The sequence below is a fragment of the Triticum dicoccoides genome, chromosome 3B (assembly GCF_002162155.2).
Source record: "Triticum dicoccoides isolate Atlit2015 ecotype Zavitan chromosome 3B, WEW_v2.0, whole genome shotgun sequence".
Taxonomy (NCBI): domain Eukaryota; kingdom Viridiplantae; phylum Streptophyta; class Magnoliopsida; order Poales; family Poaceae; genus Triticum; species Triticum dicoccoides.
In genome coordinates, this window is record NC_041385.1 from 844425538 (window position 1) to 844483744 (window position 58207).

At 44.1% G+C, this 58207-nt stretch overlaps 1 protein-coding gene across 2 annotated transcripts; it reads left to right on the plus strand.

Moving 5' to 3' along the window:
- The first annotated feature begins 28619 nt into the window (after window positions 1-28619).
- On the plus strand, window positions 28620-35033 carry LOC119278861 (disease resistance protein RGA5-like). 2 transcript variants are annotated; one of them, XM_037560200.1, is made up of 8 exons: window positions 28620-28752; window positions 28853-29694; window positions 30079-32109; window positions 32380-32435; window positions 32509-32846; window positions 33460-33822; window positions 33926-34099; window positions 34758-35033. In XM_037560200.1, the coding sequence occupies exons 2-8, from the start codon at window positions 28865-28867 to the stop codon at window positions 34779-34781; spliced, it is 3816 nt and encodes a 1271-aa protein (XP_037416097.1). In that variant the 5' UTR covers window positions 28620-28752; window positions 28853-28864; the 3' UTR covers window positions 34782-35033. The 2 variants fall into 2 exon arrangements, with proteins under 2 accessions (XP_037416097.1, XP_037416098.1); XM_037560201.1 differs by having other exon boundaries at window positions 32515-32846.
- The last annotated feature ends 23174 nt before the right edge of the window (window positions 35034-58207 follow it).

Below are 58207 nucleotides of genomic sequence, written 5' to 3' on the forward strand. Positions count from 1 at the left end.
GACCGCCTTGCTTTGCGTTTTCGCCATCGCCTTCACCGCTCTCAGCCTTCTCCTCCTTGTGGAAAACCAATATTGGCTGCAGCGCCCTAAAAGTGCTACAGTGGCGTTGTAAAACTATTTTAGCGCTCGATATTTTTGCGCGTCTAGTGGAGATGCTCTAATGGTTGCTGGGCAGTCTAGGTGTTTGGACCGGATATGAATTACCCGGTTGGGTGATATTTTTTGGTCCGGACCAGGCAGCCCACATGGACGTTTTGAGCGGACATGTGGGTCCGGTTTAGATGCTCTTACATCCGCCGGCTACCGTGTTTCATTTCAACCACCGGATCTCCATGAGCCGACGTGACCCGCGCGTCCCTCCTTGCGGACTGCAGCGGCGGCGCCGCGCCTCCCTCACATCCCCGGCGGATCCCCTCAGCCTAAGATTCGGTCTAGTCCAGCGGCCCCAGCTCCGTTCACCTGCCAGCAACCCTGACCGTGCTAGTTCGCTTACGCGACCCAGCTCCGTACTCTACAGTCTACTCCATGGCCGCAGGGCTCAAAGCAAAAGCGACAAGAGCGGGGAGACAGAGGAAAGGGAGAGCAGTCCGTACCTAAGGAGAGGAGAGGCCGCTCCATGGAACCTCGCGTGGCCCTGTCAAAGACTGGTTCTGCTAGCGATTTCAGAAACCGAAGAAGGATCCAGAGAAGCCCCAGAGCAAAGTGGCTAGTTTGGGAGACGATTTACAGACGAATGATTATGGCCAATGCACGATGGATGGTCTCTCATGCTCTCTTACCTAGGCCTTTATTACTCTAATACAGTACAAAGGAGCAGGTGAGGAGCAAAAAAAGTAAAATAACAGAAGACAGCAAAAGGGCCTTTGTCGGGTTCATTGTCGAGGCTCTCAAGCGATAGTTTGAACTTGAGCTCTCCGATGTTTGTTTGTTTTTTGCGAAAAGAGCTCTCTGATGTTCCTTGAATAGTCCGGATGCTTCGGCTCATGCACAAAGCGACTGAGAGCACAACCGCATACTCCATTTTTTTTTAGTTGTTTCCGATCTATTCATCAACCGCACACTTCAAAATTCATCCGTCGTATGTCTGGGGACGTATTCGGCATATCCGCCGACAGGACCAAGTCATCCTTTATTTTTCGTTCGCTGCAACCATACAACCTCAAATATCACATTCTAAATTCATACTACACAATGCAACACAAAATAGGCTGCGTACTGTTACACTGTCTGGTTTACTAGTCCTCCTTGTATTTTGCATCATATTTTGACCATGATTTTAACTAATAAATTATAAGTTACACATAACAAAAACAATATCATTGATTATATTCAAATACAAATCCAACAATATAATTTTTCGTGACATACATTAAAATTAAATTAACTACATTCAATACATGAATCCAACAATAACGTACTACCTATGTCCTGCTCTGGAGAGTCTAGAGGCAAGCTGGCTGCAATGCGAGTGGCGCGCCATGCGTGGATCTCCGCTAAGAGCTCCGGTCGGCGCCGCGGAGTGAGCAAGGCATATATAGGTGGTGATTCGGTTGCGGAGCATGGCTTCCGGCGAGCTCAGAGCGGTTGGGAGTGGACCACAAGCTTGGAGTAGATGGGAGTGAAGACAAGGACCTAAGGATAAGGGTGGAAATGGGAGTACTTAGGGTTGGGTCTCGCCGTCCGGCTTAAATATCCGAATGTGTCCCCTCGGGCGGGGCGCCGAAGCGACGTTCTCATCAGACCGATGAGTTTCGACGAGTGTCCGTGTGAGTCCCACTCGTGATCTGGCGGACGCGTCCGAGCGCGACCGGACCTTCTCATATCCGCCACAGATATGAGTTGGATATGGGGTGCTGGTCAGCAAAGTCGTATAGGGCTGGTTTGAGGAGTCTGGCTTGGTCGCGATTTTGTAACAGATCACTGCTCGGACCGTTTGCCCGAAGGTATAGAGAGTATTTAAGGAGCCCGGCTATAGATGCCCTCGGATAGTCAGATACCGGTCTAGCAGTGGCAATACCAGACTTACTGGAAAATGTATGAAACGCTTCCTGAATACAAGCTGAGAGCCCGTTGGGAGCTTACAAAAGCAAGGCAGAGGAAGATAACAAAATATAAAGGAATGTCACTGCCCAACAATAATATTTCAATTACAGGCAAGGCACAAGAAAAACAGTAGTACCACCTCGGTTGGGCCGTAGTAGGGCGGCAGTGATATTAATAATATTTCTATTTTTCGTGTCGGATTCAGCGGTTGTAGGGCGGCAGTGAAGTGCGGCAGTACCGCGTATAAGCAGTAGTACCGCCTCGGTTGGACCGTAGTACCGCTTGTAAGCCTTAGTACCGTCCTTGTCGGACGGTAGTACCGCTTGTAAGCAGTACTTTCGATCCAGTTCCGTGCGTACTTCCGCTTGTTTTGGGGGTTCTATTTTTCGTGTCGGAATCAGCGGTTGTAGGGCGGCAGTGAAGTGCGGCAGTACCGCCTATAAGCAGTAGTACCGCCTCGGTTCGGCGGTAGTACCGCTACTGCAGTACTGCCGTCGCGCTCTTCTTTGTCCTGCCTCCTCTGCTCCTTTGTTCTGCTTCTCCCACGGTAGTACCGCTGGGATGAGCGGTAGTACCGCTCCGGCGGCACTGCCGCCCCAAGGTTCCTAGTCGTTGCTCTATTTTTTCTGGTACTACTATTGGAGTGGTAGTACCGCTTGTGTGCGGGTTGAGCACATAACAGTTGGATTTTTTTCCCACCTATAAAAGGGGGTCTTCTTCCCCATTGAACCTTACACTTTGAGCTCATGTTCTCCCTCCATTGTTGACCTTCTTCGAGCTTACTACCTCTCAATCCCTTCAATGATTCTTGCTAGTTCTTGAGGGAAAAGGGAGAGGAGATCAAGATCTATGTTTTCACCATAGCATTAGTTTTTGTGGTGGGATTTGGGAGAGAAGGACTTGGGCACTCCATGTGCCCTTGCCATGGCATTTGGTGCATCGGTTTGAGTTCTCCACGGTGACACGTGGAAGTTACAAGTTGAGAAGCTTATTACTCTTGGTGCTTGGTACCCTTAAGCTTGTTCCTCTTGGGTGCCTTGGTGCCCTAGACAGTTGGTGGTGTTCGGAGCTCAATCATTATGGTGTAAAGCTCCGGGCAAGCGTTGGGGTCTCCAATTAGGTTGTCGAATTCGCCCCAAGCAATTTGACGGGTTCCGGTGATTGCCCCCAAGGGTTGCCAAAGTGTACTGGTTCGGTGACCGCCCCAAGGGTTTCCATTTGTATGGGTTCGCTGACCGCCCTCAAGGGTCCCATAGTGGAATCACGGCATCTTGTATTGTGCGAGGGTGCGTGAGGAGATTACGATGGCCCTAGTGGCTTCTTGAGGAGAATTGTGCCTCCACACCGCTCCAAACGGAGATTAGCACCCGCAAGGGTGTGAACTTGGGATACGTCGTCATCTCCATGTGCCTCAGTTATCTCTTACCCAAGCCCTTTACTTATGCACTTTAATTTGTGATAGCCATTGTGTTTCATGTGATATATGTTGCTATCACTTAGTTGTTCATCTTGCTTAGCATAAGCTGTTGGTGCACATAGGTGAGCCTAGTTGTTTGTAGGTTTTGTGCTTGACAAATTAACCGCTAGGTTTATTCCGCATTTGTTCAAGCCTAAACCGTAATTATTTGAAAGCGCCTATTCACCCCCCCCCTTCTAGGCGACATCCTCGATCTTTTAGTCTCCAATCTCCCAGAGTAATCAATCCTCAGTAAAATCAAGGGGGAACTAAAATTCCTTATGTGGAAATATAGGTCGGGATCTCCTCTATCTTTTCCCTTAAAGGTGTTTAGTGTTTTGATGGAGGGGATGGAGGTTAATGAGCTTTCTAGCTTTTGAGAAATTGAGAGAGAGAGAGAGAGAGAGAGAGAGGGAGAGGGACAGATAGAGATAGAGATATAGAGAGAGAGGGCAACTCAAGTTTAATGGGGTAGTTCCCTTGGGGAGGATGAAGTGGGCCATATATAGCCATTGGTAGTGTCACATACCTCCTAAAAGTAGCTCCCAAAAGTCAACATGGCAATGAGGACAAAACACGAGAAAATCGCAAGCCCGTCCCCGACCCATCAACGTGCACGGGGTTAATTTTTTGCCCGTCCCCTAAATCCGTTGGTTTTTCTAAACCCACGGGGAACCTGTCCCCACGAGCAGTCAATGAAAACAATAACATTTGAAAGAAAAACATGAGCATATTACAGCAGCAGACGACGACTATGGGACCTAGGTTTAGGTTTAGGTATTGTGCTGTGCGGGAGAGAGAGGCCTAAAGAGCGAGCAACACTGCAGCTGCCGAGAGAGGGGTTGGTTTGTACTCCAGGGCCTCGACGCTGGGGGCTCCCTCACTCAGGTATTGTGGCTTTGGGCCACTTGAGTCAAGATGGATCAGTGCATGCTAAAAAATGTATTTTTACAGGTATTGTCGGGTTTCAGGTTCGGATAGTACTCAAACGGGTTTAAACCCGTGAAACATGTTGGGTTTTATAATGTACCGCAGCCCTGCGGGGATAGAAAGTAGTCCATCCCCGTCCCCTAATAGGGTAAAAACCCGCGGGGACGCGGGTTTCGGGGCCTCATTGCCATCTTGACCTAGAAGTTCCTACCAACATGAGAGCCCCTGATACAAGCAGGTGTGAGCGCCAGAGGCGGCATCGAATTCCGGGATGCTAAATTACGGAGCATACACCGCGGGCTCCTGATTCTAGAGTTTGTTTTGGGGGCATATTTTTTCACAAAAACAGAGGACTCTGATGTAAGCCGGAACCTTTGCTAGAACAAGCACCGAATATCGAAGGCTGCCCAAACTTTTGGCAAGTGTCTAGAAAGACAAGATGAAATGTTTCATGAAGAATACTTCGTCAATAAGTACATCATATGGTTTATAATGTATAATGTTTATATTTGGAATGTTTATAAAGAAAAAAAAATGAGTTCCACCATTCTTTCATCGAGCACCCCCCTTAATAGTGCAGTTTTCTTATATTCAAATGAATACAAACACGTTATAACCTTGGAGGATACCACACTTCTCTCTTTGATAACTAGGTGTTGATACGTCCATTTTGCATCATTCTTTTATATCAATATTTATTGCATTATGGGCTGTTATTACACATTATATCTCAATACTTATGGCTATTCTCTCTTATTTTACAAGGTTTACCATGAAGAGGGGGAATGCCGGCAGCTGGAATTCTGGCTGGAAAAGGAGCAAATATTGGAAACCTATTCTACACAGCTCCATAAATCCTGAAACTCCATCAAAGTCGGTTTTGGAATTAATAAGAATTATTGAGCAAAGAAAACACCAGAGGGGGCCCACACCCTGTCCAGGAGGGTGGGGCGCGCGCCCACCCCTACTAGGCGCGCCCCCATGTCTCCTGGGCCCCCTGGTGGCCCTCCGGTGCCCATCTTCTGCTATATGAAGGCTTTTACCCTGGAAAAAATTAGAGGCAAGTTTACGGGACGAAACTCCGCCGCCACGAGGCGGAACCTTGGCGGAACCAATTTAGGGCTCCGGCAGAGCTGTTCTGCCGGGGAAACTTCCCTCCGGGAGGGGGAAATCATCACCATCGTCATCACCAACGATCCTCTCATCGGGAGGGGGTCAATCTCCATCAACATCTTCACCAGCACCATCTCCTCTCAAAACCCTAGTTCATCTCTTGTATTCAATCTTGTATCAAAACCAAAAATTGGTCCTATGGGTTGCTAGTAGTGTTGATTACTCTTTGTTGTTGATGCTAATTGGTTTACTTGGTGGAAGATCATATGTTCAGATCCTTAATGCATATTATTACTCCTCTGATTATGAACATGAATATTCTTTGTGAGTAGTTACGTTTGTTCCTGAGGACATGGGTGAAGTCTTGCTATTAGTAGTCATGTGAATTTGGTATTCGTTCGATATTTTGATGAGATGTATGTTGTCTTTCCTCTAGTGGTGTTATGTGAACGTCGACTACATGACACTTCACCATTATTTGGGCCTAGAGGAAGGCATTGGGAAGTAATAAGTAGATGATGGGTTGCTAGAGTGACAGAAGCTTAGACCCTAGTTTATGCGTTGCTTCGTAAGGGGCTGATTTGGATCCATATGTCTAATGATGTGGTTAGGTTTCACTTAATACTTCTTTTGTAGTTGGGGATGCTTGCAATAGGGTTTAATCATAAGTGGGATGCTTGTCCAAGTAAGGGCAGTACCCAAGCACCGGTCCACCCACATATCAAATTATCAAAGTACCGAACGCGAATCATATGAGCGTGATGAAAACTAGCTCGACGATAATTCCCATGTGTCCTCGGGAGCTCTTTTCTCATTATAAGAAATTGTCCAGGCTTGTCCTTTGCTACAAAAAGAACTGGGCCACCTTGCTGCACTTTATTTACTTTCATTGCTTGTTACTCGTTACAATTTATCTCATCGCAAAATTATCTGTTACCTACAATTTCAGTGCTTGCAGAGAAAACCTTAATGAAAACCGCTTGTCATTTCCTTCTGCTCCTCGTTGGGTTCGACACTCTTACTTATCGAAAGGACTATGATAGATCCCCTATACTTGTGGGTCATCAAGACTCTTTTCTGGCGCCGTTTCTGGGGAGGTCTTCCCTCAAGTCAATGTTATATTCATGCCCCAATCATGAGCTCTCCAGAGAAATGATTATTCAAAACTATTATTCTCGGCTTTCTCCCAATGATCGCAACATGCTTGATACTTCCTGTGCTGGTTCTTATATGCTGAAGACTATTGAATTCAAATGGGATTTATTGGAAAGAATTAAACGCAACTCTGAAGATTGGGGTTCCGACGATCACTACTAGGGAAAACCTTATACACAGAACTTTAGCAGTAGCGAGGGTCAAAAAAGCACGCTGGTGCTAAGTAGCAGTAGCGCGCCTGAGAAAACCGGGCTGCAGATAAAGTTCTAGCAGTAGCGCGTCTTGCTCTAAACACGTTACTACTAAAATTCCCACGGCTTAGCCGATAGGCTACACATAGTAGTAGCGACCTATAACGAACCGCGCTACCGCTACTTTATTTGTAGCAGCGCGTTTTAATCTAAACTCGCTAGTGCTAAAGGATATAAAATTAAATGGAAAGAAAATAGAAAGGTAATTGAAAATGAAAGAAATAGAATAAGGTGAAAGGAAAAAAATAAAATGTGAAGAAAACTAAATGAAAAAGGGGGAAAAGAGAAAGGAGTAGCAGTAGCGTGTATCCCAGAACGTGCTGTAGCTAACGTAGCAGCAACGGTCTTCTTGGAACGTGCTACCGCTACTTCTGACTTAACCATGGGGTTCGTCGTTCCCCATGCGGCCACTTCCCCCAAATCCAACTCTCCACTCCCGCCGCCGCCGTCACCCGTCGGCCACCGCGCGCTCTCCGCACACCCTCTATGCCGCCCCGACCCCAGATTCAACGCCGCCCCCGCCTCTGACCTCAACGCCGCCCCGGACGCCGCCCCCGACCCCGACCTCGACGCCGCCATCCGCCGCGCGCCCGAGCCCCGACCCTGGCCTCGACGCCGCCCTGCCCCTCCCTCGTCGCAGGCACCCGAGGTGAGCACGCCTGCTCCTCCCTCTCCCCTACCTCTGCCTAGGGTTTCTTTATATTTTAGTTGCATCAAATTAGTTAGGGTTCATGTAAGAGTGGAAACAAATCGGATGCGGATGCGGCTCAAATGAGTTAGGGTTCATGTAAGGGTGGAAACGAGTCAAATTTCTAAGATGAATCATAAAATGAGTAAAATTTGACCACTTATTTCACTTTATAGTTGGATAATTGGAATATCCGCTACCACTTTCCACCCCTATAGGTTCATCAAATTAGATGGTAATTAGGGCAGTAGTTCCTAGGTACTAATTAGTTAGTAAGAACTAGGTACTAATTAGGTACTAGAATATTTTTATTTATAGTAAGTTTATTTTTAGTAACTAGTTGAATTAATAGAACTAGTTAGTAAGAACTTGTTGCTATTTTTTAGTTAAAGCAATTTTTCCCGCCTCCACGTGGACGATGCCTATCCCGCATCCTCGTCGTCGAGTCGGCGGAGGATGACACCTGCTTGACCAGATCGGCCATGTCCGGGATTGGGCTCCGCCGGGGTGGTACTGGGAGGCGCTACCTACCGGGGGGCGCAGGTTGGTGAGGAGCCAGCCTGTCGTCGACCTGAACCTTCTTTGGTGGCGGTCGCGTGGGCCAGTGACGGTCCAGAGGCTCGAGGACTCCGCGGAGGTGGTGCGTCACCGTGTCAGTGAGGAGGACGCGCACGTCCGTTGCTACTTGTTTGCGCTGGAGCATAGGTTCTCCAATACCTGGCAGGTTCTCCAGGGATCTCACTGGAGCTATGATCCCGTGATGGTTCCTTCTCTGTGGGTGTCCACCGCCCGCGCCGATACCCATCGTGTGCTAGGGTTTTAGTTGTATTAGTGATGTTATATGTATGACACTATTCGTGATGTATTAGTGATAACATTCGATGATGTACGGACGCATGAGATGATTTACTTTTTCTTATTGAATGCATGCTAATTTGAGTCCTATAAGATATTTTGAAATGTATATCTTGTGTTACTCAATATCCAAGTGGCCGGTCATGTTTGCAGGTTACACCTCCGAGTGGCCTATGTTTTGCCGGAGTGTTGATTCATTTCCGTTCCGGCAAATTTCAGGCGCTCGATATGTCCTATTTTAGCAAAGGTCATGCCGGATTTTTCCGTGAATTTTGGCATGACTTGTGCCAGAATATGTAGGAAATATCGAGTGCCCCGGATTTGTATGTTGAGTATCCTGGTAGTTGTCTTCGATCGATTTTCAATTAATGTTTTAACTATGAACATAGGAAATGTCTGACGACGAAAAGGATTTCGGTATTTGCAAATACTGCGAAGACGAGCGCGGCCTGTGCGACGGAATCTTCCTAGATGATGATTGCGACGGAATCTTCCTAGATGATGATAGGCGCTTCAGCATCAAGCTGGACGAGAACTTCGAAGTGGATACAGTAAGTCACAACGACAAGTCTTTTTTCGTAATTAAGCATGACATCTGCTTCATTTGCTTCAACTTATAATTTTTTACTATTCTACTAGCGTATCCCCTGCCATGCAAGAGTTTTTGTATTGGATAAGATAGGTTTCAGTCATACTATGGAGGTAAAGAAAGTTTACTTGAAGACCGAGCATGGTTATATTTTCCATGCAAAATTATACAATTCAGACGACTACACCTATTTTGGATGCAAAACATGGCAAGCACTATGCAAGACTTATGCATTTGAGCCTGATATGGTTATCACCATTGATATTCGTCCGGAAGATGATATTGAAGGTAATACCGACATCTGGGTCGATGTGCAGACGCCTCCAGTTATACCATTATGTAAGTTTCTCAACCATATTTATGTCTTTGATATTGTTTATTCAAAAATAGTCGACAACTAATTTGTATTGTCAGCTTATTTCGGTGCAAGCAAACATGTCCAGCGCTTAGACAGGACCTACTGCTGTCCTGGGGCTGAACTCAACTGCGAGGAGCTAAGTCATTATGTTTCATGGCTTGAGGATCTTGATACTGTCAAGACAAATTTTCTTCCTGCATTTGGAAATGTTAGTACTGAAAACGTGCGACCAATAGTGTTCGTAATGAACTAAGGTCACATCTATTTAGGAAAGATGGTAAGATTTTTACTATTTGTCCTTAGTGCATCTTTTCCATACATTATTTTTGAAGCTAAACTTCATTGCTAAGTATGTTACCATACGATGTTCTTCAACAGGGACTCCCGATGAATGTTGTGCCTTATGGGATCGAGACTAAAGGTACCATGAGTATTATTAGCTTACGGCCAAGATATCCTACAAATTACTTTAGGGCATTCAAGATCAGTGACGGATGCTTAATAGTGCAAGACTGGACCAAATATGTGATGGGGGAGCGCAGAGAAGTACTAGGGGGCAGCAAACAGATGCGCTACCCACGATTAGGAGACAGGTTTATCTGCATGCTCCAACTTGATCAAGGAGGAGAGCTATACATGTTTTATGTTATTTTACCTAAGAGAGAGCAGCAGGAGTGATTAGCTAGCTAGAAATGAGTTTGAGGATGATGATGTGCTACACTATTACTATGATGATAAAATAGCTAGTGTTGGTGGTAATGACTATGATGATTATTATTAGCTAGTGTTAGTGGTGATTAAATAAATACTGTTGGTGGTAATGACTATGATGATGATTAAATAGCTTGTGCTGGCGGATTAGATTCAAGTGGAGGCAACATGTGGTGCACATCGAAGGTACTACTAGTCCAAACTAGATCAAGTTTGGATTAGTAGTGTACTTTTGACATGCACCACATATTGCCTCCACTTGAACCCAATCCACCTTCATTTGATACACTGTTATGGACATAATGATGTAAACCTCATAACTGGTATTGTACCAATATTTGTACGATGGCGCATAAATACACTAAAAATAAAAAAATAAAAAAGAATACTAGTAGCGATGGAGAGAAAACACGCTGCCAGTAGTTACATTAGCAGTAGCGTGGGAGTGAACAAACGCTGCAGCTATTTGTCCTAGCAGTAGCGCGTGCGAGCAAGCGTTACTGCTAAGCAATAGCTATAGCGCCTTATTAGTAGCGCGCCTACCCGCGCTACTAATGAGCACAAAAACCAGCGCTACTGCTAGGGTTTTCCCTAGTAGTGGATGGTAAGGAGTCAGATATAACACCTAAGTTTGATTGTGTTAAATCTTTTATGGATACCGATGCTTTTCGTGGATTTAGCGCTAAGTATGGACTTGACTCTGAGATAGTAGCTGCTTTTTGTGAATCTTTTGCTACTCACATTGATCTCCCTAAGGAGAAGTGGTTTAAATATAATCCTCCCATTGAAGTAAAAGTAGTTGCACCAATTACAGTTGAAGAAAAGACTGTCACTTATAGTGATCCTATTGTTCCTACTACTTATGTTAAGAAACCTCCTTTTCCTGTTAGGATAAAGGATCATGCTAAAACTTCGACTCTTGTTCGTAAGAGTAATACTAGGACTTATACACCTCCTGAGGAAATCAAAGTTGAACCTAGTATTGCTATGGTTAAAGATCTCTTGGATGATGATTTAGATGGGCATGTTATTTATTTCTGTGGTGAGACTGCTAATATTGTTAGACCAGATGCTAAGATACATAGACCTGTTGTAGGCATGCCTGTTATTTCTGTTAAAATAGGAGATCATTGTTATCATGGCTTATGTGATATGGGTGCTAGTGCTAGTGCAATACCCTATGACTTATATAAAGAAATTATGCATGATATCACACCCGCTGAATTGGAAGGTATTGATGTTACTATCAAGCTTGCCAATAGAGATACTATTTCACCAGTTGGGATTGTTAGAGATGTTGAAGTCTTGTGTGGGAAGGTTAAATATCCTGCTGATTTTCTTGTTCTTAGTTCCCCACAAGATGATTTTTGTCCCATTATTTTTGGTAGACCCTTCTTGAATAATGTTAATGCTAGGATTGATTGCAAAAAGGATATTGTTGAAATTGGCTTAGGGGATATGTCTCATGAGTTTAATTTTGCTAAGTTCCGTAGACAACCCCGTGATAAAGAATCACCTAGTAAGGATGAGATTATTGGTCTTGCTTCTATTGTCGTGCCTCCTACTGATCCGTTAGAACAATATTTGCTAGACCATGAAAATTATATGTTTATGGATGAAAGAAGGGAAATAGATGAAGTGTTCCTTCAACAGGAACCTATTCTGAAACACAACCTACCCGTTGAAATTCTTGGGGATCCCCCTCCACCCAAGGGTGATCCCGTGTTTGAGCTCAAACCATTACCTGATAATCTTAAGTATGCTTATCTTTATGAAAAGAAAATATATCCTGTTATTATTAGTGCTAACCTTTTAGAGCACGAAGAAGAAAGATTATTGAAAACTCTGAAGAAGCACCAGTCTTAGGGGCATTAGTCCCACTCTATGCCAGCGCAAAATTAACATGGAAAAGATGCCAAACCAGTTAGAGATCCTCAACGACGATTGAATCCTAAGATGAAAGAAGTGGTAAGAAAGGAGATACTAAAGCTTCTTGAGGCAGGTATAGTTTATCCCGTTGCTGATAGTGATTGGGTAAGCCCTGTCCATTGTGTTCCTAAAAAGGGAGGTATTACTGTCGTTCCTAATGATAAAGATGAATTGAACCCACAAAGAATTATCACAGGTTATAGGATGGTAATTGATTTCCGTAAATTAAATAAAGCTACTAAGAAAGATCATTACCCTTTACCTTTTATTGATCAAATGCTAGAAATACTATCCAAACACACACATTTCTGCTTTCTAGATGGTTATTCTGGTTTCTCTCAAATACCTGTATCAGCAAAGGATCAATCAAAAACTACTTTTACTTGCCCTTTCGGTACTTTTGCTTATAGACGTATGCCTTTCTGTTTATGTAATGCACCTGCTACCTTTCAAAGATGCATGATGGCTGTATTCTCTGACTTCTGTGAAAAGATTTGTGAGGTATTCATGGATGATTTCTCCGTTTATGGATCCTCTTTTGATGATTGCTTGAGCAACCTTGATCGAGTTTTGCAGAGATGCGAAGACACTAGTCTCGTACTGAATTGGGAAAAGTGTCACTTTATGGTTAATGAGGGCATTGTCTTGGGGCATAAGATTTCCGAGAGAGGTATTGAAGTTGATAAAGCTAAAGTTGATGCTATCGAAAAGATGCCATGTCCCAAGGACATAAAAGGTATAAGAAGTTTCCTTGGTCACGCCGATTTTTATAAGAGGTTCATTAAGGAGTTTTCTAAAATCTCTAGGCCTCTAACTAATTTATTGCAAAAATATATTCCTTTTGTCTTTGATGATGATTGTGTAGAAGCATTTGAAATACTTAAGAAAGCTTTGATCACTGCACCTATTGTTCAGCCACCAGATTGGAATTTACCCTTTGAAATTATGTGTGATGCTAGTGATTATGCTGTAGGTGTTGTTCTAGGGCAAAGAATTGATAAGAAATTGAATGTTATCCAGTATGCTAGTAAGACTCTTGATACTGCCCAAAGAAATTATGCTACCAATGAAAAAGAATTCTTAGCAGTTGTGTTTGCATGTGATAAGTTTAGACCTTATATTGTTGATTCCAAAGTTACTATTCACACTGATCATGCTGCTATTAAATATCTTATGGAAAAGAAGGATGCTAAACCTAGACTGATTAGATGGGTTATCTTGCTTCAAGAGTTTGATTTGCATATCATTGATAGAAAGGGAGCTGGGAACCCCGTTGCAGACAACTTGTCTAGGTTAGAGAATGTTCTTGATGATCCACTGCCTATTGATGATAGCTTTCCTAACGAACAATTAGCAGTCATTAATTCTTCTTGTACTGCTCCTTGGTATGCTGATTATGCTAATTACATTGTTGCTAAATTTATACCACCTAGTTTCACATACCAGCAAAAGAAAAAGTTTTTTTTATGATTTAAGACATTACTTCTGGGATGACCCACACCTTTATAAAGGAGTATATGGTGTTATTAGACGTTGTGTACCTGAGCATGAACAGGAACAGATCCTACGCAAGTGTCACTCTGAATCGTATGGAGGACACCGCGCTGGAGATAGAACTGCACATAAGGTATTGCAATCCGGTTTTTATTGGCCTACTCTCTTCAAGGATGCTCGTAAGTTTGTCTTATCTTGTGATGAATGTCAAGGAATTGGTAATATTAGTAGACGTCAAGAAATGCCTATGAATTATTCTCTTGTTATTGAACCATTTGATGTTTGGGGCTTTGATTATATGGGACCTTTTCCTGCTTCTAATGGTTACTAAGTGGGTAGAAGCTATTCCAACTAGTAGTGATGATCATAACACCTCTATTAAGATGCTTAAAGAAGTTATTTTTCCGAGGTTTGGAGTCCCTAGATATCTTATGACTGATGGTGGTTCACATTTTATTCATGGTGCTTTCCGTAAGATGCTAGCTACGTATGATGTTAATCATAGAATTGCATCTCCTTATCATCCGCAGTCTAGTGGTCAAGTAGAGTTGAGCAATAGAGAGCTCAAATTAATTTTGCAAAAGACTGTGAATAGATCTAGAAAGAATTGGTCCAAAAAACTTGATGATGCATTATGGGCCTATAGAACTGCATATAAAAATCCTATGGGTATGTCTCCGTATAAGATGGTTTATGGAAAAGCATGTCACTTACCTCTTGAACTTGAACATAAAGCATATTGGGCTATTAAAGAGCTCAACTATGACTTCAAACTTGCCGGTGAGAAGAGGTTGTTTGACATTAGCTCACTTGATGAATGGAGAACTCAAGCCTATGAGAATGCCAAGCTATTCAAAGAAAAAGTCAAACGCTGGCATGACAAAAGGATACAAAAGCGTGAGTTTAACGTAGGTGATTATGTGTTATTATTCAACTCTCGTTTAAGATTTTTTGCAGGAAAACTTCTCTCCAAATGGGAAGGTCCTTACGTTATCAAGGAGGTCTATCATTCCGGTGCCATAAAAGTCAACAACTTCGAAGGCACAAGTCCAAGGGTGGTGAACGGTCAAAGAATTAAACATTATATCTCAGGTAATCCTATCAATGTTGAAACTAATATTGTTGAGACCGTAACCCCGGAGGAATACAAAAAGGACACTTTCCAGAACGTTCCAGACTCCGAAGAGGAAAAGGTATGTGGTACGGTAAGTAAACCGACTCCAAAACAATTCTAATGTCAATTTTTATCCGTTTTGGAATATTTAAGAATTTTGGAAAGAAAGAAGTAGTCTGGGAAGGACACGAGGCCTCCACGAGGGTGGAGGGCGCCCCCACCCTTCCTGGGCGCGCCCCCCTGTCTCGTGCCCACCTCGTGTGCCTCCCGGACTCCGTTTTATTGCACGTTACGTATTTTGGTCGGTAAAAATTCATTATATAATCTCCCGAAGGCTTTGACCACCGTATCACGCAAATATCTTCTATTTTCGTTTCGAGCTGTTTTTCTGACAGATCTAGAGCATCATGACATCTCCAAGCGCTCCCAATGACAAGTTTTTCGAGAGGGTTATCAACCCCTATCTCGTGGAGGTGCTGCAACACCCTCAAACCATTGAGATGCGTGAGGGGGTGCTGCACATCCGAGATGTGGAGGGACCAAGGCGTACCGGAAGCGTGGAGACAAAGCTCGAAGCCATGGAGCAACAAGTTTTCAAGTGCCAAGGGTGTTGGGGAACGTAGTAATTTCAAAAAATTTCCTACGCACACGCAAGATCATGGTGATGGCATAGCAACGAGAGGGGAGAGTGTATGTCCACGTACCCTCGTAGACCATAAGCGGAAGCGTTATGACAACGCGGTTGATGTAGTCGTACGTCTTCACGATCCGACCGATCCAAGCTCCGAACGTACGGGGCCTCCGAGTTCAGCACACGTTCAGCTCGATGACGATCTCCGGCCTCCGATCCAGCCGAGCTCTGGAGATGAGTTCCGTCAGCACGACGGCGTGGTGACGATGTTGATGTTCTACCGGCGCAGGGCTTCGCCTAAGCTTCGCGACGATATGACCGAGGTGGAATATGGTGGAAGGGGGCACCGCACACGGCTAAGGAACGATCCGTAGATCAACTTGTGTGTCTTTGGGGTGCCCCCCCGCCCCCGTATATAAAGGAGCAAGGGGGGAGGCCGGCCGGCCCTTGGGGCGCGCCAAGGAGGGGGGAGTCCTCCTCCTAGTGGGAGTAGGACTCCCCTTTCCTAGTCCAACTAGGAAGGAGGAAGGGGGAAGGAAAGAGAGGGAGATGGAGAGGGAAAGAGGGGCCGCGCCCCCCTCCCCTAGTCCAATTCGGACTCCCCAAGGGAGGGGGCGCGCCACCTCCTGGGCTGCTGCCCTCTCTCTCCCCTCAGGCCCACTAAGGCCCAATACTTCCCTGGGGGGTTCCGGTAACCCCTCCGGCACTCCGGTTTTCTCCGAAATCACCCGGAACACTTCCGGTGTCCGAATATAGTCGTCCAATATATCAATCTTTATGTCTCGACCATTTCGAGACTCCTCGTCATGTCCGTGATCACATCCGGGACTCCGAACAAACTTCGGTACATCAAAACTTATAAACACATAATAAAACTGTCATCGTAACGTTAAGCGTGCGGACCCTACGGGTTCAAGAACTATGTAGACATGACCTAGAACCATTCTCGGTCAATAACCAATAGCGGGACCTGGATGCTCATATTGGTTCCTACATATTCTACGAAGATCTTTATCGGTCAAACCGCATAACAACATACGTTGTTCCCTTTGTCATCGGTATGTTACTTGCCCGAGATTTGATCGTCGGTATCCAATACCTAGTTCAATCTCGTTACCGGCAAGTCTCTTTACTTGTTCTGTAATACATCATATTATAACTAACTCATTAGTTACAATGCTTGCAAGGCTTAGGTGATGAGTATTACCGAGAGGGCCCAGAGATACCTCTCCGACAATCGAAGTGACAAAACCTAATCTCGAATTATGCCAACCCAACATGTACCTTCGGAGACACCTGTAGAGCACCTTTATAATCACCCAGTTACGTTGTGACGTTTGGTAGCACACAAAGGGTTCCTCCGGTAAACGGGAGTTGCATAATCTCATAGTCATAGGAACATGTATAAGTCATGAAGAAAGCAATAGCAACATACTAAACGATCGGGTGCTAAGCTAACGGAATGGGTCATGTCAATCAGATCATTCAACTAATGATGTGATCCCGTTAATCAAATAACAACTCTTTTGTCTATGGTTAGGAAACATAACCATCTTTGATTAACAAGCTAGTCAAGTAGAGGCATACTAGTGACACTCTGTTTGTCTATATATTCACACATGTATTATGTTTCCGGTTAATACAATTCTAGCATGAATAATAAACATTTATCATGATATAACGAAATAAATAATAACTTTATTATTGCCTCTAGGGCATATTTCCTTCAGTCTCCCACTTGCACTAGAGTCAATAATCTAGTTCACATCGCCATGTGATTTAACATCAATAGTTCACATCACCATGTGATTAACACCCATAGTTCACATCGATATGTGATCAACACCCAAAGGGTTTACTAGAGTCTGTAATCTAGTTCACATCGCTATGTGATTAACACCCAAAGAGTACTAAGGTGTGATCATGTTTTGCTTGTGAGATAATTTTAGTCAACGGGTCTGTCACATTCAGATCCGTAAGTATTTTGCAAATTTCTATGTCTACAATGCTCTGCACGGAGCTACTTTAGCTAATTTCTCCCACTTTCAATATGTATCCATATGAAGACTTAGACTCATCCGGATTAGTGCCAAAACTTGTATCGACGTAACCTTTACGACGAACCTTTTGTCACCTCCGTAATCGAGAAGCATATCCTTATTCCACTAAGGATAATTTTGACCGCTGTTCAGTGATCTACTCCTAGATCACTATTGTACTCCCTTGCCAAAATCAGTATAGGGTATACAATAGATCTGGTACACAGCATGGCATACTTTTATAGAACCTATGGCGAAGGCATAGGGAATGACTTTCATTCTCTTTCTATCTTCTGCGTGGTCGGGCTTTGAGTCTTACTCAATTTCTCACCTTGTAACACAGGCAAGAACTCTTTCTTTGACTGTTCTATTTTGAACTACTTCAAAATCTTGTCAAGGTATGTACTCATTGAAAACTTATCAAGCGTCTTGATCTATCTCTATAGAACTTGATGCTCAATATGTAAGCAGCTTCACCGAGGTCTTTCTTTGAAAAAACTCCTTTCAAACACTCCTTTATGCTTTGCAGAATAATTCTACATTATTTCCGATCAACAATATGTCATTCACATATACTTATCAGAAATGTTGTAGTGCTCCCACTCACTTTCTTGTAAATACAGGCTTCACTGCAAGTCTGTATAAAACTATATGCTTTGATCAACTTATCAAAGTGTATATTCCAACTCCGAGATGCTTGCACCAGTCCATAGATGGATCGCTGGAGCTTGCACATTTTGTTAACACCTTTAGGATTGACAAAACCTTCTGGTTGCATCATATACAACTCTTCTTTAAGAAATCCATTAAGGATTGCAGTTTTGATATCTATTTGCCAGATTTCGTAAAATGCGGCAATTGCTAACATGATTCGGACAGACTTATGCATCACTACAATTGAGAAAATCTCATTGTAGTCAACACCTTGAACTTGTCAAAAACATTTTTACGACAAGTCGAGCTTTGTAGATAGTAACACTAGTATCATTGTCTGTCTTCCTCTTGAAGATCCATTTATTTAACTTGACTTGCTGATCATCGAGCAGGTCAACCAAAGTCCACACTTTGTTCTTATATATGGATCCTATCTCAGATTTTATGGCCTCAAGCCATTTCGCGGAATTCGGGCTCATCATCGCTTCCTCATAGTTTGTAGGTTTGCCATGGTCAAGTAACATGACCTCCAGAATAGGATTTCCGTACCACTCTGGTGCGGATCTTACTCTGGTTGACCTACGAGGTTCGGTAGTAACTTGATTTGAAGTTACATGATCATCATCATTAGCTTCCTCACTAATTGGTGTAGGAATCACATGAACAGATTTCTGTGATGAACTACTTTCCAATAAGGGAGAAGGTACAATTACCTTATCAAGTTCTACTTTCCTCCCACTCACTTCTTTCGAGAGAAACTTCTTCTCTGGAAAGGATCCATTCTCAGCAACGAATATCTTGCCTTTGGATCTGTGATAGAAGGTGTACCCAACTGTCTCCTTTGGGTATCCTATGAAGACACATTTCTCTGATTTGGGTTTGAGCTTATCAGGATGAAACTTTTTTCATATAAGCATCGCAACCCCAAACTTTAAGAAACGACAACTTTGGTTTCTTGTCAAGCCACAGTTCATAAGGTGTCGTCTCAACGGATTTTGATGGTGCCCTTTTAACGTGAATGCAGCTGTCTCTAATGCATAACCCCAAAACAATATTGGTAAATCAGTAAGAGACATCATAGATCGCACCATATCCAATAAAGTGCGGTTACGATGTTCGGACACACCATAACGTTGTGGTGTTCCAGGTGGCGTGAGCTGTGAAACTATTCCACTTTGTTTTAATTGAAGACCAAACTCGTAACTCAAATATTTGTCTCCGCGATCAAATCACAGAAACTTTATTTTCTTGTTATGATGATTCTCCACTTCACTCTGAAATTCTTTGAACCTTTCAACTATTTCAGACTTATGTTTCATCAAGTAGATATACCCATATCTGCTCAAATCATCTTGTGAAGGTCAGAAAATAACGATACTTGCCACGAGCATCAACACTCATTGGATCGCATACATCGGTATGTATTATTTCCAATAAGTCAGTAGCTTGTTCCATTGTTTCGGAGAACGGAGTTTTAGTCATCTTGCCCAAAAGGCACGGTTCGCAAGCATCAAATGATTCATAACCAAGTGATTCCGAAAATCCATCTTTATGGAGTTTCTTCATGCGCTTTATACCGATATGACCCAAACGGCAGTGGCACAAATAGGTTGCACTATCATTATTAACTTTGCATCTTTTGGCATCAATATTATGAATATGTGTATCACTACGATCGAGATCCAACAAACTATTTTCATTGGGTGTATGACCATCAAAGGTTTTATTCATTTAAACAGAACAACAATTATTCTCTGATTTTAAATGAATAACCGTATTACAATAAACATGATCAAATCATATTCATGCTCAACGCAAACACCAAATAACATTTATTTAGGCTCAACACTAATCTCGAAAGTATAGGGACTGTGCGATGATGATCATATCAATCTTGGAACCACTTCCAACACACATCGTCACTTCACCCTCAACTAGTTTCTGTTTATTCTGCAACTCCCGTTTCGAGTTACTACTCTTAGCAACTGAACTAGTATCAAATACCAAGGGGTTGCTATAAACACTATTAAAGTACACATCAATAACATGTATATCAAATATACCTATGTTCACTTTGCCATCCTTCTTATCCGCCAAATACTTGGGGTAGTTCTGCTTCCAGTGACCACTCCCTTTGCAGTAGAAGCACTTAGTCTCAGGCTTAGGTCTAGACTTGGGCTTCTTCACTTGAGCAGCAACTTGCTTGCCGTTCTTCTTGAAGTTCCCCTTCTTCCCTTTGCCCTTTTCTTGAAACTAGTGGTCTTGTCTACCATCAACACTTGATGTTTTTCTTGATTTCTACCTTCGTCGATTTTAGCATCACGAAGAGCTTGGGAATCGTTTCCGTTATCCCTTGCATATTATAGTTCATCACGAAGTTCTACTAACTTGGTGATGGTGACTAGAGAATTCTGTCAATCACTATTTATCTAGAAGATTAACTCCCATTTGATTCAAGAGATTGTAGTACCCAGACAATCTGAGCACATGCTCACTAGTTGAGCGATTCTTCTCCATCTTTTAGCTATAGAACTTGTTGGAGACTTCATATCTCTCAACTCGGGTATTTGCTTGAAATATTAACTTCAACTCCTGGAACATCTCATATGGTCCATGACGTTCAAAACGTCTTTGAAGTCTCGATTCTAAGCCGTTAAGCATGGTGCACTAAACTATCAAGTAGTCATCATATTGAGCTAGCCAAACATTCATAACGTTTGCATCTGCTCCTGCAATAGGTCTGTCACCTAGCGGTGCATCAAGGACATAATTCTTCTGCGCGGCAATGAGGATAAACCTCACATCACGGATCCAATCCGCATCATTGCTACTAACATTTTTCAATACAATTTTCTCTAGGAACATATCAAAATAAACATATGAAAGCAACAACGCAAGCTATTGATCTACAACATAATTTGCAAAATACTACCAGGACTAAGTTCATGATAAATTTTAAGTTCAATTAATCATATTACTTAAGAACTCCCACTTAGAAAGACATCCCTCTAATCCTCTAAGTGATCACGTGATCCAAATCAACTAAACCATAACCGATCATCATGTGAAATGGAGTAGCTTTCAATGGTGAACATCATTATGTTGATCATATCTACTCTATGATTCACGCTCGACCTTTCGGTCTCCGTGTTCCAAGGCCATATCTGCATATGCTAGGCTCGTCAAGTTTAACCTGAGTATTCCGCGTGTGCAAAACTGGCTTGCACCCATTGTAGATGGACGTAGAGCTTATCACACCCGATCATCACGTGGTGTCTGGGCACGACGAACTTTGGCAACGGTGCATACTCAGGGAGAACACTTCTTGATAATTTTAGTGAGAGATCATCTTAAAATGCTACCGTCAATCAAAGCAAGATAAGATGCATAAAGGATAAACATCACATGCAATCAATATAAGTGATATGATATGGCCATCATCATCTTGTGCTTGTGATCTCCATCTTCGAAGCACCGTCGTGGTCACCATCGTCACCGGCGCGATACCTTGATCTCCATCGTAGCATCATTGTCGTTTACGCCATCTATTGCTTCTACGACTATCGCTACCGCTTAGTGATAAAGTAAAGCAATTACAGGGCGTTTGCATTTCATACAATAAAGCGACAACCATATGGCTCCTGCCAGTTGCCGATAACTTCGGTTACAAAACATGATCATCTCATAATATAAAATATATAGCATCACGTCTTGACCATATCACATCACAACATGCCCTGCAAAAACAAGTTAGACGTCCTCTACTTTGTTGTTGCAAGTTTTACGTGGCTGCTACGGGCTTAGCAAGAACCGTTCTTACCTACGCATCAAAAACCACAACGATAGTTCGTCAAGTTGGTGTTGTTTTAACCTTCGCAAGGACCGGGCGTAGCCACACTCGATTCAGCTAAAGTGAGAGAGACAGACAGCCGCCAGCCACCTTTAAGCACGAGTGCTCGTAACGGTGAAACCAGTCTCGCGTAAGCGTACGCGTAATGTCGGTCCGGGCCGCTTCATCTCACAATACCGCCGAACCAAAGTATGACATGCTGGTAAGCAGTATGACTTGTATCGTCCACAACTCACTTGTGTTCTACTCGTGCATATAACATCAACGCATAAAACCTAGGCTCGGATGCCACTGTTGGGGAACGTAGTAATTTCAAAAAATTTCCTACGCACACGCTAGATCATGGTGATGGCATAGCAACGAGAGGGGAGAGTGTATGTCCACGTACCCTCGTAGACCGTAAGCGGAAGCATTATGATAACGCGGTTGATGTAGTCGTACGTCTTCACGATCCGACCGATCCAAGCTCCGAACGTACGGGGCCTCTGAGTTCAGCACACGTTCAGCTCGATGACAATCTCCGGCCTCCGATCCAGCCGAGCTCCGGAGATGAGTTCCGTCAGCACGACGGCGTGGTGACGATGTTGATGTTCTACCGGCGCAGGGCTTCGCCTAAGCTTCGCGACGATATGACCGAGGTGGAATATGGTGGAAGGGGGCACCGCACACGGCTAAGGAACGATCCGTAGATCAACTTGTGTGTCTTTGGGGTGCCCCCCCGCCCCCGTATATAAAGGAGCAAGGGGAGAGGCCGGCCGGCCCTTGGGGCGCGCCAAGGAGGGGGGAGTCCTCCTCCTAGTGGGAGTAGGACTCCCCTTTCCTAGTCCAACTAGGAAGGAGGAAGGGGAAGGAAAGAGAGGGAGAGGGAGAGGGAAAGAGGGGCCGCGCCCCCCTCCCCTAGTACAATTCGGACTCCCCAAGGGAGGGGGCGCGCCACCTCCTGGGCTGCTGCCCTCTCTCTCCCCTCAGGCCCACTAAGGCCCAATACTTCCCCGGGGGGTTCCGGTAACCCCTCCGGCACTCCGGTTTTCTCCGAAATCACCCGGAACACTTCCGGTGTCCGAATATAGTCGTCCAATATATCAATCTTTATGTCTCGACCATTTCGAGACTCCGCGTCATGTCCGTGATCACATCCGGGACTCCGAACAAACTTCGGTACATCAAAACTTATAAACTCATAATAAAACTGTCATCGTAACGTTAAGCATGCGGACCCTACGGGTTCGAGAACTATGTAGACATGACCTAGAACCATTCTCGGTCAATAACCAATAGCGGGACCTGGATGCTCATATTGGTTCCTACATATTCTACGAAGATCTTTATCGGTCAAACCGCATAACAACATACGTTGTTCCCTTTGTCATCGGTATGTTACTTGCCCGAGATTTGATCGTCGGTATCCAATACCTAGTTCAATCTCGTTACCGACAAGTCTCTTTACTCGTTCTGTAATACATCATCTTATAACTAACTCATTAGTTACAATGCTTGCAAGGCTTAGGTGATGAGTATTACCGAGAGGGCCCAGAGATACCTCTCCGACAATCGAAGTGACAAAACCTAATCTCGAATTATGCCAACCCAACATGTACCTTCGGAGACACCTGTAGAGCACCTTTATAATCACCCAGTTACGTTGTGACGTTTGGTAGCACACAAAGTGTTCCTCCGGTAAACAGGAGTTGCATAATCTCATAGTCATAGGAACATGTATAAGTCATGAAGAAAGCAATAGCAACATACTAAACGATCGGGTGCTAAGCTAACGGAATGGGTCATGTCAATCAGATCATTCAACTAATGATGTGATCCCGTTAATCAAATAACAACTCTTTTGTCTATGGTTAGGAAACATAACCATCTTTGATTAACAAGCTAGTCAAGTAGAGGCATACTAGTGACACTCTGTTTGTCTATATATTCACACATGTATTATGTTTCCGGTTAATACAATTCTAGCATGAATAATAAACATTTATCATGATATAAGGAAATAAATAATAACTTTATTATTGCCTCTAGGGCATATTTCCTTCAAAGGGATGGTGGAGCGTGGACTCAACGCCAACCAGATGATGATCACGGAGTTCACCAACAACCACAAGCTAGATGCCAAGGTCATTGGGGAGACCATCTTCAAGCTTCAAATTGTTCACCAGTTGGAATGGCAAGTCCCAGGGCACACTTTCCATACAGATCTCCGGGTTCTGCCGCTGAGCGCGTACGATGGAGTGCTTGGCATCGACTGGCTCTCAGCGCACAGCCCCATGCTCTGTCACTGGCAAATGAAGACGATCCAATTCGACGTCAATGGCAAAATTGTCCACCTGCAGGGCGTAAAATCTTCAGACCTGCCTTGCATAGCGGAATTGGATGCCTATGAATTACATCGCATGGAAGTGGCGAATGACATTTGGACAGTAGCCTTGGTTACCATTGAGCGGACGGACAAAATCCAACCTGAACTTGTTCCCCCAAATATTCAGAAGGTGTTATCTGAATTTGAAGACGGGTTTGCTGAACCCACTACTTTGCCACCCCGTCGTCAGTATGACCATGGCATTCATTTGGAGCCGGGCACCATGCCTATCAACACCAAGCCTTACCATTACTCGCCGGCACAAAAAGATGAAATCGAGCGGCAAGTACAGGACATGCTCAACTCCGGTGTCATCACGCACAGCATGAGCCCTTACACTGCCCCGGTCCTGCTGGTCAAGAAGAAGGACGGCAGTTGGCGTTTCTGTGTCGATTTTCGACGACTCAACTCTGCAACAGTGAAGAACAAATTTCCCCTTCTGGTAGTTGACGAGCTCCTGGACGAATTGGCAGACGCCAAGTACTTCTCCAAGATTGATTTACGTGCTGGGTACCATCAGATTCGCATGCGGGAGGAGGACAAGGAAAAGACTGCCTTCAAGACACACCACGGCCACTACCACTTCCGGGTGATACCATTCTGCCTTTGCAATGCTCCGACAACCTTCCAGTGCTTGATGAACACAGTGTTCGGCCGTTATGTGCGTATGTTCATCATCATATTTTTGGACGACATCTTGGTATTCAGCACTGACCTACAGGAACACGAGGAACATCTTCGCCTCACTCTGCAACTTCTCCGCGAGCATCAACTATTCGCCAAGGCTAGCAAGTGTTCGTTCGCACAAACAAGCATTGAATACCTCGGGCATGTGATCTCACAAGAGGGAGTTGCTACGGACAACAGCAAGACCAGCGCCATGCAGTCCTGGCCCGTGCCCACCACGCCCACGGAGCTGCGGGGCTTCTTGGGGCTGACGAGCTACTACCGTAAATTCGTCCCCCATTACGTCATCATCGCCAAGCCCCTGACGCAACTGTTGATGGAGAAAGGGTTTCTCTGGGACGACAAGGCGCAGCAAGCCTTTGACATGCTCAAGCGCGCCATGGTGAGCACGCCAGTGTTGGAACTGCCCAACTTCACGCGCCCGTTCGCCATCGAAACAGATGCGTGCGATACCGGCGTGGGAGCGGTGCTTATGCAAGATGGCCATCCAGTGGCCTACCTCAGCAAGGCCCTGGGAGTACGCAATCAGAAGCTATCCACAATGAGAAGGAATTTCTCGCCGTCATGATGGCCATCGACAAGTGGCGGCCGTACCTGCAGCGTGCTCCATTTGAGATCGTCACTGACCACAAGAGTCTCCGTGCATTGGATGATCAACAACTGGTAACCGATCTCCAGCGCAAAGACATGTCCAAGATGGTGGGGCTGCAGTTCTCCTTCTGCTACAAGAAGGGCGTCGACAACAGTGCTGCCAATGCGCTGTCTCGTGTCGGCCACCTCCTGGAGCTCGACACACATGGTGCCGATGCGCTTTCTCGCGTCGGCCACCTCCTGGAGCTCGACGCACTGTCCATGTGCCAACTGCAATGGCTGCAAGAAGTTGCCAATTCCTACGAGACCGACCCCGACTCTCAAGAGCTACTCACCAAGCTGGCTGTCATCAACACTGACGATCAAGGGCGCACCCTGCAGCAAGGCGTAATCCGGCAACGGGGTCGAATCTGGATCGGCACCAACTCAGCTCTACAGACCAAACTCATCGCTGCTCTCCACCATAGCGCCGTGGGAGGTCACTCAGGCGCCACAACAACATATCACAGAGTGTGCAAACTTTTTGCCTGGCCGGGTCTGAAGCGTGCCGTTGAGGATTTTGTTCGCCAATGCACTGTCTGCCAGCATGCCAAGCATGAGAACACGCACCAGGCGGGCAAGCTCCAACCCCTCCCAATACCTACAGCGCCATGGCAAGACCTCACCATGGACTTCGTCGAGGGATTACCCAAATCTGAAGGGTACGATTCCATCATGGTCGTCGTCAATCCCCTGACTAAGTTCGTGCACTTTGTGCCGCTCCGGCACCCCTTCACCGCGGTCCATGTCACCCGTGCGTTTTGGGACAACATCATCAAGCTGCACGGCGTACCTCTCTCCATCGTATCTGATCGGGACAAGATCTTCACTAGTGCCATGTGGCGTGAACTGCTCGCCGCGGCCGACACCAAGCTGCTGTACTCCATCGCCTATCACCCGCAACGGACGGGCAGACGGAGCGCGTCAACCAGTGCCTGGAGATGTATCTCCGGTGCGCCGTCGACGACACCCCGCATCGATGGCGCAAGTGGCTGCCAACAGCAGAGTTTTGGTACAACTCTTCCCACCACTCGTCTCTGAAGTGCTCCCCGTTCAAGGCGCTCTACGGCATAGAACCCAATCTGGGCGGCCTTCCAAAACTCAGCTCCACGCTGCCCGTCGACGCGTCCTCTGGTGACCTGGACTGGGCCGCGCACACTGACCTGTTGCGCGCGCAGCTCTAGCGCGCCCAGGCGCGTTTCAAGAAGCAGGCGGATCGACACCGTGCTGAGCGCGCGTTCGATGTGGGAGAGCAGGTTCTGCTCAAGCTCCAACCGTATGCTCAATCTTCCGTCGTCAACTGCCCCTGCCGCAAGCTCTCATACAAGTTCTATGGCCCGTTCTTGGTGACCGAGCGCATTGGCTCCCTGGCATACCGACTGCAGTTGCCTCCGGACAGCCGCATCCATCCGGTATTCCACGTCTCCCAATTGAAGCCTTTCACTCCTGATTATACTCCGGTCTTTACGGAACTGCCCAGGGTACCGGACCTCGCCGCCGGCGAGTCTGAACCAATCGCCATCTGGGATCGCCGCATGATGAAAAAGGGCGACGCTCCAGTCGTCCAATTGCTTGTCCAGTGGGCCAACATGCCACCGGCGGCCACCACCTGTGTCGGGGATATACCCCGCGGTGTAACCCGGCCGGAAGTATAATCCGGCCGGACTTGGCGACTCATTAATGACCCGCCCTGGCTGGACGGCACACTAAGTGACCCGCCCGATCCTGGCGACTTATGGGTGACCTGGCAAGCGGATCAGAGGAGCGACAAGACCCAGGGGCCCAGGAGGCTCAAGGCCCAGAAGGCCGACTTACGTTATGGAAGGCCGGCTTAAGAGGAAAGGCGTGAGGAATATCTTCCTTACAAGGAATCAAGACCCGGACTTGTATCCGGCTTGTAGTAGAAGATAGGCTAGTCCTAATCCTTGGACTCCACATGTAACCCGCCCCTCTAACTTATATAAGGAGGGGCAGGGCACCCCAAGGAGGAAACAAGAAACAATATCTAGGGCTAGACACAAAGAGGAGAGACGGCTTACGGTGACTCTCTCATGATCATAATGAGACCTAGCCACAAACAGCATGTAGGGTTATTACCGGATGATGTTTCCCGGGGCCCGAAGCTGTCTAAATCCTTGTCTTGCGTGTTGCGACTCTCGTCCCGATCAACCCCTCTCAAGCTACCACATAGATGCGTTGGCCTCGCGACTAAGTCCTGACACTAAGGACATCTGCCGTGACAATTCCACGACAACCTGGGAGGATTATGACATCCTACGGCAACGTTACCCGTCGGCTTGCATCTGGGAGGAAGCTGCTTCTCAAGGAGGGGACAATGTCACGCCTGCAGATGATACATCCGCAGCGGACTGAAAGTGCAGTTCAGTTAACTGAACTAACTGAACTGCAACAGAGCTAGCGTGTGTGTGTTGGGCCAGAGGCCATGTAAGCAAGTGTGTGTTGGGCCTGAGGCCATGTGTGGGTGTGAGAGGGCCCAGATGGGCGGCTACATATTGTACCGTGGACGAGACGCTGGGTATGAATGGAAAAAGATCTCAATTCTCCTTTCCCCTTCTCCAAGCTCTCCTCCCACCCTCTGCATCTCGATCCCCTTCTCATCCCGATCTTTCCTCTCCCCTGGGTCATGACAGATCGAGGCTGCTCTAGAGTTGTTGTGGAATCAGATTGCCTCGAGCTCGTTGAGGCGTTCAAGGGCGAGTCGGACATCTGGAGCTCCTACACGCCTATTCTGATCGATTGCTTTGATTTAGCACATGGAATTCCTTCGATTTCTTTCCAGCATTGCCCGCGGGAAGCCAACAATCTGGCACATTTTGTAGCTAGATATAGCAATGAGCAAGGTAGTAGTTTTGAGTGGGTGGATGAAGCACCAAACTTTTTGTTATCGCATTTACTATCTGATGTAACCTTGCCTGCCAAGAGAAAAATAAAGTGCCATGAGGTTTTCCTTAAAAAAAAGGGAGCATAGTGCATAGTGCTCGGGGTTCTTTGTGCTAAATTCCCACAGCACTAGGTACGTTTCAACGGTCAACCGGTCCTCCAGTCGGCGCTGCTGCCCTGCTCCCAAGTCCAATCCCTTACCCCGAGACGAGTCGCCGTCTTTCCGCGGTGAGCGCCGGCGAGGGTGCGCTCGGGCGGCGCCCGCCCTCCTCCTTCTCCGGGGCAGCTCCCGGATCTCCTCTTCCATAGGTTTCCTCTCTCTCTCTCACTCACTTCACCCTTTAATTTGCAATTCTGCATCCGGCGATGCCGAAATGAATACATCTGATGGCCCGTGTTCCGGCGACAGAGAGCGGGCGACATGGAGCCGAGCCCATTCAGCGCCTCGCTGGGCGCCATGGGCTCCCTCAGACGGAAGCTCGACGAGCTCCTGGCAACCCGGCACTGGGCTCTGCGGGGAGCCGTCACGGACGAGATCGAGCAGCTGGCAGCGGATCTCCGCACCCTGCGCGACCTCCTGGCGAAGCTGTCGAATGCGCAGGACCCTCCCGTGGCCGCGAGGTACTGGATGAAGGACGTGCGCGAGCTGTCCTACGACATGGCTGACTGCGCCGACCAGTTCGTCCGCGCCGATGACCGTGCCAAGATTCATAGAGCTGCTCGCCGGAAGATTATTGCCCGGTTGAAGATTAGCCGCCTTCCGCAGAGGTGGAGGTGGAGGTGGAAGTGGCGCCCGTGGATCGCCGACAAGGTCTCGGAATTTAGTAGTCGGGCGCAGGAGGCGACCCGGCGGTACTGGAGGTATAAGTTGGATGATTGCGCCTCGGATCCTGGAAATTCAGGTGTTGGCAGCCTTGAAATTCCGGCTGTTTCGCCAGATTTGGGTGAACTAGTTGGCATACAAGGCCCAACGGACGAGCTTCACCGGCGGTTGACCAGTGGAGGAGAGCAGCTCAAGGTAGTGCCAATTGTTGGTGAGGGGGGAATCGGCAAGACCACTCTTGCACAAAAATTATGGAGCAAGCTCCGTGGACAGTTCGAGTGCCGAGCATTCGTGCGGACAGCCCAGAAGCCTGATATGAGGGGGATCATCAGGAGCATACTCTCGCAAGTCCGTCGGCACCAGCCGCCGGACCCTGGGGAGATGTACCACCTGATCCGCGATCTAAGGGAATATCTGCGCAATAAGAGGTACTCCCTCCGTCCCATAATGTGTAAGACGTCTTTTGGCACTACACTAGTGTAGTGCCAAAAGACGTCTTACACATTATAAGACGGATGGAGTACAATATAATACTCCCTCCATCCCAAAATAAGTGTCTCAAGTTAGTACAAAGTTGAGACACTTACTTTGGGATGGAGGGAGTACTAAAAAGAATGACATTCCATGAACGTCATAAAAAAGTCGTAGAGACAGAGGTGATCTTTCTGCATGGTGTCCACTGTATATCTGAACTTTCTGAATCCTCATATCACAAAGAAATTAATTCTGTACACAAGCTTATTTTGATTTCCCTTCTGATATTATCCTTTGGTGTTCGGCTAATAAGCATGTCTCTTTAAAATATTTGTCAGGTACTTTATTATAATTGATGACTTATGGGCTATATCAGTATGGGATATTTTAAGTCGTGCTTTTCCAGAGGGCAACTGCTGCAGCAGAATAGTAACTACAACAGAAACTATGGAAGTAGCTTTGGCGTGCTGTGGTTTTTGCCCTCAGCATGTTTTCAAGATGGAATCTCTTGGTGAGGATGACTCAGAAAAATTATTACTCCAAAGAATCCCACTTGTCTCAGGAAATCAACAGCTTGATAATGTTTTGCCTCAGATTAAGAGAAATTGTGGTGGCTTGCCGCTAGCAATCATCATTGCAGCCAGTCTTTTAACAATCCAACCTGAGAAATTGGAACAATTGGGATGTATGCAGAATTCCGTTGGTGCGAATCATAACATGGAGGATTTTATGAGACAAATATTAAACATTAGCTTTGATAGTCTTCCACATTATTTGAAGACATGTCTGCTTTATCTTAGTACCTATCCAGAGGGCTGCCTATTCTTGAAAGGTGATTTGGTGAAGCAGTGGGTAGCCGAGGGTTTTATATGTGCAAAAGAAGGAGATGACATGGAGGAAGTTGCCGGGAGCTATTTTGATGAACTTGTCAGTGCAGGCCTGATCCAAGCTATGGATATCAACTATAATTATGAGTTTTTGTCTTATTCAGTTCATCACATGGTACTTGATCTCATTACATACAAGTCCATTGAAGAGAATTTCGTCACTGTAGTAGATTATTCTCAAACGGCAATACCTGTTATTGATAAAGTTCGTCGGTTGTCGCTCCACTTTGGTAGTGCAACATATGCAACTACCCCAGCAAGTATCGGACTATCACAAGTTCGATCACTCTTCTTTTCTGGCATGTTTAACTGTGTGCCTTCATTCATGGTGTTTAAGCTTCTTCGAGTTCTAGTTCTTCATTTTTGGGGTGATATTGGAAACACGAGTTTCAGCCTTGAAGGAATTTGTGAACTGTTTTGGCTGAGATATTTGCAGGTCACATGTAATGTCATTATAAAGCTTCCAGATCAGATTGAACCAATGCAACACTTGGAAACACTGGAAATAAATGCAGAAGTATGTGCTGTTCCGCCGGACATTGTTCGACTTACGAACTTGTTGCATCTCCGTCTTGGAAGTGGGACAAATCTACCCGACGGGGTTGGGTGCATGAGATCTCTACGTACACTCATGTATTTTGACCTTGGCAGTAGCTCTGAAGACAATCTATGGGAGCTTGGCGAGCTGACAAACCTGTGGCATCTTCATCTCACCTATTCTTCGTCACTATCTAGTGAACATTTGAAGGAAAAACTGATAGCTCTGGGCACTTCACTTGGGAAACTGGGTAACCTCAAATCTTTCACGTTGGCTTCTGGTGCTGCTGGCACGGCTGTTCTTTTTGATGGCTCGGGCAGCATATACTCTACTCCAGTCTTTCTCGAGAGACTTGAGTTGTTACCACCAATTTGCGTCTTTTCCAGATTTCCCAAATGGATTGGACAACTCCACAAACTCCGTGTTTTGAAAATCGCAGTTAGAGAATTGCTGATGAATGATATTGATAGCCTCACAGGATTACATTCCCTTACAGTTCTCTCGTTGTGTGTACAGACAGCTCCTGAGCGAAGGATTGTATTCAATGATGGGGCTTTCCCAGTTCTCAAGTATTTCAAGTTCAGATGCGGTGTACTTTATATGTCTTTCATGTCAGGAGCCATGTGCAATCTTTGGAGGCTCAAGCTACATTTCAACACACATATTGGGGAGAAGTACGACAATATGCTTGCTGGAGTTGAGCACCTTTTAAATCTCCGGGACATTGCTGCACAAATTGGGGTCATCGCCGAATCTGATAAGAAGGTTATTGAGTCGCCATTCAAGGATGCCATTAGCAATCATCCTAGGTGTCCTAATTTTCATGTAAAATGGGTGGATCCGATTGAGGAAGAACATCATCAGAGGCAAGAAAGAGGGCTATCAGGCGAAAAACATGGGGTTCTAGAGAAAGCTGAAGCCAGAAACAAATATGCTGATGACTGGTATGGATCTTTCTTATTGTAGCAGTAATTTTCTGAAATATCGCCCTTTTTTCATTCATTTCTTTTCCTCCAGTCTAACATTATCCTCTGGGCAAAAAAAGAAGTTACCTGAAAGATACAAGTGCTATAACAAATATTTATTGGAAAATTACGTGCGCCGTAAGACATTGTACAATGAAGTTGTTCCAAACCAAGGCTTGCAATATTATAATATCAGTTTTATCTTTATCGTCTGAAGATGTTTTAACCAAAAGTAAATATTATCTTCAGGTTGTCTCAAAATTCTGACCTGCCATCTAGTGTCACTTCATATCGCCTGAAGTCAGGTATTTCTATTTCCTTTGTGCCCCATTTACATACAGATGATTGCTTGTTCTAAAGCAATATTTGAACCGGTAGTTGCAGAATTGAAAGCGTCACAAGAAACCGAAGTTTCAGTATCAGAAGTGCCACAGGCAACCGAAGTTTCAGAATCAAAAGTGTCACTGGCAACCTTAGTTGCAGAATCGAAGGTGTCACAGGGAACCGAAATTGAAGAATCAGAAGCGTCACCAGCAACCAAAGTTGCAGAACCAAAATTGTCACAGGCAACCAAAGTTTCAGAATCAAAAGTGTCACCGGCAACCTTAGTTGTAGAATCAAAGGTGTCACAGGCAACCGAAATTGAAGAATCAAAAGTGTCACCAGCAACCAAAGTTGCAGAATCAGAAGTGCCGCGAGCAACATATGCGCATAGGGTGAGTTCTCCCTTAAACAAGCCAAAAATGGTTCATGATATACCATGAGATCAAAGCTCATGGCTTTAAAACCTGATCTGCAAAAAATGTGCATCAAACATGGTGAGGTTCCATGTAGTTGCTCGAACACTGACGCAGTCAGGTTCTTTGTGATGATATATGCTGCGATGTCAGAACTTCGGTGACACAAAGGAGCCCAGTCGCCACCTTCTCACAGACCAAGTGCACATCCAGTTCAACTAGCTTATGCAAACTTATTATAAATGCACTTCCGTTAACATACATCATGTTTTTTAGGTAATGTCAACATGCATCATGTAATGCATAGTTCTTTTGTCCGAGCATCTATCAGTCGACGTAATTGCTGAAATTTCGAGCATTTATATTTTGAGGATTTCAGTTCTAGTTACTCTAGAACTAATAATCTCCTTAGCATACTTATCAAATCCTCAACATAGTTTGGAACATTCTGAAAGCTTTTATTTGCATTTGTTCTCCTCAAAATGCTAAATCGTGATATCTGATGGATTGTTTATTTCTTTCATTCCTTGTGAACCACACATTATACTACTCCTGAAAAAAAAAGTATATACTAATTATCTCATTTAAACAGCGATCACTCGTTCCTAAATTTGGGGACTGGGAAGACAGCGAGGATGTCCCTTACACACCAGTGGTCGTGGGTGCTCGGAAGAACAAGAAAACAGGCATTTATTCCAATCCGAATGAGCCAGGACATGACACCGAACCTCCTCGCAGGTCACCTTTGAATCCAAATGAGCCTGTGGCACAACGACACACAAATCCTCAGTGGGACCAAGGGGGCAATGGTAGCACATCCAGAAGCCCTTACAGAAGTGTTGCAGGATCTGCTTCACCAATGCACATGGCAGCTGGAATGCACGCTTCAGAAAGGAGGGCTTTGTCAGTAGTGCGTGGAAGGAGCAGAATGAATCAGAGTAACCCAGGCTACAATGTAGGACATTATAATCCTTGGTTTCTTATTGTTCCAGAAATATATCTGCACGCATCACATGTGTCTGGATAATGAGCTGTTGTTTTTGCATTTTTGAACCCAGCGTGACGATGAAGTGGCTGTTCCGCCATTTGGTGAATGGGATGAGGCTAACGTAGCATCAGGCGAAAAATATACGGGTATCTTCAACAGGGTGAGGGATGATAAATTATCACCTGGATCTTCTGCCAGGCAACAACCATCTGATTACCACAGAGAGGAAAAAAAGGCACAACAGGTATGTAAACGCAGCTCCCAAGTAAAAGTGTTCAGCTTCTGCTAGTATTGATTTGCTTATCTGTGCTCAATTTAAGAGTTTTGGCTGCATACCACTTCTGCAAATTTGCAATAATACCATGCATTTTCGTAAGGGAATTAGTAGCCCTTTACTATCATATATTATATCCATGACAAAACGAACTAGAAAATAAACAATTTGGTAATAGAGTTCGGTCACTGACAACCAGCAATTGTTTTGTGCTCCATCTAATACTTCTTAGGCTACTTATTTATTGTACTCGTATCTTCACGGTTTCTCAAGGCGCATTCAGTGGAACTAAAATGGAATTAAAATATCTTAACAATGTGCAAAAGTTCTTACACAATTAATTATATTCAACATGCATATTTGTTATACTAGTAGAGAAACAACAATTTATGCTTTATTTGTATTGGTTACTGGTAGATCTCAATAGTTTGGAGTATGGACATAATGCTGTTAGTGGTATCATTATTGGATCACTACTTCTTTTTTCATAGATGTGAATATTTTATGTCTGTATCTTTCTATTGAAATTATGCTCAGCATAAGTAGCATTATCGGTTTCTGTTTCATTCTCCAAGTGATATGCAAAAGGCATTTTATTCCCCTATTGACATCTTTCTCTTTTCTCCAGACATGCTCTTGCTGTATACTTTGACAAAATGCGGATACAATCACAGAGATTTCTGATAAGCTTCTTGGATCCTGAAGGGAGTGAGCGGAGCAAACACATCACATCACCATGGGCTTAACCCTGCCACTGTGTGCTTCCTTCCACTTTTGCTCATTGCTTCATCTGACTTTCCTATGTATGTCATTCTATCATTTTCCTGCTGGTTTTCTTTGAAAACCATTTCAACTCGGCTATGTCGTATTTGCTTACCAAATAAAATCATGTTTTCTTTCATAAGCCAACAGATGTTCATTCAAACGAAGTTAAAGTTCATTTTTTCTAACATGAAATCTCATTAGCAATAAGATGGCAGGTAAATCATGGTGATTGCATTGAAAAAAACCGCTACTTGTTTACAAACTATACCCTTGTTGCAACAGACTGGTAGTTACTACACATACAAGTAGCAAGCTAGTAGTACAACTCAAATTAATTTTTATTCTTTCATGTATGTGTAAATGATTCCTAATATTAATTATTCGATGGTGATGTGAATATTCATGCTTCTCTCGCAGTCACTTCTCGAAGCAACTGCACCTACGCAAATGATGCACAAGAAATGCGCTATTATTTGTTCTTTAAAGATTGGCTGCTTCTAAGCAAACCTCCTTTATCACTGAGTAACAACCAACATAGGGTGATGCTTTTCGTTAGCTTTTGAATCCACAACAAGGATAAAAAAAACCACCTAATTTTGTCGGTATGTAAGGGTTATAATAGTATTGTTGTAACTAGCTTGAACATGAATTATCATCTTGTTGATTTAGGACCCCAAAAACATAGCTTCCCTATGCCTTCCCCTCTCTCAATCAATCGAGTGTTCGTTGAGTAAGTAAATTGAGATGGGGAAGGATGACAAACACGACTAGCAAGCTACGCTAGTAGCTCAACCAATATCGATTCTTATTTCTTCAGATTCTCTCTCTTTATATTTGGGAATATCTCCTCCCACTGAATGAACATTCCAGAAAAAATTGAAATAAATTCAGAAAAATGCAAGCACCACTGCCAAGTCTATGACTTGAACATTGGCGGGCTGGTTTCACCACAAAGAACCTAACCATCTGAGTGCACACATTTTAACCGTTGAATGCTTGGTTATTATGCATGACCGGAATTTCAGGAAATGCAATTTTTTGCACCCCGTTGCTTCGCCTTATTTTCTTGCACCCTGTTGCTACCCATGACCGGGACTGTTTTAGGACATCATGATAGTGCTATTTTTTTCCATGTAGAACATGCTATTATCTCGCAGAAAATAATGTTTAATAAGCCAACGATAAATAGCTATGTATACTACGACATTTCAAGTTCGATTCTATTACGGTCAACACCAAGCTATATACTTATTTAAAGAATTGGCCAAATACAATGGCGTGGGTGGTTTTTTGTACGTGGATAAAAATTATAGTATGAATAGCATCGCTTGTATGCGACAAAGCTTCACATAATTCTGAATTAACCTCGAAGAACAGTACGATTAATGTGCAAGTAAAAGGAAGGAGGAGGCCTCCAGATTTATAGGCATCGGCCTAAAGTGCGGTTGGATGGCGTACGTATCAATGTGATCTGACGTCGCAAATGAAAATGAATTAGTATATGCCATCATTGGACCAAGTATGTGCCATTAAATGACAATGATATACTCTCAGTCCGTTGGGAAATACACGATGTACTTCCTCTGTTCAAAAAAGCTTGTCCCCCAAATGGATATATCTAACACTAACTTGATGCTAGATACATCCTTTTGAGGGATAAGTTTTTTGAGACGGAGGAAGTATTAGGTTTCACTTGGATACTCTTCGCCCAATAGCTACATCATTAGTAGTATGTCATCTTCTTATTACAAAATAACATAAATATAAATCTGATGATACAATTTTATAGTATCACATAAAAAAAATATAATTCTAGTGAAATTACAGATGGAAGACTTGCTAATAAAACCTAAGCGGTTGCATGATTCGTTATCATGCATGCACGGAATGTCAGGAGGGCATATCTCTTACTCCCTCCGTCACGGTTTAGTTTAGAAGGCGCACTTGGAAATTCTCTAGGACCTAGGTGGTTATCTATGGACTGTGAGATGGGCTAAAAAATAGCATTCACACTACGCATGCATATAGGAAAGTATATCGGAGTACTACTTAGCTACTAGAAATAAATGCAATGCGTCCTAAACCTTGTCTATTGTGGAAATGCACGCAAATTTAACTGTGCCTTCTAAACTGTGACGAAGGGAGTACTGTTTTTCTAGTAGAAGGGTGATGATCTCGCGGAGAATAAATGAGACAAAGCAACTTCATACGTTTCTAAATCAACGAGCCAAGCATAAGTTTCTAAGACAGAATAAACGAGAAGAGAGAGCAACCATGCATTGTCCTATACTCTCATATGGCTGTGTCGATATTTGATAGACATGCCGGAGGTTCTTGCCCTCTTTCCGGAAGAAAAAAAAACATGTATACTCTCCAATCTTGAGGGAGAACAACCTAAGACGTCACTTGTGGAGTAAAAATTATATGAGGACTGCTGACCACAATATAGCACACAGAAAATATGAACAATCTTTGAGAAAAGTGAACAACAACTGAAAAAACATTTTAAAATTTTGAATTTATATAAAATAGAAACAATAAACAATAAAGCAAAAGGTCAAATAAAACAAAAAGGAAATAGAGAAAAAATAGGTGATATGATAAAAAGAAAACAAACACGGTTCAAGAACCTCCTAAAAGCTTCCCAAAACCGAAAAAAAGCTGAGGTTCCCAAAACCTACGGGAGCGATGTCGTCGCCTAGTTTGGCCAAGGACTAAGTGTTGGGAAGCTGAGGTTCTTCTCTTTTCTCTTTAATTCATTTTTCTCCTGTTTGAACTTTAATATTCTTTTTGAAACCTGTTTAAAAATTTGAAATATTTTTTGGACAACCAAAATTAAATTTCAAAATATTTTTTTAAAATTATGATTTTATATTATTTTCCTTCAAATATTTAGTAAATGATTTTTAAAGCATTTAGTATTTTCAACTTTATCCCTTCATATTTATTAGTTATATTAAAAACTTAAAATAATAATTTGTAGTATCTATTTAAATTATGATTTTAAATACTCTTTTCCTCAAACCTGACATGAATGTCTACCATGGGCATGCCCACCTGCTAGCAAAACTTGGGGTCATTTCAAGAGTGTCCAAAAAAAACACCATGTTCAATGTAGGGTGTCTGGGTAGGCCCATAGGCCCCGTTAGAGAGTACGTTATTTCTCAACATATGTAACATGACCTCAGTTTTTTTTCATTGGCTTGTATAACCAATTCAATGCACAATGCCAAGTAATTTTGGATTTCTAATTATTTTGCATTTTTAAGAGTTTTCTCAGTAAAATAAAGACCGAGAAATGGCCGGATGTGCGGCAACTTGCATGCATTGTCGGAAATCGTTCAAACCTAACATGGATACCTACCATGGGCATGCTCAACCGCCTGCAAAAGTTGGGATCATTTCAAGGATGTCCAAAACTAGACCATGTACGACAGAGGGTGTCTAGTAAGCCAGAAGACTCTGTCTGAGAGCCTGTTGTTTCTTACCATCCTTGAAATGGCCCCTATTTTTTCATGGACTTGTATGACCAATTCAAGGCGCCATGCCAGGTTGTTTTGAATTTTGACAAATTCTGCATTTTCTGGAGTTTACTCGGTCAAAAAAGACCGATAAATGGTCGGATGTGTCGCAACTTGCATACGGTGTCGGAAATCGATCAAACCTAGCATGAACGCCTACCATGGGCATGTCCACCTTTCCGCAAAAGTTGGGATCATTTCAAGAATGTCCAATACTAGACCATGTTCAGCGGAGGGTGTTCGAGTAGGCTAGAATGCTCTATCTGAGAGTGTGTTGTTTCTCAACATCTTTGAAATGGCCCCAATTTTTTTATGGCCTTGTATGGCTAATTTAAGGCATCATGCCAAGTTGTTTTGGTTTTCGATAAATTCTGCATTTCTGGAGTTTTTTTGGGTCAAAAAGGCCGATAGATGGTCGGACATGCCGCAACTTGTTTACGGTGTTCAAAGTCGTTCAAACCAGGCATGGATACCTACCATGGGCATGCCAACGTTCTTGCAAAAGTTGAGCTCATTCCAAGAATGTCCAAAAACATACCATGTGTTCAATTTGAAAGCACGTTGTTTTTTTGACATTCGTTAATAGCCCCAAATATTTTCCATAAGCTTCTGAGACCAAATCAAGACAGCATGCCAACTTGTTTTGGTCTTTGAAATTTTTTACGTTCTCTCGAGTTTTCTCGATAAAAAAAGGCTGATAAATGGCATGACGTGTTGCAACATGTAAATGGTGTCAGAAATCGCTCAAACTAGGCATGGATGACTATCATGGGCATGCCACCAAGTTGCAAAAGTTGCGTTCATTTCAAGGATGAACGAAAGTAGACCATGTGCAATGGAGGGTGTTCCGGTAGAGGGCCAAAAGGGTTCATTTGAAAGCACGTTGTTTTTCAACATCTGTCAAATGACCCCAATTTTTTTCCCACCAGCTTCTATGACCAATTCAAGGCATCATGCTAAGTTGTTTAGATTTTTTTGACAAGTTTAGCATTTTTTAGTTTTCTCGGTCAAAAAAGGGCAGATAAATGGCCGGATGTGTCGCAACATGCTAATGGTGTCAGAAGTCATTCAAACATGGCATGGATATCTCATATGTCCATGTCAGGCTATTGCAAGAAGTTGGGATCATTTATCCATAATCCCAAAAACACCAGTTGATACGAGTGTGTTAGACTACTTCAGACAGGTGCATCCGTGAGCATGTACTTTTTCCTAATTTGAATACATCTGTTATTTGCAATTTTCGTCATTATCAATAAAAAAAGAGCATTTTCATATTCTAACTATTGCTTGAAATTTATCAACGATTGTAGAATTTCAAATTATGTATGAAAATTTTATAAACTTGAACAGTTTTTCTAAAATTATTAAAAAATTCCCAACAATTATTGTTTTACAAAAATTGCAAACTACATATTATTTTCAAAATGTATTACATTTTTTCAAACACAAATATTTTTAAATTTGTGAACAAACATTTAAAAAAAGGAGCATATTTTGAAATTCCAGAATATTTTGAAAAATTGAAAAAGTACTTGAAAACAAGAATAGTTTTTGGTAGTCCAAAAATATTTCAAAACTAATAATAAAGTTCAAAAGGCAAAAAAATGAATTGACGAAAAAAAGATAAATGAAAAATAGAAAAGAAAAAATACGCTGAGGCCTTGGCCCAACAAGATGGCGGTATTGTTTCCGTCGGGTGCCAGTTGGGCCGGCCCAAGCGTCCCAGAATTTGGAAAAGTTTTTAAGAAATTAAAAAAAAAACATCAATTTTGAAAACAATGTTCGAGGAATTTTTTAGAAAAATTCGCAGGCTTTGAAAAAGTTTTAAAATCTGGAAATTGTTTGTTGATTTGGAAAAGTGTTTACGGATTTTAAAACCAAGTTCTCAAATTTAAGAAAATTTTGACGAATTTGAAAAGTTCACATATTTAATAAAAAGATCATGATTAATTGGTGATTTTAAAAGAAAATAGAAAGTGAAAACACCAGTTGATAGGAGTGTGTTAGACTACTTCAGATAGGTGCTTCCGCGAGCATGTACTTTTTCCTAATTTGAATACATCTGTTATTTACAATTTCCGTCATTATCAATCAAAAATAGGATTTTTATATTCTAACTATTGCTTAAAATTTATCAACGATTCTAGAATTTGAAATTATGTATGATTTTGCTAAAATTATTAGTAAATTCCCAAAATTTGTTGTTCTACACAAATAGCAAACTTCATATAATTTTTGAAAATGTATCAACTTTTTGAAACAAAAATATTTTTAAATTTTGTGAACAAATAACTAAAAGAAGGGAACATATTTTCAAATTCCAGAATATATTTAAATTTTCTAAAATGTTTTTGAAATCAAGAATAGTTTTTGGTAGTCCAATTTTTTTTTCAAACGCATAATTAAGTTCAAAAGGCAAAAAATGAATTGACGAAATAAAAGATAAATGAAAAAATAGAAAAGAAAGAAAATACGTTGAGGCCTTGGCCCAAGTAGGCGTCATGTACCAGTCGGGCCGGCCCAAGCGTCCCCGAATTTGGAAAAAAATCTGAAAACAATGTTTGAGGAAATTGAAAAAAAGATCGCAGGCTTTGAATATTTTTCAAATTCTGAAAATAGTTTATGAATTTGGGAAAGTGTTTACGGATTTTAAAACTAAGTTCTCGAATTTAAGAAAATTTTGACGAATTTGAAAAGTTCACGTATGTAATAACAAGTTCATCATTAATTGGCGATTTTTTTTAAAAAATAGAAAGTGAAAACGTGAAAAGAATGAAAAAATGACAAACAAAAACCAAAAAGAAAGAAAACCAGAAATTGAAAAAACAAATCATGTGTTAAAATAGTGTCCAAATTTCGAAAAATGTTTGTGTTTTCAAATTTTGTTTGTTATTTCAAAAACTATTCGGCATTTGAAAAAAATCACTTTTTTTTCATTACAAATTTTGATTCTTTTTTTCTGAAATGTTTCCATATATATGAACGGTGTTGTGTGCTCTTATATGTTTCACGTTGTTGAACACCATAAGCAATGGTGAGGTGAAGCGGCTTGCAGCGCGTGCCTCAAGTCGGAGGTCTCGATTTCCAGTTCTCGTTAGTTCCCTGTTTTCTCTCTATTTTTAAGCCGCTTACCTAGAACGTGGTAGGAGGGACATGGCCCCGTCCCTTGCGCCTTTGCAATTTGTATACATGAGCTCCCACGTATCGGCATGGGCGACATACTTTAATTAAAGAAAAATCCATCCTTCTAGGCCTTTATTTTATTGTGAAGGGATATGTTGTAATCTCAGCCTGTTGGGGAACGTAGTAATTTCAAAAAAATTCTATACACACGCAGGATCATGGTGATGCATAGCAACGAGAGGGGAGAGTGTTGTCCACGTACCCTCGTAGACTGAAAGCGGAAGCGTTAGAACAACGCGGTTGATGTAGTCGTACGTCTTCACGGCCCGACCGATCAAGCACCGAAACTACGGCACCTCCGAGTTCTAGCACACGTTCAGCTCGATGACGATCCCCGTACTCCGATCCAGCAGAGTGTCGGGGAAGAGTTCCGTCAGCACGACGGCGTGGTGACGATCTTGATGTTCTACCGTCACAGGGCTTCGCCTAAGCACCGCTACAATATTATCGAGGACTATGGTGGGGGGGGGACCGTACACGGCTAAGAGATCAAGAGATCAATTGTTGTGTCTATGGGGTGCCTCCTGCCCCCGTATATAAAGGAGCAAGGGGGGAGGCGGCCGGCCAAGGAGGAGGGTGCGCCAAGGGGGGAGTCCTACTCCCACTGGGATTAGGACTCCTCCTTTCCTTGTTGGAGTAGGAGAGAAGGAAAGAGGGGGAGAGGGAGAAGGAAAAGGGGGCTGCACCCCTTGTCCAATTCGGACCAGAGGGGGGGCGCAGGCCTCCTTCCTTTTGGCCTCTCTCCTCTATTCCCGTATGGCCCAATAAGGCCCATATACTCCCCGGCGAATTTCCGTAACTCTCCGGTACTCCGAAAAATACCCGAATCACTCGGAACCTTTCTGAAGTCCGAATATAGTCGTCCAATATATCGAGCTTTACGTCTCGACCATTTCGAGACTCCTCGTCATGTCCCCGATCTCATCCGGGACTCCGAACTCCTTCGGTACATCAAAACTCATAAACTCATAATATAACTATCATCAAAACCTTAAGCGTGCGGACCCTACGGGTTCGAGAACTATGTAGACATGACCGAGACACGTTTCCGGTCAATAACCAATAGTGGAACCTGTATGCTCATATTGGCTCCTACATATTCTACGAAGATCTTTATCGGTCAAACCGCATAACAACATACGTTGTTCCTTTTGTCATCGGTATGTTACTTGCCCGAGATTCGATCGTCGGTATCTCAATACCTAGTTCAATCTCATTACCGGCAAGTCTCTTTACTCGTTACGTAATGCATCATCCTGCAACTAACTCATTAGTCACATTGCTTGCAAGGCTTGTAGTGATGTGCATTACCTAGAGGGCCCAGAGATACCTCTCCGACAATCGGAGTGACAAATCCTAATCTTGAAATACGCCAACCCAACATGTACCTTTGGAGACACTTGTAGAGCTCCTTTATAATCACCCGGTTACGTTGTGACGTTTGGTAGCACACAAAGTGTTCCTCCGGTAAACGAGAGTTGCATAATCTCATAGTTGTAGGAACATGTATAAGTCATGAAGAAAGCAATAGCAACATACTAAACGATCAAGTGCTAAGCTAACAGAATGGGTCAATTCAATCACATCATTCTCCTAATGATGTGATCCCGTTAATCAAATGATAACTCATGTCTATGGTTAGGAAACCTAACCATCTTTGATTAACGAGCTAGTCAAGTAGAGGCATACTAGTGACACTATGTTTGTCTATGTATTCATACATGTATTATGTTTCCGGTTAATACAATTCTAGCATGAATAATAAACATTTATCATGAAATAAGAAAATAAATAATAACTTTATTATTGCCTCTAGGGCATATTTCCTTCAGTCTCCCACTTGCACTAGAGTCAATAATCTAGTTCACATCGCCATGTGATTTAACACCAATATTCATATCTGTATATGATTAACACCCATAGTTCACATCGTCATGTGACCAACACCCAAAGGGTTTACTAGAGTCAATAATCTAGTTCACATCGCCATGTGATTAACACCCAAAGAGTACTAAGGTGTGATCATGTTTTGCTCGTGAGAGAAGCTTAGTCAACGGGTCTGTCAATTCAGAGCCGTATGTATTTTGCAAATATTCTATGTCTACAATGCTCTGTACGGAGCTACTCTAACTAATTTCTCCCACTTTCAATATGTATCCAGATTGAGACTTAGAGTCATCCGGATCGGTGTAAAAGCTTGCACCGATGTAACTCTTTACGACGGGCTCTTTTATCAGCTCCATAATCGAGAAATATTTCCTTAGTCCTCACTAAGGATATTCTTGACCAATGTCCAGTGATCTACTCCTAGATCACTATTGTATTCCCTTATCAAATTCAGAACAAGGTATACAATAGGTCTGGTACATAGCATAGCATACTTTATAGAACCTATGACTGAGGCATAGGGAATGACTTTCATTCTCTTTTCTATTTTCTGCTGTGGTAGGGATTTGAGTCTTACTCAATTTCACACCTTTGCAACACAGGCAAGAACTCTTTCTTTAACTGTTCCATTTTGAACTACTTCAAAATCTTGACAAGGTATGTACTTATTGAAAAACTTATCAAGCTTCTTGATCTATCTCAATAGATTTTGATGCTCAATATGTAAGTAGCTTTACTGAGGTCTTTCTTTTAAACAACTCCTTTCAAATACTCCTTTATGCTTTCTAGAAAAATTTTACATCATTTCTAATCAACAACATGTTACTCACATATATTTATCAGAAAGGCGGTAGTGCTCCCACTCACTTTATTGTAAATACAGGCTTCACCGCAAGTCTGTATAAAACTATATGCTTTGATTAACTTATCAAAGCGTATATTCCAACTCTGAGATGCTTGCACCAGTCCATAGATGGATCGCTGGAGCTTGCACATTTTGTTAGCACCTTTAGGATTGACAAAACCTTCTGGTTGCATCATATACAACTCTTCTTTAAGAAAACCATTAAGGAATGCAGTTTTGACATCCATTTGCCAGATTTCATAAAATGTGGCAATTGCTAACATGATTCGGACAGACTTAAGCATCGCTACAGTTGAGAAAATCTCATTGTAGTCAACACCTTGAACTTGTCGAAAACCTTTTTGCGACAAGTCGAGCTTTGTAGATAGTAACACTACTATCAGCATCTGTCTTCCTCTTGAAGATCCATTTATACAATATGGCTTGCCGATCATCGGGAAACTCCACCAAAGTCCACATTTTGTTCTCATACATGGATCCCATCTCAGATTTCATGGCCTCAAGCAATTTCGCGGAATCTGGGCTCATCATCGCTTCCTCATAGTTCGTTGGTTCATCATGGTCTAGTAACATGACTTCCAGAACAGGATTACCGTACCACTCCGGTGCGGACTATACTTTGGAAGACCTACGAGGTTTTGTAGTAACTTAATCTGAAGTTTCATGATCATCATCATTAGCTTCCTCACTAATTGGTGTAGGAATGACTCGAACTGATTTCTGTGATGAACTACTTTCCAATTCGGGAGAAGGTACAAATTACCTTATCAAGCTCTACTTTCCTCCCACTCACTTCTTTCGAGAGAAACTCCTTCTCTAGAAACGATCCATTCTTAGCAACGAATGTTTTGCCTTCAGATCTGTGATAGAAGGTGTACCCAACAATTTCCTTTGGGTATTCTATGAAGACACACTTCTCCGATTTGGGTCGAGCTTATCAGGTTGAAAACCTTTTTCATATAAGCATCGCAACTCCAAACTTTAAGAAACGACAGCTTAGGTTTACTGCTAAACCATAGTTCATACGGTGTCGTCTCAACGGATTTAGATGGTGCCTTATTAAACGTGAATGCAGTTGTCTCTAATGAATAACCCCAAAACGATAGTGGTAAATCGATAAGAGACATCATAGATCGCACCATATCTAGTAAAGTACGATTACGACATTCGGACACACCATTACATTGTGGTGTTCCAGGTGGCGTGAGTTGCGAAACTATTTCACATTGTTTCAAATGAAGACCAAACTCGTAACTCAAATATTCGTAATGATCAGATCGTAGAAACTTTATTTTTCTTGTTACGAGGATTTTCCACTTCACTCTGAAATTCTTTGAACTTTTCAAATGTTTCAGACTTATGTTTCATCAAGTAGATATACCCATATCTGCTCAAATCATCTGTGAAGGTCAGAAAATAACGATACACGCCGCGAGCCTTAACACTCATCAGATCGCATACATCGGTATGCATTATTTCGAATATGTCAGTAGCTCGTTCCGTTGTTTCGGGGAACGGAGTTTTAGTCATCTTGGCCAAAAGGCACGGTTCGCAAGCATCAAATGATCCATAACCAAGTGATTCCTGAAAATCCATCTTTATGGAGTTTCTTCATGCGCTTTACGCCGATATGACTCAAACGGCGGTGCCACAAATAAGTTGCACTATCATCATTAACTTTGCATATTTTGGAATCAATATTATGAATATGTGTATCACTATGATGGAGATCCAACAAACTATTTTCATTGGGTGTATGACCATTTGAAGGTTTTATTCATGTAAACAGAACAACAATTATTCTCTGACTTTAAATGAATAACTGTATTGCGATAAACATGATCAAATCATATTCATGCTCAACGCAAATGCCAAATAATATTTATTTAGGTTTAACACTAATCCCGAAAGTATAGGGAGTGTGTGATGATGATCATATCAATCTTGGAACTACTTCCAACACTCATCGTCACTTCCCCTTCAACTAGTCTCTGTTTATTCTGTAACTCCTGTTTCGAGTTACTAATCTTAGCAACCGAACAAGTATCAAATACTCAGGGGCTACTATAAACACTAGTAAGGCACACATCAATAACTTGTATATCGAATATACCCTTGTTCACTTTGCCATCCTTCTTATCCACCAAATATTCAGGGCATTTCCGCTTCCAGTGACCATTTCCTTTGCAGTGTAAGCACTCAGTTTCAGGCTTTGGTCCAGCTTTGGTCTTCTTCACGGGAGTGACAACTTGTTTACCATTCTACTTGAAGTTTCCCTTTCTTTCCCTTTGCCCTTTTCTTGAAACTAGTGGTCTTGTCAATCATCAATACTTGATGCTCTTTCTTGATTTCTACCTTCGTCGATTTCAACATCACGAAGAGCTCGGGAATCGTTTTTGTCATCCCTTGCATACTATAGTTCATCACGAAGTTCTAGTAACTTAGTGATGGTCACTAGAGAATTCTGTCAATCACTATCTTATCTGGAAGATTAACTCCCACTTGATTCAAGCGATTGAAGTACCCAGACAATCTGAGCACATTCTAACTAGTTGAGCGATTCTCCTCCATCTTTTAGCTATAGAACTTGTTGGAGACTTAATATCTCTCAACTCGGGTATTTGCTGGAAATATTAACTTCAACTCCTGGACCATCTCATATGGTCCATGACGTTCAAAACGTCTTTGAAGTCCCGATTCTAAGCCGTTTAAGCATGGTGCACTAAACTATCAAGTAGTCATCATTTTGAGCTAGCCAAACGTTCATAACGTCTGCATCTGCTCCTGCAATAGGTTTGTCACTTAGCGGTGCATCAAGGACATAATTTTTCTGTGCAGCAATGAGGATAAACCTCAGATCACGGATCCAATCCGCATCATTGCTACTAACATCTTTCAACATAGTTTTCTCTAGGAACATATCAAAATAAACATATGAAAGCAACAACGCGAGCTATTGATCTACAACATAATTTGCAAAATACCACCAGGACTAAGTTCAATTAATCATATTACTTAAGAACTCCCACTTAGACAGACATCTCTCTAGTCATCTAAGTGATCACGTGATCCAAATCAACTAAACCATGTCCGATCATCACGTGAGATGGAGTAGTTTTCAATGGTGAACATCACTATGTTGATCATATCTACTATATGATTCACGTTCGACCTTTCGGTCTCCGTGTTCTGAGGCCATATCTGTATATGCTAGGCTCATCAAGTTTAACCTGAGTATTTCGCGGGTGCAACTATTTTGCACCCGTTGTATTTGAACGTAGAGCCTATCGCACCCGATCATCACGTGGTGTCTCAGCACGAAAAACTTTCGCAACGGTGCATACTCAGGGAGAACACTTCTTGATAATTAGTGAGAGATCATCTTAAAATGCTACCGTCAAACTAAGCAAAATAAGATGTATAAAAGATAAACATCATATGCAATCAAAATATGTGACATGATATGGTCATGATCATCTTGCGCCTTTGATCTCCATCTCCAAAGTACTGTCATGATCTCTATCGTCACCGGCATGACACCATGATCTCCATCATCTTGATCTATATCAATGTGTCGTCACATGGTCATCTCGCCAACTATTGCTCTTGCAACTATTGCTCTTGCAACTATTGCTATCGCATAGCGATAAAGTAAAGCAAATATTTGGCACTTGCATCTTATGCAATAAAGAGACAACCATAAGGCTTCTGCCAGTTGCCGATAACTTCAACAAAAACATGATCATCTCATACAACAATTTATATCTCAACACGTCTTGACCATATCACATCACAACAAGCCCTGCAAAAACAAGTTAGACGTCCTCTACTTTGTTGTTGCGAGTTTTACGTGGCTGCTACGGGCTGAGCAAGAACCGTTCTTACCTACGCATCAAAACCACAATGATATTTTGTCAAGTTAGTGTTGTTTTAACTTTCGCAAGGACCGGGCGTAGCCACACTCGGTTCAACTAAAATTGGAGAAACTAACACCTGCTACTCACCTGTGTGCAAAGCACGGCGGTAAAACCAGTCTCGCGTAAGCGTACGCATAATGTCGGTCCGGGACGCTTCATCCGACAATACCGCCGAACCAAAGTATGACATGCTGGTAAGCAGTATGATTTGTATCGCCCACAACTCCCTTGTGTTCTACTCGTGCATATAACATCTACGCATAACACCAGGCTCGGATGCCACTGTTGGGGAACGTAGTAATTTCAAAAAAATTCCTATGCACACGCAAGATCATGGTGATGCATAGCAACCAGAGGGGAGAGTGTTGTCCACGTACCCTCGTAAACCGAAAGCGAAAGTGTTAGAACAATGCGGTTGATCTAGTCGTACGTCTTCACGGCCCGACCGGTCAAGCACCGAAACTACGGTACCTCCGAGTTCTAGCACACGTTCAGCTCGACGACGATCCCCGTACTCCGATCCAGCAGAGTGTCGGGGAAGAGTTCCGTCAGCACGATGGCGTGATGACGATCTTGATGTTCTACCGTCGCAGGGCTTCGCCTAAGCACCGCTACAATATTATTGAGGACTATGGTGGAGGGGGGCACCGCCCACGGCTAAGAGATCAAGAGATCAATTGTTGTGTCTATGGGGTACCCCCCCGCCCCCCGTATATAAAGGAGCAAGGGGGGAGGCGGACGGCCAAGGGGGAGGATTCGGACGAGAGGGGGGGCGCAGGCCTCCTTCCTTTTGGCCTCTCTCCTCTATTCCCGTATGGCCCAATAAGGCCCATATACTCCCCGGCGAATTCCCGTAAGTCTCCGGCACTCCGAAAAATACCCAAATCACTCGGAACCTTTCAGAAGTCCGAATATAGTCGTCCAATATATCGATCTTTACGTCTCGACCATTTCGAGACTCCTCGTCATGTCCCCGATCTCATCCGGGACTCCGAACTCCTTCGGTACATCAAAACTCATAAACTCATAATATAACTGTCATCAAAACCTTAAGCGTGCGGACCCTACGGGTTTGAGAACTATGTAGACATGATCGAGACACGTTTCCGGTCAATAACCAATAGCGGAACCTGGATGCTCATATTGGCTCCTACATATTCTACGAAGATCTTTATCGGTCAAACCGCATAACAACATATGTTGTTCCTTTTGTCATCGGTATGTTACTTGCCCGAGATTCGATCATCGGTATCTCAATACATAGTTCAATCTCGTTACCGGCAAGTCTCTTTACTCGTTACGTAATGCATCATCCATCATCCTGCAACTAACTCATTAGTCACATTGCTTGCAAGGCTTGTAGTGATGTGCATTACCTAGAGGGCCCAGAGATACCTCTCCGACGATCGGAGTGACAAATCCTAATCTTGAAATACGCCAACCCAACATGTACCTTTGGAGACACCTGTAGAGCTCCTTTATAATCACCCAGTTACGTTGTGACGTTTGGTAGCACACAAAGTGTTCCTCCGGTAAACGGGAGTTGCATAATCTCATAGTTGTAGGAACATGTATAAGTCATGAAGAAAGTAATAGCAACATACTAAACGATCAAGTGCTAAACTAACAGAATGGGTCAAGTCAATCACATCATTCTCCTAATGATGTGATCCCGTTAATCAAATGATAACTCATGTCTATGGTTAGGAAACTTAACCATCTTTGATTAACGAGCTAGTCAAGTAGAGGCATACTAGTGACACTATGTTTGTCTATGTATTCACACATGTATTATGTTTCTGGTTAATACAATTCTAGCATGAATAATAAACATTTATCATGAAATAAGGAAATAAATAATTACTTTATTATTGCCTCTAGGGCATATTTCTTTCAGAGCCGTCGTTGTGTTAAGGTGGTGTGCCGACGGAAAAGTGTTCTTAATTATGCATTTTAAAAGAAGTGTTCGTAATGTTGATGGAGCGACAGCGAAGGTGGATGGCTCAGGAGACGGTGGGGCGGTCGCACGCGATCATCATGGCGTGTTCGTGGGAGGTTCATGCCATTTTTTTTCCATCCGTGACAGATCCAGAACATGCAGAGCTGTTGGCTTGTCGGCGCGGTGTCCAGCTGGCCATTGAGGTGGGCGCTCGGAGGATTGTCTTGGAGACAAACAATCTGGGAGTCAGACAAACATTATCTTCGACGGAGCTAGCTAGATCCCGGTACGGCCCCCTCATAGAAAAGATTAAGGAGCTTCTTGACTCTCGGGATGAATTTCGCGTGTGTTGGGCTAGGCGTTCCGCGAATCGCGCGACACATAATCTAGCTAGGGATGGCTGCCTTAATAAGTTGTGCAAGACCTGGTTTTCGGTTTCTCCTTCTTGTATTCATGACATTGTTGTGGCTGAGGCCACTTAGATAATAAATTGGCAGCGATATTCCCCTAAAAAAAGTGTAATGAGATGCCAAAAAAATGTATCTCTTGTATGAGCCGTTACACAAATGTATCTCCTGTGCCAGTCATTAGAAAAATGTCAAAAACAAAGTGCTTCAGTTGGAAGCTTATGATTGGCCCAAGGACTAACCTGAAAAAGAAAACAATACAAGGCAGCGACAGATCCTCACGACCTTTTTCGTATTTTGACCATTTCAGAAAACTTTCGCAGAAAATAAACTCCACATAAAACTATTTCATGATCTGATCCTTTTGGTAACACCACAAACCGTGGCGTTTTTTCTCTATTTGGAAACGCCGAGCTGCACTTCATAAATAAATGGCAATATGAACAAGCTAGTTGGAACGCTAACTCCAATGGCATTTCATGCTTGGGGGCGGCAACGCCAGCCATCATTGGCGTTTGAGCCACGCAACATAATTTGGCGTTTCTGCCCTACCACGTAGCGTCTCGACCAGACCAGCAATGCTGGCTAGCTCGACGTTCCTAAATAGAGAAGAAACACAGCTTGTGGCGTTACCGAAAGGATCAAATTGTGAAATAGTTTTGTGTATAGTTCATTTTGTGCGAAAGTTTTCTGAAAGTGTCAAAATAGGGAAAAGAGCCGATCCCCAGTTCCCCACTCCGCCTCCACCGGGTCCCTAACGGCGGCGGCGGCGGCGCCGACGGGATGCTATCGTCAAGCCGCCCGAGGGAGCCGCTCTCCCTCGCGCTCCCGGGCGCCGGCCTCTCGCAGGACGTCCCCTCGCTCTTCTCCGACCTCACCTCGCTCCTCCTCCCCACGGCCGTGCCCCCGTCTTCTCCTCCTCCTCCCTCTCCATCCCCGTCCCCGCCCCCGCCCCCGCGGCGCCGGCGCAGTCCGAGCCGCAGGCGCCGACGCCGCTGGAGCGGGCGGCCATCGGGGCGTGCGCGGGGGCGGCGGCGGGGGCCTTCCCCTACGCGGCGCTGCTGCCGCTCGACGCCGTCAAGACCCGTCTGCAGGCCGGCGCCGCCTCGTGGGGCTCCTGGCAGGTGTTCGCCGACATCCTGCGCGCGGACGGGCCCATCGGCCTCTACCGGGGCCTCTCATGTCTCAGGGCACCGAGTCACATGCACGTGCTTTTAGTTTTGGCTTTTGATTTTCGAACATTTATATTTTTCAAATGGAAAGTCCAAATTAAGTTATTTTTTCATATTCGTGTTTCTCGTGACGAGGGCTTTCAAATAAGATCCATTTTAAATATGTTTTGATGAATTCTGAAACTAAGTGTTAAGTTTCAACTCTTGAAACTTAGTATGAGTGACCAATAAAATCATGATTTTTGTACGTACGGCCGACAAAAAATTCTTTTAAAAATTTATTTATGAAACTTGGTAAGAAGGATCAAGAAAAATGCAACTTTTAATTGAAAATGTGTTAATTTCAATGATTGAAATTTAAAACTTATTGTGCCCTCGTGCGGGATCCAACTACTTCGTGAATGGTGAGGCAATCGAGGGGCTGGGAAGAATTTGGTAGGTGCGTGCCCCTGTGAATTTCCGATGTGCGGACTGCCTCGGCCTTTGGTCATTAGGTACATGCATACGCGTGGCAGGTGGCCCCCGAATTGTGGTGGCCCCAGGCAGCCGTCCCTCCCACCCGCCCCTTCACAGGGCCGGCCCTAGGCGGGAGGGGGGAAATCGGTCGACGAAGACTTGAAGAGTTCTGCCTGATAGGAAAAGGAGCACTGTGTAATTTTTTAAGTAGTAGACAAGAAAGAGATAGTAGAGATATTGTTAGAGGCAAATCTATATATATGATCTTTTCGCATTGAGTAAAAATAAATTAGAAGTCTGATAAACATTGTCCAACTATGCTGTACTGAAAGAGATTTTGGAAGTTTCCTTGACCATTGGCCGTGGCCGATTCAGACATGCACCAATGTCCCTATCTAGCAATGGACATCAAAATGTCAACGATGTAACGATGTCCCTATCTACGATATCAATGATGCTTGCTTGTGGTTGGTGCTGATGCTAGTGGTTCGAAAATTGATCACATCACATGCTGCTTACATCATATTCGAGTTATGTATTTGTCCACTTACCATACTTGTGGATTATTCTGGTAGTCAGGGAAGCACAAGAGCAGTTGCGGATGCGTTGGTGCAATTTTTCCACTTGGGGTCGCATTCGACAAGTCAATTTTGCATTCTCTTTTATCACTGTATTAAAATTGATTGATGATTCTAAAAGAAGGATTGATTTCTATGTTTGATTTATCTAGTGTCCGCAATTCTCAAAGGAACAACGTAGATTGGTTCTTGTCTACAGCAGTGTTGATGGGACACAAGAGTTCTAAAAAGAGAATAAGAGGGTGCTCGAACAACACACAAGAAGAGAGAAGAACACACTGAACATTTTAGTTGAGACTTGTAACCGGAATTGTTCACCGAAATATCTGTACCTCCTATAACGGACCCATAGAAACAAGTATAATACTTTACCTTTATCATGTTTTTACAGACATATAGGAACTGTTAGACGAAGCCGAATAAAGAAAATACAGAGAGGGATGTGGAAACCTTGGCATAGATCGACGGCCACAATCCGCGTGCCCCAGCCCCTGCGTGCCACACATCCCCTCCCTTGGTATGCCCCAATCTCTTGTGCGGAAAGAGACTTTGGAAGTTACCTTCTTTTTGCGGGAAAACATTCATCTATTAATTTTTAATCATGGCAATATAACGAACACTAGAAATAATAAGGCGACGACTACAAATACTGAAGAGCCGAAGGCGCGCCGCCATCATCGCCCCTCCATCGCCGGAGTCCGGCACAATTTGTTGTAGTAGACATTCGGGAAGTCATCGTGCTAAGGCACCATAGGACCAGTGAACCACTACAGCAACCGCCGTCAATAAAGAATAACGTAGATCGAAAGGACCAACCCCAAAACACACGAACATAGATGAACAACAACGAGATCCGAGCAAATCCACCAAACATAGATCTGCCGGAGACACACCTCCACACGCCCACCAATGACACTAGATGCACTGCTGGAATGGGGGCTACACGGGAAGACCTTTATTCCATCTTCAGGGAGCCGCCGCCGTCTCACCTTCCTGAGCATGACACAAATCCTAACAAAACTGAAAGAAATGACTAAAAACAGAGCCTTCCGCCGGCCCTTGGCAGGATCCACTGCGCCCCCATATGGCCCTAGGGCCACCGGAGACGATGCGGACCTGCGATGGCACTAGCGAGAGGCAGGAACCCTGGCTACTTTTGGAGGAGCGAGGGGCGGCCGCGTTGTGCGGTTAATCAGCTTTGACTTTGGAAGTTACCTTGGCCATGGAAAAATGACGATGTCAGACACGCAGAAATTTCCCTATCTATGTCTATGATCTAAAATGATGTGATAAGCGTGTCTATAATTTTATACTACAATTGTCGAGAATAATAATCTTATAGTACAAGCGACACCCAACCCATCGAGGCCATTCCAATCAGCTTAAAATGTCAACGACTGCAGACAACGGGACCTGATAAGATAGTATATAAGGTCACTCTCAATTCATCATCTCTTAGCGGGTTCTCCTAGAAGATGGTATATCTCTAAAAACAACTACATATAGAATTGATATATTTAGTGTAGTAGACCTAGCTTTTATAAGATTTAATGTTACGTGACACATAGATAAAAATCTAATGTGGCAGCCTAACAGACGGCACGACAGTGGAGCACTGAGGGCGAGCTAATATATTGCTCTTACAACTTACTAATACAACCACTTGAAAGACACTTGTGCACATATTGAATAAAACCATTTCAATCTTTCTTGCGGTCTTATATTGAATAAAACCGTAAGAAGGTAACGCCTTCACAATGAAGACACTTGTGCACATAGGTAGACCCAAGGCCCAACCAAGAAAAGATAGACCTTTGGGGCCACTGGGTACGGAATTAGAATCCTTTTCCAAACCAAAAATTGTTTTGAATGCTTCATCGTAGTCGGGCCTGGCTAATGCTAGCGGCTCCAAAATCAATCTCATCACATGTTTTTGGAAAGTTGGCATTTACTCTATGTGCATTTTCTCGAAATGGGCTCTCCCATGCCTTATTGATATAGCACAAACCAAAAGTACACGTTAGGTGATATGGGGTAGTGAGGAAGTCCTCTTACAAAACAGATCCCAAGGTAACCAGACAACATAAAGGCACACGACTACATTGCTGAGGAGAAATATTTGGGCCTACCGACGCCGGAAGGGCGAATGTCTAAGGGGCGTTTTCAGAATCTACAGACCCGGCTCACCAAACGGTTGATACAATGGGGGGATGGCCTTTTGGCCCAGCCGGGGAGAGAAGTGTTGATTAAATCGGTTGCGCAAGCGCTTCCAACTTATATTATGGGCGTCTTCAAACTACCGTTTTCAGTATGCGATGACCTAACACGCATGGTGCGGAATTTTTATTGGGGATCGGCGAAGGGTAAAAGGAAGGTGCAGTGGAAGAATTGGGATCATCTCTTGCAACCTAAGGTCAGGGGAGGTATTGGGTTTTGTGACTTCCGAATGTTTAACCAAGCACTCCTGGCAAGGCAGGCGTGGATGCTCTTAACAAAGCCGGACATCCTCTGTGCTAGGGTGTTAAAGGCGCGCTATTACCCTAATGGCAAGTTGGAAGACACGGTTTTTGTTGGAAACGGGTCATCTTCTTGGCAGGCCATATGCCATGGCCTGGATTTGCTGAAGAAGGGGCTGCTATGGCGAGTAGGAGACGGAGCAAGCATACGGGTGTGGCGGGATAGCTGGATCCCGAGGCCGTTTTCTTATAAACCGATCTCCCCCAAGGCCGTTGCCGTATCCGGTTTGTCTCTGGTCTATTAAACACTGATGGTTCATGGAAAGTTGAGCTTCTTCGAGAATATTTTGTGGCTGCAGATGTACATGAAATAATGAAGATTCGTGCGTCTCCTAGGATGGTGGGAGATGTGATCGCTTGGGGCCCCAGCCGGCACGGTATCTTTACAGTCAAATCCGCTTATGAATTGGCCTTTGATGAGGTTCATCGCAGCTCGGCGGTGGCATCTAGCTCGGCGCCGTCGGGGAGTCGGGCGTGCTGGGATTTCATCTGGAAGTGTGACGCCACCCCGATGATGAAAAACTTTGCTTGGCGCTTGTCGAATGATGCACTACCCACATGGCAGAGGAAACAACGTATCGGATTGGAAACCACGAGTATCTGTCCGGTATGCGGAGTAGAGGAGGAGGACAATTTTCATCCGTTCGTGCGTTGCCAACTTGGGCATGATCTTTTTCTGGCCATGGCCAAGGTATGGAAGCTCCCTGATATCAATTCAATTCTTAACAACGGAAAAGAGTGGCTGTTTCACGTCCTGGATCCTCTCACCAACTTGGAACGAACAATGATACTATTGATCTTCTGGAGGAGTTGGTTTGTCCGAAACGAACTAGTTCATGATAAGCCTGCACCGCCTTTGGAGGTTGCTCTAAGCTTCCTGCAAAGCTATCTGGTGGCCCTGGTTGGTGCTAAACAGAACCCATAGGCAGACCCAGCTAAAGGCAAATCTTATATTGTATGGAAGGATACAATGCGAAGGGGGAGCAATGATGTTGTGCAGGAGGAACGGAGCTGGGCTGCGCCAAAGCTAGGGTGGTGTAAATTGAATACCGATGGGTCCTTTGTTGCATCGGAACGGGCTGGCGCGGGGATGATCTTACGGGATCATCAAGGAGCTATTAACTTCTCGTCATGCAGGGTGCTGTTTTCATGCAGAGACTCCCTCGAGGCGGAGTTATGTGCGTGTATGGAAGGTTTGTCCCTGGCCTTGCAGCGAAGTGATTTGCCGATCATGGTGGAGATGGACTCTCTCGAAGCAGTATCTCTCTTATCAAGCTTGGAGACAGATCGTTCAGTTTATTCCTCTATTGTGCGAGAGATTAAGCACTTAATGGGTTTAAGAAAGACTTGTATTTCGCATATAGTTAGATCTCAAAATAAAGCTAGCGATTGTTTAGCTAAGTTTGCTAGAACCCAAGGCAGGACTTTGACTTGGTTAGGTTCAGGCCCAGATGAAGTAGTTGAAATAGCATCCCTTGATTGTAAGACCGTTGTGATTGAGTAATGCAATGCTATTTCTCCCGCAAAAAAAAGACTACATTGCTAAGAAATAACACACGCATGCCTAATACAATAACATGGTACACCCTACAACACCTAAGTCCCATGACCCCTCAAAAGGGGAAGCGGTGTAAAGCGTCACCGCTCCTGAGAACGAGATGGACAAGGGTCTTCATCCGGAACTTTGCCACGGAGAGGAGAACCACGACGACATGCTCAAGAGGAGAGCGGCACCCGCGGGCGTCGCTGCCTAGTGGAACCGCTTAGAGCATCAACCTCTGAATCTAGATCTGTGCGTCACCACTGCCATTGACAGGGAGCGACCCCGAGCAGCCGAGCCACGCGATGTTACAACCCTCACCGCCCACACGACCGGTCGTAGCCACCTCCGCCCCCATGATGACTGTCAGAAAGCCAACCATGCGGACCACCATTCGGGGCCGCCCCCTCGGCATCCATGTCTGACATACCACAAATAGTCCACATCACAATGCACCAACCTCGGTAGGAAGAGCAGAAGGTGCCTCCTTGCACTCCTAGCCCAACATTAGCCACCGAATCTGGGTCGATGCCTCCATAGTTGAAAGTGCCCATGCATGCGTCCCCAGCTAGTCCCCATGGACTTGGGAACACAACCCCGTGACTGCCAACGACTGCTGCCGAGCAAGCCCCGGCCATAGCCCTCGGCTTTGGCCTAGGCGAGCTCGCACGATGCCACATCTGTGGCCTTCGGATCCGATTTGTTTCATAATGCAATGGTATCCAACCACCACCACTACACACTGCGCTAGCAAGGAGAGGAACATCACCGCCCACAGGTGCAACCTAGACCGAGCCCAACCTCACCTACCCAGAGCAACAACCCCGATCCACCTCGGGCCCAGATCTGGTCTGCGAGTGTGAGTCCTCGGTCAAAGCCACCGCCACAGACGGATTGAACCCAAGAGAAGGAAGATCGCCGCCACCACCCTACACCAACCTGCCAGAGCTTAGCCGTACCATGTCGCTGTCAGCACCACAGGCTCGCACCACCATCCACGGCCGCCCGCAACCACCCGAGCCCTCTGAAACGAGCGAGCCGGGACAACACCACTGCCTCCAGCAAGCCTGACCACGTCGGAGCTTCCACCATGGCATGCAGAGGGCAAGCCACTCTGGCCATGGCCGTAGCTGTGAGAGGCCTCAGCCTGCCAAATCTGGCTGAAGCCCCACCACCAACACAGCTACCCCCGCGCACCACCACCCACCACGCCGACAGCCGCACTGCTTCTGCACCTGCACCCACCACTGCTCCTACGTGCAGCTGTGGCGCCCGTGCCATGCCCAAGCCCAAAGGAGCCACTTCGTGCTGGCCCTTGCACACAAGGGA

Excerpts from the sequence above, each read along its gene's own strand:
- LOC119278861 (XM_037560200.1), top strand. The coding sequence starts at position 28,865 with ATGGAGCCGAGCCCATTCAGCGCCTCGCTGGGCGCCATGGGCTCCCTC. Across the intron at positions 29,695-30,078 it reads GAATATCTGCGCAATAAGAG|GTACTTTATTATAATTGATG; the intron begins GTACTCCCTCCG and ends AATATTTGTCAG. Across the intron at positions 33,823-33,925 it reads AGAGTAACCCAGGCTACAAT|CGTGACGATGAAGTGGCTGT; the intron begins GTAGGACATTAT and ends TTTTGAACCCAG.